The sequence below is a fragment of the Marmota monax genome, unplaced genomic scaffold, assembly GCF_021218885.2.
Source record: "Marmota monax isolate L192 unplaced genomic scaffold, Marmota_monax_Labrador192_F-V1.1 WCK01_AAM20220418_F8-fsc00001, whole genome shotgun sequence".
Taxonomy (NCBI): domain Eukaryota; kingdom Metazoa; phylum Chordata; class Mammalia; order Rodentia; family Sciuridae; genus Marmota; species Marmota monax.
In genome coordinates this window covers 58,631,410-58,703,498 of record NW_026693777.1, presented here as the reverse complement: position 1 = coordinate 58,703,498, position 72,089 = coordinate 58,631,410, and the positions used below count along the sequence as shown (strand labels likewise).

Below are 72,089 nucleotides of genomic sequence, written 5' to 3'. Positions count from 1 at the left end.
CTTATATATTCCAAGTACAAAAACTTTGTTAATTAGATCTATCACAAATGTTTCTTTCCCAGTCTGTAGTTTTACCTATTTGTATTCTTAATGATTTATTTTAATGTGTAGAAACTGCAAATTTTACTATTATTATTACTATTAGGTGTTTTTTTTGTATTGTGCTCTCATGCAAGAAATTTTTTTCCAAACCCAAGGTTGCAAATGTACTCTCCCATTTTTTCACTCTAGACATGATATAAATTAACTATTTAGGTCTATGATCCACAATGAATTACTTTTGTGTATTATGTTTCGGTGCAGCAGGAGTCAAGGTTGACTTTTATTTAATGGTTCATGGAGTATAATTTTTTGAAAACACTGCTTTCTCTGTGGGATTGCATCAGTTACTTTATTGAAAATCAATCAGAACATAAGTGTGGGCTGAATCCTGGATTCTCTGTTATGTTCCATTACTCTATTTGTCCTTCCTTAGACTAATAGCACCACTTAGTAACTTTCCCAGTCCACTTTATTTTTTATTTTGAGACAGGGTCTCACTAAATCGCTTAGGGTCTTGCTAAGTTGCTGAAGCTGGCTTTGAACTTCTGATCCTACTGTCTCAGCCTCCTGTGTTGCTGGGATTACAGGTGTACATCACCATATCTGACTGTTTTTTGTTTGTTTTGTTTATAAAATTGGGTTGAAGGAGTTGATTATCACAGCTTTATAGGATGTCTTAAAATTAGATCATATAAGTCCTCCAACTTTGTTCCTGTTTTTCAAGTTTATTTTGGTTCTTCTAGTTACTTTGTATTTCCCTACACAGTTTAAAATCAGTTTGTTAATTCCTAATCCCCCTCCCCCCCCCAAAAAAAAAAGAACAAGAAAAAGAAAAGAAGAAAGCCTGTTGAATTTTTTTATTGGCATTGCATTAGCTCTGTAAATCATTTTTAACTTATTTGAATAGATTTTCAAATTAATTTGGCAGCTCCATTAGGCAAGTAAATGATTTGGTTAATTTCTTTATCAATGCTCAACTCTGCAATTAATGAACCAAATATAGCCCTGAGTATATTAAGTCATATGCATTAGATTATTTACTTGTCAGCAAATTCATACTTCTGGAGATTTTTCTTGGTCTTCAAATTTTTATGTCAGCAAAGCAAAATATACAGCTGTATTTGTAAATGTGAAATAATTATAGAATTAGTTAACACTTATTAAGGTGGTCCCAATTTCAGGCACTATGTTAAGGTTCCATAGGCATTTTCTGAATATTTTCAACAATCTCTAGAATGCAAATGCTATATTATTCCCATTAAATGGATGAGGAGACTGACTTTGAGAGGATCATATGGCTATTCAGGGGTGAATCAGAAGTCAGCCTAGCTCTTTCTAGAATCAAATTTTTTTTCTTCCTTTTTTCTTTTCTTTTTTCCCCCAAATTATCCTTGGCTAATGTCACAGGCCAAAAAGTATCTTTATTTGTAATGGAGCAGGATGTCACATTATTTTAGATTCTCAAAATTAAATGTTTTCAATTCAATTCAGAGAAGTATGAAAAGTGGTAGAACATAGAGTTTGGATATGTTAGTCTTTCATTTTTTCTTTCTCTCTAATTCACCAACATACACCACACACACACACACACACACACACACACACACACACACACACATCCTCTGCTATGCACACTGAGGATGTTTTGTGTTTCACTTAGTTCAAGACTTTCAGCCATTGGATAAGCCAACAGCTGTTAAGAGTTGTTCATAGGTTATAATGTCCATATGGTGGTTGGAAGCATAATTTAATTCTCATTTCTGCTGCAACAAACTCATACAATATCTTTTTATTTTTAATTTTTATTTTTCTGTGGTACTGGGGATTGGACCCAGGGTTTCTATACCACTGAGTTACATCCCCAGACCTTTTTATTATTTTTTCTTTTTTTAAAATTAATTAATTTTTTAGTTATACATGACAGTAGAAAGTACTTTGACATATCATACATACATGGAGTATAACTGCCCATTGTTGTGGTTGTACATGATGTGGAGTTACACTGATTGTGTACTGATATATGAACATAGGACAGCTATGTCTAATTTATTCTACTGTCTGTCTCATTTTTGCATTGAATCTGTATAGTGCTTTTGGTAGTATGGCCATTTTGACAATATTAATTCTGCCTATCCAAGAACATAGGAGAATTTTCCATCTTCTAAGGTCGTCTTCAGTTTCTCTCCTTAGTGTTGTGTAGTTTTCTTGTAGAGGTCTTTCATCTCTTTTGTTAGATTGATTCCCAAATGTTTTATTTTCCTTGAGGCGATTGTGAATGGGATAGTTTTCCTAATTTCTCCTTCTGTTGACTCATCATTGATGTATTAGAACACAATTAATTTATGGGTGTTAATTTTATATCCTATTACTTTGCTGAATTCATTTATGGGTTCTAAAAGTTTTCTAGTGGAGGTCTTTAGGTCTTCTAAATTTTGAATCATGTTGTCAGCAAATAGGGATAGTTTGAGTTTTTCTTTTCCTATTTGTAGCCCTTTAATTTCTTTCTTCTATCTAATTGCTCTGTCTAGAGGACTATTTTGTATAGAAGAGGTAAAAGAGGGAATCCCTGTCTTATTCTAGTTTTTAGAGGGAATGCTTTCAATTTTCCTCCATTTAGAATGATGTTGCCTTGGGTTTAACAAATATAGCTTTTACAATATTAAGGTGTGTTCCTACCATCCCTAGTTTTTGCTAGTGTTTTGAACATGAATGGACGCTGTGTTTTGTCAAGTGCTTTTTTTATATCTATTGAGATGATAATGTGATTCTTGTCTTTAAGTTTATTGATTTGATGAATTATGTTTTTTGATTTCCATATGTTGAACCAACCCTGCATTCCTGGGATGAACATCACTTGATCATAGTGTACTACATTTTAAATATGTTTTTGTATGTAATTTGCCAGTATTTTATTAAGAACTTTTGTATCTATGTTCATCAAGGATATTGGTCTGAAATTTTCTTTCTTTGATGTGTCTTTGCCAGGTTTTAATATCAAAAGGGGATACTAGCTTTAGGAATGAGTTTGGAAGGGTTCTCTCCTTTTCTGTTTCATATAATAATTTGAAGAGGATTGGTGTTAGTTGTTCTTTGAAGGTCTGGTAGAACTCAGCTGAGAATCTGTCTAGTCCTGGGCTTTTTTTTTTTTCTTGATAGGCTTTTGATGGCATCTTCAATTTCATTGCTTGAAATTGATCTGTTTAAATTTTCTATGTCCTCCTGTTTCAATCTGGTTAGGTCATAAAGTCTAGAAATTTGTCAATGTCTCTAAGATTTTCTATTTTATTAGAGTATAAATTTTCAAAATAGTTTCTGATTATCGTCTGTATTTCAGTAGTGTCCATTGTGATATTTCCTTGTGGTATTTGATTGTGAATTTTAGTAATTTGAGTTTACTTCCTCTTCCTCTTTGTTAGTTTGACTAAGGGTTTATCAATTATATTTTTTTTTCAAAGAGCCAACTTTTTGTTTTGTCAGTTTTTTTGGATTGTTTCTTTTGTTTAAATTTCATTGATTTCAGCTCTAATTTTAATTATTTCCTATCTTCTACTGCTTTTGATGTTATTTGTTCTTCTTTTTATGGGGCTTTGAGATGTAATTTTAGGTTGCTCATTTGTTGACTTTCTGTTCTTTTATTATTTTTATTTTTTTTTTGAGAATTTTAATATTTATTTTTTTAGTTTTTGGCAGACACAACATCTTTGTTTGTATGTGGTGCTGAGGATCGAACCTGGGCTGCACGCATGCCAGGCGAGCGCCCTACCGCTTGAGCCACATTCCCAGCCCCGACTTTCTGTTCTTTTAATGAATGAGCTCAATGTAATTAACTTTCCTCCTAGCACGGCCTTCATAGTGTCCCAGAGATTTTGATATGTTGTATCCCTATTCTCATTTACCTCTTAATATTTTTTTTATTTTGCCTTTAATTTCTTCTGCTATCCACTCATTATTTAATAACATATTATGTAGTCTTCAGGTGTAAGAGATAGCTTTATTTTGTTTTGTATCATTGATTTCTAATTTCATTCTATTGTGATCTGATAAGATGCAGGGTATTACCTATTCTTTTGTATTTGCTACGAGTTGCTTTGTGTCCCAAGATATGGTCTATATTAGAGAAGGATCCATATGCTGCTGAGAAGAAAGTGTATTCAGTCATTGATGGATGAATATATATATTCTATATGTCTGTTAAGTCTAAATTATTAATTGTATTTTTGGGTTTTATAGATTCTTTATTTAGTTTTTGTTTGAAGAATCTATCCAGTGGTGAGAGAGTTGTGTTAAAGTCACCCAGTATTATTATGTTGTAGTATATTTACTTCTTGAAGTTGAGAAGGGTGTGTTTGATGCACGTAGATGCTCTATTGTTTGAGGTGTAAATATTTTTAATTGTTATATCTTGTTGATGTATAATTCCCTTAAGCAGTATGAAATGTCCTTCTTTGTCCCTTCTGATTAACTTTGGCTTGAAGTCCACTTTTTCTGATATGAAGCTGGAAACTCCTGCTTGTTTATGAGATCCATGTAAATAATGCCCCCCCCCGCCCCCGCTTAGTCTGTGGATATCTTTGCGTATGAGGTGAGTCTCTTGGAAAAAACATATTTTTTGGTCTTGTTTTTTAATCCAATCTGCCATTCTGTGTCTTTTGATTGATGAGTTTAAGCCATTTACATTCAATTTTTTTATTGAAATATGATTGATATGATTTTTATTCCCTGTCATTTTGGTTTATTCCTGGTTTTTAATTTGAACTAGTTTCTCCATTGATTGACTATTCCTCTAGTGTAGTTCTTCCCTTTGCTGGTTTCACTTTTATTTTTTATTTCTTCTTTATAAAATATCTTATTAAATATGTTCTATAGTGTAGGTTTTCTAGTTATAAATTATTTTAACTTTTGTTTATCATGGAAGATTTTTATTTCATCACCAATTCTGAAGGTTAATTATTCTGGGTATAATATTCTTGGCTGGCATTTGTTTTCACTCAGAGCTTGGTATATATTTTTCCAAGATCTCCTACCTTTGAGGGTGTGGGCTGAGAAATCTGCTGAGATCCAGATTTGTTTCCCTCTAAATGTTACCTGTTATTTTTTTCTCTGGTAGCCTTTAAAATTCTATCCTCATTCTGTGCCGCAGTCTGGCTGGGCACAATCAGGAGCCACTTGTCAAAAGAAACTAACTTTATTTTTAGAACCACACACGCCAAACAAAACAGCCTCTCAGGAAAAATCCTCAGAGCCTCAACTGCCACCACTGGCTTCCCACAAGCCTCTCTCTCCAACCCAAGCCTCTCTCCACCTCCCACAATCCTCCTGCTCTTGAGGCCGATTGTCTGGGTCACGTGGGCGGAGCCAAAAAAGTCCCCCAATGAGCAGCTCCGTGGTCTGAAAGGGCAGGGAAACAGCCCAATGAGCATCACTGCAGAGGAGCCAATCAGCTAGATGTTGCTGGGGCCGCTGTGAGCCAATCATCAGCCGGCAGCTGGAAGTTTGCTGGGGCCCCTTCGGCTGTGGCTCTCAACATCTCCCCCTCTCTGTTTAAACAACAAGCATGTGGCTTAGGGACCGTGCCTGCCTTAGGTTGTCCAATAGTACATATGGTCCTTACCCGTTAGGTTGGTACCATTGCAATTGGATCTTACTCATCACTGACTACCGGTCCAGTATACAGCCACACCTGTGGAGAGGTCTTTGTACCAGCGGGGGGGTGAGGTTCTTTGCCTCACCTCTGTTGGCCCCCAAATTTTAGCTGGACGATCATGACAAGCAGAAGGGAGGAAGATACACCAAGCCAATTGACGGCTCCTTTTGGAAAAACTGTACCACCGATGACATCATCAGCAAAAATACCCCAACACTACCACAAGTCGCTGCACCAACAGATAGTTCACAATGCATACAGGTGAGTTCACAATGTGTCCAGGCAAGTTCTGCAAGCAGTTCAGTGATGGCTATTGCAGAAGCTGTAGATTGGTTTTATCTTTGACTTCACCAGCACTGGGATGAAGATAGGAATTCTGGCAATAATGGCTAAAGAAAAAATTATGTAACATTACAGAAGGCACTAAAAGAAAACAATTTTCTTAACAATTTACATTGTCTTTAAGAGAATTATTAAATATAATGAAAAGGAAAGGTGAAAATAAACAAACAGATCTGTTAACCTCCTTTTTTGTTTACATATTAAAACAATCCTCAACAGTTGTTTACCCAATTGAAATTAAACCATATAAATCACGTGAAAAAAAATATTTGGATCCATTTTATCATGAGCGCTCATCATATATGATATATGGACATACGTACATTCAAACATATAACACAAAACACAAGTGTGCACACATAATATAATACATACAACACATAACATTATAGTAAAGGCCTTATAACTTTTTACAGGTGAAATCTCCATTGCAATGTTTAAAAACTCTATAGTCAAAAAATAGAACTGATCAGCAAAACATTAACCTAGGTCTGTATGAGCTCAAAAAACAAAATAGAACTTCATGATATGGCAAAGGGCAATAATAAAATAGATATTGAAAAAAGCATCCTGGTTCTGTTGCAGATGTAAGAATAGCCAAACTGGAGTTTTGGATATCAGTTGTTATGGATTTGAGCCAAATCATCTTCTTTTTGGTCTGTAGAAATCGCTTTAGTTAATCTTTCTGGAATCCAAATCGGCTGCTGTTCTCCCTGTGGAAACACATAAACAGACCCCCGACTCCAGACAATTACTGGTTCAGGACCTTTCCATTGTCCTGTTAGAATATCCTTCCAAAGTACCTTGGGCTTATGCACATTTTTTGGACACATATGCCTTTCCGCAGCACTAAGTCCTGATGAATCCAAATTTAAAAAGTTTAGAGTAAAAAGGGTTATTTTAAGTTTATCTTTGGGGAATATATACCCCTTCCCAATTCCTTCTTTTTGCTTTAATAAGTACATTTTAATAGTTTGATGAGCTCTTTCAACTATGCCTTGTCCCTGTGGATTGTATGGGATTCCTGTTATATGAGTAATGCCAAATGTTGAGCAAAATTGTTTAAAAGAGGTAGAAGTATAACCAGGGGCATTATCTGTTTTTAACTGTTTTGGAACACCCACAGTGGCAAAATTTTGTAAGCAATGAGCTATAACATCTTTAGTTTTTTCTCCGGCATGAAGGGAGCCCATCAAAAATCCAGAAGAAGTATCAACGGTAACATGCAAATATTTTAATTTTCCAAATTCTGGCAAGTGTGTGACGTCCATCTGCCAAACATGGTTAGGTATCAATCCTCTAGGATTGACTCCAAGATTAACTTGTGGTAAAAAGGTCACACAATTTTGACATTGTTTTATTATTTGTCTAGCTTGTTCCTTAGTTATTTTAAAATGCTTTTGTAAAGTATTAGCATTGACATGGAACTTTTTATGAAAATTTATAGCTTCTTCTAGTGTAGAGAAAATATGTATGTCATGTGTAGTTTTATCTGCTAAATCATTGCCCAAACTAAGGGCTCCAGGCAATCCTGTATGTGCCCTGATATGTCCTATAAAGAACGGATCTTTTCTGTCCCAGATTAGACTTTGTATAGTGGAAAGCAAAGAGAAAACAGTAGAGGAAGGGGAAATCCTACCAGCATCTTCAAGGGATACTATAGCGTTAACTATATACTCACTATCGGAAAATAAATTAAATACAGAATCTTTAAACATCACAAAAGCTTATAATACTGCATTAAGCTCTACCTTTTGAGCTGATTGTTTGGGTACTAAAAATGTAAAAGTTTGATCAGGTGTAACTATTGCTGCTGTACCATTATTTGATCCATCAGTGAATATATTTGGAGCATTCATGATAGGTGTTTTTCTTGTCATTTTTGGAAAAATTACAGGATGCGATGACCAAAAAGACAATAAAGGATTAGATGGTAAGTGGTTATCAAATGAAACATTAGATTTGCACATGATTATTGCCCAAGTATTTAACTCATTAGCTAACTCATCAATTTGATTCATAGTATATGGAGTAATAATTTTATTGGGAGAAATTCCAAACACTCCCTTTGCTGCTTTTATTCCTTTGAGTATTAATTGTCCTACAGCCTCAGGATACCTAGTAAGAATAGTGTTAGGAGAATAAGATAAATGTATCCGTAATAATGGACCTTCTTGCCAAAATACTCCTGTAGGAATATTTTTTGTTGGTAGTACAATAAATAATAAAGGCAAACTTATATCAATTCTATCCAAATGCATATTTTCCATATATGTTTCAATGATTTTTAATGCCTTTCTTGCTTCAGGTGTTAACATTTGGGGTGAATTTGGATCTGATGGACCTTTTAGGATATCAAATAAAGGTCCCAACTCTCCTGTTGGTATACCTAGATAAGGCCTTATCCAATTTATGTCTCCTAATAACTTTTGAAAGTCATTAAGTGATTTGAGTTGATCTACTCATATTTGAATTTTTGGTGGACGGACCATGGTTGAGGATAATAGAACTTCTAAATAATTAATTGGAAAATTTAATTGTACTTTATCTATTGCTATCTCTAGATTATAATTTTTTAATAAGTTTGTAAGTGTGGCATAACATTCTAGCAATGTGTTTTTAGCTTTGTGTGCTAATAATACATCATCCATATAGTGAAATATTTGTAGTTCAGGATTTTGATTTCTAAGTGGCTGGATTACTTTGTTAACATAAATTTGACACATAGTTGGGCTGTTAGCCATCCCTTGAGGGAGTACTTTCCATTCATATCTCTGATCAGGACCTTCATGATTCAGTGCAGGGATAGTAAATGCAAAACGTGGACTATCCTCAGGATGAATTGGAATTGAAAAAAAACAATCTTTAATATCTATAACTAAAACATACCAGGTTTTTGGCAAAGCAGACAACTGAGGAATCCCTGATTGAGCAGGTCCCATAATAACCATCTCATTATTAATGGCTCTTAAATCTTGCAATAATCTCCATTTACCAGATTTCTTTTTGATGACAAAAATGGGAGTATTATGGGGAGATACAGAAGGTTGTATATGTCCTTCCGCTAATTGTTGTTTGACCAGGTCATGGGCTGCTTGTATCTTTTCTTTAATCAGGGGCCACTGAGGAACCCATAGTGGTCTTTCTGATTTCCAAGTAATTTTTATTGTCTCAGTGGCCCTTTCTGAAAATCCAACCCATGTCTGTCTGTTCCTTGATCTATTTGTATTGGTGCTGCTATACCTTGTTCTTGTTTTTCTAATCTTTTTCCTTTCCTAAAATCTTGTCTAGCCATAATAGTGGGTGCATTTTGATTGATGTTATTTGTTAATGTCAAACCTAATTGATCTAGGACATCTCGTCCCCATAAATTTACGGGAAGATGATCCAATACATATGGCTGTATAGTTCCTTCACATCCTTCAGGATCCTTCCAATCTAATACCATTGCGCTTCTATGGGGATTAGTCGCCACTCCTAGGCCTCGAAGCGTTTGAGTGGCTTGTTGTAATGGCCAATGTTTTGGCCACTCTTGACGAGAGATGATGCTAAGGTCTGTGCCTGTATCCAGTAGCCCATTAAATTCATGTCCTTGAATATTTAGTTTTAGCATGGGGCGAGAATCTAAATTTAAAGAAAGCATAGCCCAATCTACACCTGTGGAGCCTAATCCCTTGGAACCTCTTTCTACAGCACGACTTGAAAATTTATCATGTAGGCTGGGTATTATTAGTAACTGTACTATTCTATCTCCTGGTGAAATTACTGACATACCCTTTGGAGAACTGGCTATAATTTTTATTTCACCTTCATAATCGGGATCAATTACCCCAGGACTTATCATAAGTCCTTTTAGAGTAGAAGAGCTGCGTCCCAATAATAAGCCTACTGTTCCTTTGGGAAGAGGTCCTTTTACCCCTGTGGGAATCATTTGAACTCCCATTTCTGGAGTTAGTACTGCTCTGGCGGAGGCGCAGATGTCCAACCCTCCGCTCCCTCTGGTTTGTCTGATGAGGGATCTGATGGACAATGTGTCCTGGGCACTACCCTGACGGGGTTGCTGGGTTCCTCCAGTGCTCCGTATATTTGTGGTTTTGGGCCCCGGAGCATTGGGCCCCCCTGTCCATTTTTTGGTAATGGAGCCCGATGCCTTTCTCCACGATATCGTGGATAAACACTTGGTCCTTGTTCGTTTTTTGATAATGGAGTACCCTCTATGGTGGTTTGAGAACTGCATTCATTAGCCCAATGTCTCCCTCTATGGCATCATGGGCAAATACCTGGTATTCTACTCCTTTGATACCTAGTTTTGTTAAACCCTCCTCCTATGGGGCAATTCCTTTTAAAATGTCCTGTTTGTTCACAATTGTAGCATGTTCTTGGCCTGGCATCTAAAGCCTGTTTTACTGCAGCTGCCACGACTTGCTCTTGTTCATTAATGTCTCTACATAATTTAATATATGTGTTTAAATCTTCATGTTTCCATGGTCTAATGATATCTCTGCACCAACGATTCGCTTGCTCATAAGCCAGTTGTTTTAGTAATGGCATTGCTTGTTCTGTATTCCCAAAAACTCTGGTAGCTGTTTGAATAAGCCTATCTACAAATTCAGCATAAGGTTCATTAGCTCCTTGTATTACCTTAGATAATTGACCTTGTAAACCTCCATGTCCTTGTAAAGTCTTCCATGCCTTAATTGCATCTACAGCAATCTGTGCGTATACACCAGGATCATATGCAATTTGTTGCTGCTGATCCTCATAAGGTCCCTTTCCTAATAACATATCTAGATTTCTCTGAGGATAACCAGCTGCTGCATTTCGCCTAGCTGTCTCCTTGCAAAATTCCTCATTGGCAACCTTCCATAACAGGTATTGTCCTCCATTTAGCACAGCTTTACACATATTAGCCCAATCTGCTGGTGTCACGTTCAAGTTGTTAATGGATTCGACCATGCTTACAGTGAAGGGTGCTTGAGGACCATAGGTTGTTACAGCCTCTTTTAGCTGCTTCACTGTTTTGAAATTTAAAACATGGTAAACTCGCTGCCCTCCTGCCTCAAATACAGGGCATGTTAATATTTGAGATCTTGTCTCAGGATCCCAACTATCAACTGCGGGGGTTGGGGACCTCCCAGCATATGGAGGTGGCCTTGTTAGTTGGACACTTACGTCCTCTGGTGATAGAAAGGTGTTAGTAGCAGTCTCCTGTTGTAACTTTCCCCCTGATGGCTTTTTCTGTTTTACACTTTCTTTCTCTGACTAGCTTGAGAGGCCTTCTCTTTTACTTGAATCTTTTCCTCTGTCTGACTAACTTGAGAGACCTTCTCTTTTACTTGAATCATTTCCTCTGTCTGACTAACTTGAGAGACCTTCTCTTTTACTTGAATCAATATGTCTTCTCCTTCCTCTACCATTGTCTGAACTGAAGGCTTTGGACTAAGCAAACAATATACGAACGTCCACAATGGCAATGTGCCAACTGGCAGAGTCCCTGGGCTTTTCTTTTCTATTCTTTTTAAATCTTCACCATGATGGTTCCATTGTGATATATTTAACAACTCCTCCTTAAAAAGCCATGGGCTACATTTTTGTATTGTATCAACGTATGCCCTGACTGTTCTTGATTTTACTGAGATGCCTCCTTCCTCTAACAATTTACTTAACACTATTTCAGTTTGTTAGGCATTTTCATAATAATGTGCCTTGGTATGGGTCTGTTATAACTTTGTATATTTGAGGTCCTATATGCCTCTTGTATTTGATTTTCCATTTCATTCTTTAAGTTTGGGAAATTTTTTTGACACTATTTCATTGAAACGATTGTCCATTCATTTGGTTTGTATCTCTGAGCCTTCATGTATCTTGATAAGTCTTAAATTTGATCTTTTCAGGTTATTTAATATTTCTTGGAAGTTCTATTCATGGGCTCTTAACATATTTTCTCCATAATCAACTTTGTTTTCAAGATTATATATTTTGTCTTCATTGCCTGAAACTCTCTGTTGGTGATGCTTCCAATTGAATTTTTAATTTGGTTTATTGATTCCTTCGTTTTGAGGATTTCATTTTCCCCCACTGGAGTCTTTATTTCTCTATTAAAGTGGTCTTTTGCTACCTGTATTTGCTCTCTTATATTATCCTTTACTTTGCATATCAGTTTAACTATGTATATTCTAAATTCCTTCCTTGACATTTCTTCCACTGAGGTGTAGATGGATTCTGTTACTGGAATATCTTGGTTTGTTTGGGAAATTTTTCTCTTGCTTTTTCATGTTGTTTGTGTGTCTACTCATCTAAAGCATGGATCTGAAGCAGTAGAGTTTCTACCTTATGGGCTTATCATGTCCCTGAGGGTTTCTAGCACATGACTTGATGAGAAGCTGCCTTTTTACTTTCTTGGTTTCACACCATGGGACATCCAGGAGAGCAACCTCCTCTATTTCCACCATCTTTATTATAGAATATAGAGTCAAATTTCTTGAGCAGTAGCTGCACGATCCTCAAAGATGAGCCCTTGGACTCTCTTATGGTCTCATGCAAAGATCATTAGTTCCACCCTTGGCTCCAGGCTGAGAGTTATGGGATGGGCAATGCATAGTCTTCTCTTCTTCACAGTCCACAGAGGTGATTTGGGGGGGGTGGATATGACTGTATTATCTACAGATCAGGATCCTTTTCTCAGAATACCAGAAATCAGCCAACTGATCAAATTGCCTTCTTGCTAGAGGCAATTTCCTTGGTGCAAAGGTGAGGCCTGGAGTTATGGTTCCATTTTATGGTAGTCTTTATTTCTAAAAGTCGGAAGTCTTTGGGTAAGAATGAATGAATGAATATCAAATATCCACTGCCAATACAGGTTATAGTCACTTAGGAATTTCTAGGTTTCCACTTATCTTAATCAGCTACAGTGTCTCCCACAGGATAGAATGTGTGTTTAACATTTAGATTAGTGTATGTCAGCTTTTAAAGTATAGAGATTTATGGAGTGTGAATTTTCATTGAAGTAAAATAAATATTGAATATATTTCCCACAATTTCAAATAAATTCTGGGTTTCCTCCTTGCTTAAACATAATTTCATTCCTGGAAGATAGCTAATAGACAAATGTATTTTCCTTTTTGTAAAAAAATGAAAATATTTTATAAGAGTCCTACACAATATTCTGAAATTAAATGAAGGTATAAAGCTATGGTAAAGTACTGCTGCATGATGCAGTAAATCATCTGTTTTCAACTTCTATAGACTCCACATTGTTAGGCACTAGAGGTAAAAAGCAGTCTCCCAGCTAGAGAGGAAACAGGAGAAGACAGATGGGGGCATCTCATGAAAATCAAAGGGAGACCAGTAGAGTAGAGGAAAGGGACCTCAGGAAGAAAGGTAGAGGAAAAGAGGAAATACTGGGGAAGGGTATTGGCCAAATTATATTCTTATGTTGTATGCATGTGTGAAATATAACAATGAATACCATTATTATGCATAATTATAATGCAGCAATAAAAATATGGAAAAATTAGTGTCCCAGGTAGTGTACACCATGAGTGGATATTTGATGATATTAAGAAATATTGGTAATTAAATTTATATGTGATAATGGTATTATGGTTTTGTTTTTAAAGAATCTTTATCTCTTATAGATGCATATTAAATATTCATGGATAAAATGATGTCCTGTATGGGTTTGTTTTAAAAAATGAAACCAACCAGAGGGAGTAGTGAGAAGTGAGGGGTATAAATGAAGCAACACTGGCCACAAGTTGGCAGCTGTGGAAGCTGGATGGCAGTATGTGGGGCATTATTATACTATTCTCTCACCATTGTAGGTTTCTTAAATCTTCCATAATAAAAAAAAAATAAGTTCTTCTCAGCAAAGGAAACAATTAGTAACATGAGGAGATAGCCTACAGATTGGAAGAAAATCTTTACCACAGGTACCTCTGATAAAGCATTAATTTCTAGGATATATAAAGAACTCAAAAAACTTAACACCAAAAAAACAAATAATCCAATCAATAAATGGGCTAACGAACTGAACAGACACTTCACAGAAGAAGAAATACAATCGATCAACAAATATATGAAAAAATATTCACCATCTCTAGCATTTAGAGAAATGCAAATCAAAACTACTCTAAGATTTCATCTCACTTTTGTCAGAATGGAAATCATCAAGAGTACAGGCAACAATAAATGTTGGTGAGGATGTGGTGAAAAAGTTACACTCATACATTACTGGTAGGACTGCAAATTGGTGCAACCATTATGAAAAACAGTATGGACATTCCTCAGAAATTTGAGAATGGAACCATCTTTGACCCAGCTACAAAACCAAAGGCTGTTGTCTAATATGCAAAAGCTAATTCACAATTAGGCAGGAGGCACTAGGGTAGAATAGCGTTACGTTAGATAGGTAGAGGGAAGTGATGGGAGGGGAGGAGAGGGGATGTGGGAATATGAAAGATAGTAGAATGAAACAGAACTTGTTACTCTATGTATATATGTGACTACATGACCAATATGATTCTGCAACTTGTACACTCAGAAAAATGAGAAATTGTATCCCATCTATGTATATCAAAGTGCATAAATGCATTCTATTGTCATGTATAACTAATGAAAACAAATTAAAAAATTAAGGTAATCTTGCTAATTTCTGTTAAAGATGGAGAAATAAAGCTGAACCCTTAGGTACTTGAAAGATAGTTCTTAAAATATACATGCAATCAAGAATGGCTAAATTATATAGAGTCGGGGCACAGTTTAAATTCTGATAACCTTATTCCATATTTTCAAACAGTGTATCATCACATTGAATCATACTGACAGGAGCAGCTTCCGCCAAGCAGCAAGTCATGTTTGTCAATTACATACAAGACTGAGGTCTGGGAGCTTCACACTGATTATCTCATTGTTATGTCTCTACACGATACATAAGTAAACTAAGACTAATTAAGTTGACTATTGTCCTAGTAAGTAGAGGGCTATGGTTTAAAAACAGAGAGTATGACTATTCCATTCACTCATTTAACAAATATTTAGTGAGAGTCTACCATGTTCTAAGCACTGGGGTAGCAAATTACAGAGAATAGAAGAAGGGACATTCTTACTAGCGTGAGCCTCTGTTCCAATGGGAGAAAATGGACAAAGCCAGGAAGATATATAATATATAATAAATATATTCCAGGAAGAGTAATAAGAGCTGTGAAGGAAAATAAAGCAAAGAGGATAGGGAGTAAGAAGTGGTTAGAAAGATCTGAATAACATGGTGACATTTTAATACGCAGGAGGTGATGTACGGAAGTTTGAGCAACAGAAAGATCAAGGGCAAAAGCCCTGTGGCAGGGGCACACCTGATGGTTCAAGTATCAGGACAGAGGACTCTGTGGCTGGGGCCAAGAGCATAGACAAGGGGGATAGCAGTAGAGACCAGGCCTGGAAGGCCAGAGGATATGATGCTTCCAAGACCACATGAGGATTTACCAAAAGATCCTGCTGGAAGCCATATTGATTACAGGCTTCAAGAGTTAGAGCACAAGTCTGGACCATTAAAAAGCAATTCTAAGACTTGGGGGAATGATGCTGGCTTAGACCAGGGCTGTGCTTGAGAGGATATCAGATTTGGAAAATATTTTAAGGTAGAGCGGATGGGATTTTCCTTAACAGCTTATATTCTGAAACATTATGGTACTCAAAACATCTCTTTGCATTTATAATTAAAATCTAAATAAAGATGTTCTCTTTTTCTGTAAGATGAATCAAGGCACACTGTATCTGCTGGAGGACCCCTCTGCCTGATGGGGAGCCTCAGTCTGGGCAGACCCTAGTGGTGGGAAGTGTACCAGACTTAGGTCAGGATGCAGTTTAACACTGAATGTTGCATTTCAGAAAACCCCCAAGTTTTGAGGAATCTGGGACCCTTGACCATCTTACTCAGACATGTGGCTCACGTTTAATCACCATCACTCTCCACTCTTGAGCTTAATACACATCATTCAATGCCTCAGAGCCTCAGTTTCCTCATCTCTAAATGGGCATGATAATCTATTTGCTGGGCTGTTCTGACACTGTCAAGGTACTAGTCATAGACTTGCTTTATAAACTGTGAAACAGCACTCTGGGGCTTACAGTCCTTGGGCCCTGGCCTCCTGGGATCACCCTTCTTCCTGGGTGCTGGAAGATGAGGAGGAGGAGGAGGAGAGGAGAAGGAGGATGGGCCATGCCACCAATGGCAGGGGCCTGGCCTTTACAGCATACCCCTTCATGTCCAGAACTGTCAAGGCTCTGGCACTGTGAGAAGACCCGCCCCCCAGGTGAGGAGTTTTGAGCATTCTGAGGAGGAAGAGACTTGGGTGGGGCTGGCTCTGGGACATGAGAGGGCTCTAGACTAGGGAGGAAGTGGGAGGCAGCACTGTCTTCTTTATTAGCTGTGATGCTTAGGGCCCACAAGACTTTCTGTAGCACACAAAAGAGTTTTCAAAGTTTCTAAAATTATATGGAGAAAAAAGGAATATAATCCATTGTGTTACCAGTGCAGTCATAAAACATAATTTATTCTAATTGGTTTATTTATTCTTTCTTGTGGGTGAGGAGGCCCTCCAAAGCAAAAGGGCCTAAAGCCCAGGAAAACCGCCATGCAGGACTGGAGGGAGACAGTGAAGCAGTGCTTAGACAACAGCATCTACACCATTTGTGGCTGAATTCTCTCAGCTAATTCAGTTTATTTATTTGAATTTGCTTGATATGGGACTTTCCCTCCATTAATCCAGAGACATTTCCCTTGGATAAGAGCCACTTCATTTCAAGCAATGAGAAAGGAGTTGTGGCTTGGTTGACTACATGCTTATCATCATCATTATTGTCCTCTATCTTTTTATTTTTATACAGTCTCATTCCACACAGCCTGACCAGGACCACTCCTACTGCTTGCCATGGGTTGTGATAAGTAAACATTTTATCTTACAGAATTTAAACTCCCAGTTTGAGAATTAACATAGTACATCTATATGTGTGTGATGGTTAGTGGGTTGGGTAATTTTGTTTACCCTAATATGTTTACTAAGAAGTTTTTGGAAAATTACCTGAAATTGAACTAATATGACTGCTATACTTTGGATCTGAAGTGCCCTGAAAGACCCATATGCTAATGGCTTGGTCAATAGCCTGTGGCACTACTGGGAAGTGGTAGCACCTTTAGGAGGTGGGGCCTAGTGGAAGGAAGTTAGGTCATTGGGGGCATGCCCTTTGGGAAACAGGGATCTCAGTTCTTTTTTCTCTCTTTGCTTTCCAGTGCCAGGAGCTCTACTGCCACATGCTCCTGTGATCACATACTGTGCTCCCACAGGCCCAAAGGCAGAGAGGTCAGTCATCCATGAACTGAAACTTAGAAATCATGAAGCAAAATAAACCTTTCCTCCTTTATTTATCTCAGGTATTTTGCCAAAGAAACCCATCTAAGAAACTCAGCTTTGGAGTTGCCTCTTTCTCTGAGAACTTCAGTCCACCTCAGAACCTGCCCCTGATTTGACTTCTCTGCTCCTGGCAGAACTTGAAGCCAGACATGGCATTTCGGTCCTTCTCTGACTTCTCTCACTTTCCATGACTCCAGTGTTTCTGTTTCACCACTTCTGACATTTTGGGGCAGACCATTCTTTGTTGTAAGAGATGGTCCTTGCACCATAGGATATTTGGCAGCATCTCTGGTCTCTAGCCACTAGATGCTATTAGCACTACGTGTCCCCGGATAATCATAATCAGAAATGTCCCCAGACATTGTCAAAAGTTCCCTTGAGGAGTTGGTGGGAGGGAGAATCAAAACTGTCCCCAGTTAGCCACTGTTCTAACTCATGGGGATCCCAAGACTCTGAGAATACCAGAGTGGTCACCACTGGACATGATTTTCAAAGAAATCTTAGACCCATATGACTCAAGTTGATGCTCTCAACCCTTATTATATGTTAGAATCACTTGGGATATTGACACAGAACCAAAGGGACAAACTTCCCAGGATATTTGATTTGTAGATAGGATAGACAACCTCTGAACCAGTATGTTTGTCAGTTTTAATACTTACATAAATAAAAAGAGAAACCCAACAACCACCCAATCATTTTATTTTAAATTGGGAATATCCAGGTAGCTTCAGAGCAAGAAAAAATTTTTTTTCACATGTCCATAGGTTGTAGAACACAGGCCATCAGAGACATTTTCCATTTGCCTTCTGTTGTTCTGCTAGCATCACCAAGTAGTTGGGAAGCTGGATGCCTCTGGAATTCTGGGCTTTTGACATTTGGACTGAAGGTGCATTCCAGTTCTCTTAGTGTTGTAACTCACAGAGATGCTCTGGTTGAAAGTACCATCAGTTAGGGAACTTCACAGGGAAGAGGTAGAGGAAGACAAAATTCCCTGAATGCCATGTGTGGGGCTGGCAGGGAAGGAAGAGCAAGACTTAGGGGGTTTATGAAGGGAGGCCTTCTGATAATGCTTTTAGCAGATGAAAGCTGTTCAGACTGCTACCTCTTTCCTTCACTTGTGCATCAGCAACACTGGGAACAAAACCAGACAAAGTGGGATCTTGAGATCTCATGCCCTAAGATTCAGGAGTAGTTTAGCCATAAGATACATATATTCTGAAAGCTGCGGATCCCATTTCTGCCCAGTCAGGAAAAATTGGCAAGGATTCTCAACCAGTCATCCATCTTCTGAAAGGTGAGGAGATACATTAGACAATGTTCACCTTTCACAAAATCTTGGACAACTCAGTCAACTTCCCTGAGATTTTCTCTATCTGAAAAGTGGGCATCATGGTATCTACCTCAGGCAGTCATTATTAGAATAAAACTAGATCATGTGTATGAAAACGTTTTGTGAACTGTAAAGCCCAAGGAGGCAAGGTTATCTTTCCAGGGGCTTTCCACCTTGAACAGTCTGCTGGACCAGGAGCAGTGTGCTTTCTCAGGATTGGCTTCTGGAGCATGTGCGGTGTAATAGATGTGTGCAGCCGTTGACTTAACTTGCCAAGCGTCTGTCCTCAAGTGGGCAATTAGGGAAATACATTTGCACTAAAAATGTAGAGCGATGTATTTTTCATGACTAAGCTTAGAATTGTATTTTAGGCTATTATATAGAAAAGACCAGGAAATTAATTGGTGCCCTCTAAAATGCAGAAGAGCAAGAGATTAATCTGATAAATGGTTTCCATTTAAAAAATTCCATTTGGTTTCCCAAATTTATCTTGTCTCCTGAGGTTTCTAAATGCCACAATGCCCTTCCCCTGTGCTTACTATGGGATTCTACTGCTTCTAACATCCCTAGATTTGGAGAATATTAGTATTTATGCAAAGATAGTAGTACAACTTAACTAGAAAACTAAGCCTTTAACTCTCTAGTTCATGCATATTAACTGAAACCACTTTTGTCTTTCAGTGTAAGTTTTGGTTGATACTCAGAATGTAATATTTGTAGATATTGAAGGTGAGGCTTTTGGTGACGCCATTTCATATAAGTAACACAGCTGAAACCATCCAAGTCAGTCCATTGTCAAGGTTCCGAGTTATTAGTGCTCACCTCGTAATAAGGAGTCCCCTCAAGGACAGAGTAAACAGGCAGAGAGAAGACTGTTTCAGGTGGAAGTCAGTGCTATTCTGGGGAGCGGGGTGACTGGTAGAGAAGAAATCAGTGTTTCCAAACCTTCACTCAGATGTCTTTGCGATCATATGGCTAGCAGAGAAAATTGGGTGGATTTCACCCCAGTTTTAAAAAACCACACACACTTGGATGCCATTTTTCCTAAAGAACACACCAAACCAACTGCAAATCCGGAACCAAGCATGCCGTTACATTATAACACTAAGTTCATATTTCTCTTGTTTGTCCTCAGATTTTTTTGCCTTGAAGTCTGGGTCAGGATCTGGGTGGTGGATTTCAATGAGAAGAAAGTAGAGGAGACCTCCAATGACAGAACCAATCAGAGGGCCCACTACAGGAATCCACCAGAAGTTATTTCCAGCTCTGAAATCAAACAAGAAATGAGTGACATATTCTCAGCCTTCCTCTGATATTACCACCTAGTTATTCTCTAATCAGCTAGTGTTTCTCTTGCTCACAGATCTCTTTTAACTCAGCAAAAGTTCTTAAGAGTATTTACTGAGCTGGGGCTGGGGCTCAGCAGTAGCGTACTTGCCTGGCATGTGTGAGGCACTGGGTTTGATTCTCAGCACTGCATATAAATACATAAAATAAAGGTCTATCTATAACTAAAATAAGATAAAGAGTATTCACTGTAGCATGGAAACCATCATCCTATATTTCCCAGTACACCTGATTTTAGGCCATCTGGGAAAGTTCAGGTCAATTATTCAAGAATGTCCTTTCCCTGACCCTGGAATAATTAAGTCTGGGAATTATGAATGGAAAGGGAATGCTCAGAATGTGGAGATTCCTGGGTAGCACTAGTCCATGACAGCAATCAAAATAAATAATAAATGAATGAATATTTCAGAAGTCTAAGGTAGGGTATGGTCATGCATGCCTGAAACCTTAGCTACTCAGGAGGCTGAGGCAGGAAGATTACAAGTTTGAGGCCAGTCTCAGCAATTTAGGAAGACACTCTTTTTCAAAAAACAACAATAAAATGAAAAGGGTTGGGATATAACTCAGTAGTAAAGTGCCCCTGGGATCAATTCCCAGAACCAAAAAATAATTTAAAGCCTATTTGTGAATTACCTATTGAATACAATTTAAATCAGTGCTATTTTTTAATATTATAGTTCAGAGGTATGCTTTGACAGGTTTTTGTGCCATTACTCTCCTTTCCATCTAGAAATCCTCAGTATGCCTTGTGAAGTATGTACTTAGTAAAGGATGGGGAAAAGGTGGCCTTGAGAATTGTCATTACCTTTTTTGGAGAGAGAAAATCCATTTAAATGGCTCCAAAGAAAAGACCAAAAATGCTCAGAAGAAAAAAAATAGTGGTATACTGTTAAGGACATATACATTTAAGATAAGACCATTCATTGTTTTCAAGCAAGAAAAATGATAAATATAAAAAATCAGAATAATGCCATGGAAGTGGCCAGGGAGCCAAAGGAGATTTCACCATGTTCTGGGTGGATCCCAACATCCTGATTTGAAATAATGGAGAGAATTTTGAATCTAAGATTAATAATTCCTATTTCCTAAATTTGGAGCTAAGAGGATTCATGGCTTTTCTTTTCATTTTTATATGATGCCCCATATGACTTTTTGTTATAGCAAACCTTGATTAGAAAAAATTAAGGAAATAAGTAGAAAACATGAGTCCCATCCTAGACTCCAGATCTCATTCTAACCTCAGGACAGTCCAGAAAATCTTTGGGCAAGTCACTCCTCTGTCAACTCTGACGCCTTCATCTGCACACTGCCTTCCACCTGAAGCATCCAGGTTCAGTCAAACATCTTAATCACCAATGCAGGCTTGGGAAGAGCACGAAGACTGAGTAGGGCAGCCACCAGATGTCACTCTTGCTGCGTGGGAGAGAGGATGCTGCCCTGCCCACTCTCAAGACGCCCTTTCCCACGCTCTCAAATCTGGATAGATTTTTGTATGAGAGGTGTGGGGGGTGGCTGCTTCTCCCATTTGGCTTTAAAGAAGTGGAAGCCTTCTCTGGAGGTCAGCATGTGAAGGGAGAGTAAGCTGCATGAGTCGGTGCATCATTTCCTATGTAGTGAATCTTTCCCTTTCATTTAGCAGACTAAGATCCAGGTATCTGCCAGGGTACAAATCCTATCACTCGCTGGACTCTCTTCCTTCTCTCAGGCTGGACACATTGTGCCAGGGGTACAAATCATAAATGGATGAGCTCAGATGTGATTTCTTTACCAGCCCTGTCTTATATACACTCAGGGAAGAGATTATTTGTACACTATGATTTGGTGGCTGCCAGGAACATGTCTGTGTTAACTGACTAAAGGAGCAACTTTAGAGACTCATTGCTTTGGGTAAAACTGTTTTTAAAAATTAATAACAGTCAACAGATCCTTCACCCATTAAGTCATTAACATCCTGATTTGAAATAATGGAGTGAACTTTGATGGAAAACATTCCTACGGTTAGAGTAGGAGTCAGCCAGGGTCTGCTGGCTCTTGCCCTTGTCTGTTCCTCTGGCTCCCACTCCCCTGCCTGTCCTCCACTGCTTGCCATGCAGGACAATTGAGAACCTGAGAGCCTGAGCACAAGGCAGTCCTGCCTGTATCTGAGACCATGGAGGTAGACCAGGCTAGAATATCTACTAGGGTGCTTACCTGATAGAGGACCCTGAAAGGATGGGACATGTTGGGGGACATGTGGGAAGCCTATAGTCCCTCAAAGTTTTGGGGGAAACTTTTTTGGTTGAAGATCATCAGCCATTCCAGATGTTTCCTAACAGATTTCTACTCCTGTAGTCTCCGTTTTCAACTCATACAGTAATGCCAGGTTAATTTTGCTAAACTGACATTCTAAGCATATCAAGCATCTGCCTTAAATACTTTGCTGCTCCCTATAACCTACAGAATAGAAAAATTCAAAATTATTATTCAGGGAGTCCATATCCTCTATGATCTTATGATTTCCAACCTTTTTTATGTATCCTTTTTATGCATCCTTCCTTCTATTCCAGGTTGCTTGTTATTTTAACATGCTGTGGTTAAATACAGGGTCCTTTCCACCTGAGATATCCTCTTTGTTGCTTGTATAAATGTGCTCAAGTAGTGCAAAATGCTCCCATTTCCCCACCCCCATAATTCCTAAATTTGGAGTTATAAACCACCTCTCAACTCCTGGAATCAATCAGTCAGATCTCCTTAATGGCACTTGACAGCTTAACCTTGTATAAGAGCCTTACGTTATAACCTCTTACATAGAATATAAATAAATTGGTGAAGGACAGCGACTGGGTCTTATCATCTTAGCACAGGGCCTTGTAAGAGATCAGGTAGCTGAGCAAATGAATAAACAATGCACATGGGTTAAAGATGCCGATGGTAACGAGAAACACAGGGCTCAGGGTCTCCCACAGACCTGGGTTCTCCCAATGTACTTAACAAGGCAAAGTGAGACTGGGAAAGATCTCTGTTTTGAAACAGTCATGATTCTTAGTACTTTGAATGAATCACTACGGAGGGTTGAAAAGGGAAGGAGAGGTATGTGATCTCTGGGATTAAGTTTCTGAAAGTAGGGTTAAAAAAAACTCATGAACAAATTCTGGGCTCTGGAAACCTTTAGGACACATGCTTGTTTGCTCCATTGGAAGAGCAAACAAGAGATCCTTCCTAGTTGGGGATGTTTTCATTTTCTAGAACAGACTTTTTCAATCACAGCACTATTAACATTGTGAGCTGAATAATTCTTTGTTATGGGGTCTGTCCCGTGTATTGTAGGATGCTTAGTAACATCCCTGGCCTTTAGCCACCAGTTATATGTGCCTATCCCACTCTCCACCCCCAGGTGTGACAACTAAAAATATCTCCAGTCATTGTCAAATGTTCCTGGGGTAAAACTACCTACCTCAAGTTGAAAACTATTGTTCTAGAAAATTCATTGCATTGTAAATTTCTTGAGGATAGGGGATAGTGCTCGATTCTCTTCATATCTTTCAACCCCTAAAAGACCTCTGGTACACAGCACTTACTCATCCAGGCACTGTGGATATAGCAGGAAGAGAGCTGATAAAATCTCCAGGATATTTATACTCTGAAAGCTCTTAACAGTATCTGTGGTAGTGATCTGAATAGGATCAGTTGTTTTACAGCTTGTTTTTCACACCTGTGAAAGGCAACTCAAACTCTCATTTAAATAAAGTTATGTCTAGCATCTGACTGGATGTACAGGTCAGCATTTAGAAACACTCAAGTCCTTTGTCCCCACAGTAAACATTACAGTGGGATTTGCTCACACATGTTTTATCTACTCCCCTCACTCCTTGTTAGAGCCCTGTTTCCTGGTGAGTCAAAGTGAGTTCCTTGCCCATACACAGTTGTCATAGTGGAAGGGATGGGCCTCTGTGACTTCATGAGGAGAAAGTGGGAAGGAGTTCATGGGCAAAGTTTGTCCTAGGAGACTGGCACTTTCTGGTACATTCTGAAGCAGAAAGCATGGGGTCTTGCTGTGTCTGGGGCACAGACTCTGTAAGTCCATTCTGTCAGGAATTTCTTATTCTTGTTTTAAGACCCAACTCAGCCCTTGCTTCATGGGTCATGTTTTTCCCTACGTCTTTGGAAGAGTTGATGGCTCCCTTCTCTGTGTTCCCTCTGCACTTTCAGGGAGTGCCAAAGCATTGACATTGTTCAGTGCAAGTGCCTTTTACTGATTTCAAAATTTCCTTGCCTAGTACAATAACTGCAGCATAGACAGGGTCCAAAAGGATCTGCTGAATGAATGACTCACAATAAGGAGCCCATTGGTAGCATGAGAAGATGTAAAATCTAGTCTCAACTTCGCTACAAAGTTATATGGACAAGTTATACTACAAAAACGTTCACATAAAGCTATAGACAAATTTAGGGAATATTATTATTATATGGGACAGGCCTATCTGTATTGAATTTACCTAGACCCTGCCTCTCTCTCTGCCTACCTCCCCCTCTCTCTTTCACATACGTACAGACACAAGGCCACAAGACACCAGTGCAGTGCCCCTGTTTATGACCGGAGCATGTACTTCACCTCTGCTCTCTGATCTGCACACCTCCGGATCTCCACGTCACAGCCTAGCCCTCCCCATGAGGCACTGCACTCATCCTTTTCTCTCTTCCCCAACCTTGTTACTTACGTGAAGACTTCAAACCCCCATCCTGCCAAAGCAGTGAAAAGTCTGGGACTCAGGTCTCGAGCTGGATTCATGGCACAGCCACTGTTCAGTCCCAAAGAAGAAGAAATGACAATGATAAGGAGTCCAATGACAATGGGCTCTAGGCCTTTAGGAACCCCGAAGTTTCTGGAGTCAAAAATGGCGAAGACAATCAAGAGGAGGAACATGGTGGCCACCACCTGGAGAGGGAGAAAATATGCAGGAGTTTTAACCTGTATTTTGCACACTGGTTCACTCCTTCTCACCAAAAATAAACTAAGTAATAAGTAACACACACTGGGTGAGCATACGGGTTTTCTTTCCACAGCAATCTTAAATGTAGATGGCAATATAATTATTCTTTATAGAGGAGTTACCTGCGCCAGAGCGCACACTTGGTAAGCAGCAGCAGGTTTGGACCCAGAGTGTCCAGCCCTAGAGAGTTAGCTACACTATCCTGGTAATCTGTCAGCTGAAAGGAAAAGCCAGCTACAGTCTGGAAAAAAAAGAGTGAAGAGGTTGTTCAAACTGGTGAGAAAAACAGTGCAAAGCAGCAATAGGTGAATGGGCAAAGAAAACGGACAGAAAAAATCATGAAATAAAAATTGAATTAGGTAACAAATGGGAAAATATGATTTGTAATAAAAGAAATGCAGACAATAGCAAATGTTTATGAAAGAAGACTGGTTCTTTCAGGGTTTTCTAGTGGAACTAAACACACATGATGCTTTTGAAAGGGAATTTAGCAATAACTTAACAACATTCATTTAAAAACTATAAATTTATTCATATGATTTAATGTTATTGAATATTTGAGAATTATACCATAGAAATAATCTAAAACATGGAAAAGTTATAGAACACATATTTACTTAAGCATTATTTATAGTATTAAAAACTGTAAGCCACCTAAGAACATATCTCTAAGGAAAGAGCTAACTCCACTTCATGGTCTACTATAAAAGTCACTAAAAACTGTAAACGTGAACACTATGTAGTCACTCTTAAAATGCTTATGACATTAAGTGAAAAAATAGAATTATATGTAGTATTTTATATTTAAAAGCCCACCTAAAAGAATAACCATAAGAGACCATACAAAATGACAACAGATATTCTGCAGTTGTAGGTTATAGCTGGTGTTTCATCTTCTCTGTTTTCTAAATCTTCTAAACTATTATTTTGCTTTAACATCAAACCCATATATATTACTTACTGAACATTAATATACTTTATATGAAGAACAGCTGGCACATTTTGAAATGAATGGCACATGTACTTTACCCATGGTACTTCACAGCTTTACTTATTAAAACTTCGTCATAACACTGTAAGATAATTCTATTATTATTCCCAGTTTATAGATGAGAAAACTTGGGTAGAGAGAGCTTAAGACACATGCTCAAGGGTACGAAGCTGCAAAAAAAACAAAGAATCAGAATGGGAAACCAGTAACTGATTTTAGAGTTTCAATTCTTCGCCATTGTTATAGTTTGGATGTGAAGTGTTCTCCAAAAGCTCACAGGTGAGGCAATGTAAGAAGGTTCAGAGGAGAAATGATTGGGTTGTGAGAGTCTTAAGCCAATCAGTGAATTAATCCCATGATAGGGATTAACTGAGTGGTAATTGACATGGCAGGGTGTGGCTGGAGGAGGTGGGCACTGGGGGCATGGCTTTGGAGTACATATTTGTATCTGGCAAGTGGAGAACTCTCTTTCTGATTTCTGATCACCATGTTAACTGCTTCCTTCTGTCACACTCTTCCGCCATGATGTCTTGCCTCACCTTGAGCCCCAAGGAATGGAGCTGGCCTTCTATGGACTAAGACCTCTGAAGCCATGAGCCCTCAAATAAATTTTTCTTACTAAAATTGTTCTGGTCAGATCTTTTAGTCACAACAGCAAAAAAGCTGACTAAAACAACTATTTAATCAGCTTTCCAAAATAATAATATTAAAATAATTTATATTCACAGAGATACATCTCCTAAGAGTAGCCTCCTCTAGAAAGCCCTTCCTGGCTCTGGAGAAGAGTAGAAGCTCCTGCTCCTGAGATTCTGCTGCATTCTTACTTTACTTCCACTACTACCCTAATCACCTTGCAATCACCCTGTTTATTTGTCAGATTGAGCATCTTGCCTTGAGCTCCTTTAAGAAGGAATGCTTGGAGCTATACCTGCCTAAACAGGAGCCCAATAAATATTTATTGGCTAAATGAATGATTATTAAATAAATTGTGAAAAATACTTGAATAGTATTTAGAGATAACTATAATATTGAGATAAGGTGGCCCAGATATACGGTAAAGGTGGTCAACAGTTCTGCTGGGTGTTAGCTGACTGACAACTGGCCTTCTCCTGAACTCCTACTAAAGCCAAAGGAAGACAGAGAAACTTCAGGGATTGCTAATGGTTAGAGTACTAGGTTTTTTTACTTTGTCCTATATAATAATTGGCTTAAAAATCATGATTCATAGAGGAACTGGCAACACAGTCTGAAACAAGGACACAGAGAAGAAAGGTTAGGTGACAGTATATGAATAAACGTCAGTCAAGACATGATAACCATCAGTGAGGTTGGACCTCCACTCACCAGATACCACGCAATTTCCTTGTTAACAAACTCTTGGTGAAATATCTTAAGGAAAAGAATTGGGAGAAGATGTGAAATTCTAGAAGATTCCATCAAGAAAGCAAAAGAGAGAAGAAAGCAGAGAGGGAGGGAAAGAGGATTGGCCAAGGGTAGCAAAATGACTATTTGTTGACTGCCCAATATGTGCCAGGGATTTACTCTGTGATGCATCAGTCAGGTATTGTTGCTGCTCCTTATTGGAAGATAGGAATTGAGATGTCAGAAGTCTGATGCCAGAGAGTTAAGGGATCTCCGCCATCTTACCTTCAGTGAGCTCTTCCTTCTCCCTCCATTCTTCTCTCTTCATACTTTTTTCTGTGTTGCTGTCCTAAATTTATGAAAGAACTGCTCTCCTGACCATTTCCTTCAGATGGCTCCAATTTTCTCTAGTTGGAAAACTCCTATTTCCAAGCAGCTAACCATTCTCAGGGCTGGAAAGGATCTCAAAGGTGATGTATCCTACACTGTCCCCCATCCAGAGGCTTAATCTCCTGATTATTAATCCCTCTCATTTAGTCTCCACTCTAGCATCTAGAGGCTACCAGATGTGCCTCCAGCATCTCCAGTGGTTGTTGTCCTTGAGAAACAGAGTTTGTATTTAGCTCAGGTGAAATTTCTGACAAGTTTTCCTCTTATGAATGTGACTTTGTTTCACCATAATTTCATTAATTTATGAACTCACCCATTCGTTAATAAATAATTTTTGAAGCTCAGCGATAGAGCACTTGCTTAACATGTGTGAGGCCCAGGGTTCCATCCATAGCATTGCCAAAAAGGAAAAAAGGAGCACCTATTACATACCAGGCAATGTGCTCCCACCAAATCTCCTTGGTAGTAGGTGACTATACACATCAGAATAATCTTTTTTTTTTTCCTGCTTGACAGCCCTTCAAGTCTTTGAAAGGTACTATCATGTCCCATCACATCCATCCCTCTCCCACTCAAACCCACATACACATGTCCCTGTTTTCCACTCATTGCTTGTGTGCTATCATTATCTTTTTGTTTCCTCTTCTAGAATTATGGCACTTGGAGAAGAGTCTAATACTCTCAGTGTAGAGTAAGGTCAGACCCTTATTACTTCATTTGTGTGTCTATTATTGCAGCTTACACACTCCTTTTTCTGGCAACCACCTCTCTTTCTCACTGAAACTTTTCCTATTGTTCTAGGTCTTTTAGACTTTCTGCTCCAGATGACTAATGTGATCCCTATGGTCCAGTTCTCTATGTAATTGTATTTTATTTTACATTGTGCTCTTGTTCTTATGTGATCATTTTGTTCTTCAGCTAGATTCTAAATTCCTGGGCAGATACTGTTTCCAATGTCTTTTCCTCATATTTATTATTTTTATCCTTTGAAATAGCCTGATGAGGGCTAATATTTATCCCCATTTTACCAGTGAAAAACTTGGAACTCAAAAAGTTTAGTAATTTCCTGAAGCCACCCAGGGAGATAGGGACAGAAATCTTATCTCAATTCAAGTACTGACTCTGAATCTTAAATCTTTACAACTCACATTATCAGTCCTTCAAGCTCCAGACATAGGACTGAGCACATAACGAGTGCTCAATAAACACTCATTGCTGTTTGGTTTGTTGATCAAAGTAGAAAAGAAAAGAATGAGAACAAGAGGACACAGTTTTTCATCCATCCATGGAATAGAGGTGGCCATAGTTGGTAAACTGGAAGACCCTTTTATACACATGCTCACTCTGGTCTGCCCCACTGTACAAATACTCCCTTTCTCCTTCCCTGTCCAAGATGACCAGCAGCCTTCTTGGGACACAGCCAGGGAGGAAGAGTCTCTTAGGCTGACCATGTTGGTTCCACACAAACCAAACAAGATAGTGGTGTTATTGGCTACACAACAAATTCTCTGGTGCAAGCAGTCAGCAAAATTGTCAATAAGGCAGAGAACATTTATCTATCTGAGAGTTTGGATAAATCTAGACTTATGGTGAAATAGAGAGGATAAATTTTGCCCAGGCTCATGGATTGCACTGCATAGTCCTTGCATTGAGATAAACATGTCTTCTTTTGTAACCTCCATACTTGGACCATGAACACAACAGAGACAACAATCATAAAGTGAACCACATTTGCCTCTATAGGGGTTGAAATGTCCAGTCATCCATGTTTTTCTGGACATCAACTTAAGTGAAACAAGTGTGTACATTAAAGGCAACAGAATACTTTTTTAGTGGTATCAACTTCTGCTAGGGCAAAACAATTAAGAAAGCTTGGGTTGTGCCCAGTGGCCTCTGACTTTAGAAATACAATCCTCCCTTTATGTTAGGCCCATAATGCTCCAACACATTTCCCTTTTTAGTTCATGTCTTTTCACCAAAGTTAGTCTTTGTTGAATCTACACTTACTTGGTCTGCAAATGCATTCCCCAGTGATAGATATGGAGCTGGGTATGTTGCAAAAATTTGCGCTGTTGCATTTTCTCCCACGATGAGCAATTTTCCACCAGCAAAGGACATAAGTCCATCTATGGAAGACAGAGCTCTGGCACATTAGTGTTCTCTAGGAGGGGTCAAGGGGAGCCTATGCCAGGCCTCGTGCTAAACAACAGCAGTCAAACACTCAGGAATCACCTATTCTCTTGACTTCACAGTATGTTAGTCTTAGAGATGCCTGGGGGGAATCCCAGGATGGTGGTCAAAGGTAGAAAGCCCTAGGTTGCGCTGATGGTCTACTCCAAAGTTGACCCAAATCCTTGGTCAGCGGGGTCCTGGAAACCAATACTCTTTGGGGGAAAATTCTTAGAATTTTCAAAATCAACCTAAAGCCAAAGTGGGGTTTGAACTTGCTCTAGGCAGAATTCTTAGTTCTTAGAGATATTCTCAGTAGTGCACTCCCGAACCTGAAGGTGTCGCATTGTAGTGAAGAGATGGGGGATGGCCATTGGAGCCTTAGAACAAGGGGGATGGCAGCCACTGACACAGCCAGCACTGACCCCAGGCCTCTCTTGCCATAGCAGCTGGCTCTCTGCATTCCTGGTCTGCTCTTACATTCCCCTTTAGTCCTCATAGACTTTAATTCCCAGAGAAACACTTGGTGGGGGAATGCCCTTTTCTACGACCTATTTCCTTAAGCCTTGATTCATAATTCCAGTTCCTAAGGTCTTGTGTTTGATAATCACAATGGATGGAGGCTCACCTTGGATTAGATGGAAGTCTTTTAGAAGTTGATTTCATGGAATCCCAATATTTCTTAGTTTGAAGGATTTTGAGAATCATTTAGTTCATTTTTCTCACTTTCCAGAAAAAGAAACTGAGGTCCACCAATCAGATGACTTGTTTAAATCACACAGCTACTGATGGACAGTCAGAACTAAAGCCTGGTCTTTGATTACCAGTTCTCTGTTTTCCCCTGAGGTCTACTGCAGAATGGAACATGGGCTATTTGAGAGGAGGGAGTCAAGTCTCCCCCATCCAGCTTGTTTCTCTGCTGTGCTTTCCCCTTCAAAAACATTTCCCAGACCCCATATGTAAACACTTACTTCTCAGAGTCTTTGCCATCACGGAGCTCCTCTTATCTCAGACAATTCAGAGAATGCAGAGGAGAAGCTGTTGGACTACTGTGTACAGGTTGCAGGTTTGAGTATAAAGATAGGTTTCTCTAAGTTCTGGGACACTTAAGATGTCCCCATTTTCATTAAGAAGCTTCATAAATTCGCCCAAATGATGACTTTGGCCTCCCTATCTGATATTTAGAATGTCCTATCAATTCTAGAGTGCTTCCTGTTCTCGCTTTATCGCACTTCTCCCCACCAGGAAATTTGGGCTTTCAGATGATGCCCAGCTCTTCATAACCTTTAAATGGAGGGATCCTACTCACCATAGTAAATGCCAAAAAGAGTTGCAGCCCCCACAAAGGCTCCCAAAAACTGGGCTCCCACATAAAACGGGAATTTAGACCATTTCATCCTTCCAAAGACACACATTGCGAAAGATACAGCTGGGTTAATGTGGCCACCTGCAAGGAAGAGAAGATGATTGGCATGTCAGAAAGCAAGCCTGGAGGGGAAATTTTATAAGAAAATCATGTCCAGAGACCTCAGGAAGAATTCAAACTTCTAGAAGAATTCAAACAAATGTATGTGTAGAGAAAGAGGTGTGTGTGTGTGTGTGTGTGAGATTGAGTGTGTGTGTATGTGTGTGTGTGTGTGCACGTGTAAGAGAGACACGGAAAGAGACAGGGAGTTTGGGAGAAAGGAAGAGAAGACTAACAATCCTCATGGTATCATTAGGAATGTTCATTTTCATGAAAAGGCAGTCAGAAATAGAAACCCTGTTTTCACATTCTTTATTTTTATGGGGTTTTATCTATTGGAAAAGCAATAACTCTAAATAGATTGATAAAAAATATTAACATCAATATATGTCTTAAAGTCAATATACTTAACACAATATATATATTTAAATTTATACCTAGCCCTTCCTTAGTCCATTCCCAGGGGCTATAAAACCAATCACAATGCAAGGCACTTAGCCCTGAAAAGTGCTCTAAGGGGAAGTGTCCCTAGGTTGATAGTTGTGACTCTCCTTGAGGTTTGGGACTTCCTTTATTTTTAGGTGATTATATTGCCTGGGTGGGTTTTCCTTTGTTTTTCTGCATAAACAATGCATTTCTCTCACACAGAAATGTCGCAATACTTATGTCACCTAACCCAAATTATAGTTGATGAAATCAGCTTCCTTGCTTTCATCTATTCACAAAATCAAATAGAAGGTTTGCTCTTGGAAGGTCACTAATGTTCCCCACTGGTTTTTCTAGGAACAATGGCATTTATTGAACATTTGCCAGATACTATCTTGGGGGTATTATGTGCATTGGAACCTCTTAAGAACCCAATGAGATGGGTACTATTCCAGTTAACAGGTGAGGAAACTGAAGCCCAGAAGTAAAGTAACTGTCTTAGGCTATGTGATCAGTAAATGGTAGAGTCAGGATTCATATCCAGCTTTATCCAAACTTCAGAGCCAATGTTCTATGTTACACCACTCTAAGTTCCTCTTCACCATAGTTATAAAGTGGTGGTCAGAACAAAATAAAGAATTTTAATAATCATTTTTGAGCAAGTAGGCTCACTTTCCAGGAAAGAAAGATGTTCTCCTGAGGAACACAGATAGCATTTTGTGTGGAGGAAAGATAGTCACTGTCAAGGTGACCGCATTGGAATGTGGACTTTCAGGTTGCAGATATAGGCGTGAACAAGAGAGATGATAACCACCATGGTGGTAACTAGGATGATGACGCTAGTCCTGCACTGTTTGGCTTTCCTCAGAAACATGGGAGGGCTGGCTGACTAACACCCTCCCACCACAGAGTCTGCCATGCTTCTCCTGAGTCTTCAAGACCAAGTGGGCTTGTAGGAGTATTCTGACTGCGGGCTCAACCACAGGGGTCCTTTCTCCACTTGCCTCCGCAACTCAGGGACCCATATGGGCATAAAAATGCCAAGATATCAAAGCAAAGATTACCCGGAAACCTTACAAACACTTCAATGGTTGTGTTTTACTTTTAAATCCAAGGGAGCCACCATTCTGGAGATGACAGAGGACTACTTACTAGGAAGACAGGAAACATGGGCATGCAGGGCAGTCGCCAAAGCCAGCCCTACTCCTCTTCTCCCACAGGCTGTGTGGAGAGCAGCTGCCACTCAGCCAACCTGGAGGGACCCATTGAAAAAGGACAATGGGGTTCTATGAAATAACCTTGAACCCCCCCCACAAAAAATGCTTCCCTCCAGATCAATCCACCAATGGGAGACTTCTTGAATGAGGTCCTCTTCCAAACAAAATTCCCCATAGGTAGGTTCACACTTTTTAGCCCCTCACAGTCATCCTGAGGTTGGAACCATTATTCACCTTGAAACTCTCACAATGCAAGACACTTAGCAGGTATTCGAGATAAGATAGCAAGTATTCAATCAGAAGCATTAATTAGATAACTTAGACTACAAAGATCTCCAAAGAGGGAAAGTTGTCTGGGGGCTGGAGATGGTGTGTCTGGGTGGATACTTTACAAAGCAGTGAGGAAAAGGGTTCCAGAGGCAGTAGAAGGGTTCAGAAAGGGAGGGAACCAATGGCACCCTGCCCCCTTTGGCTGGGGTCCCAGTGGATAATTAAAATTTCTCCCTGCAGAGCTGAATGCTCACTCCTGGCTCATCACAAGGATGAGGCAGGGCAGTGTAGTGCAAAGAACATGAGCAGTAGAGTCAGAGAGTCCTGCAGTCATATACTGGCTCTGCCAAAGTTGTTGTGATGATCAGATTATTCATAAGGAGCCCAGGGGTGTGACTGGCGCTCATGAAGCACAAAATGAAAGTCTTGGGTGAGCAGAGTGAACTTTCAAGTTTCTCTTTTAAGTTGATACCCTCACCCCATACCCTTAGACAATTCTGTGAAAGAAATACCTGTATTTCATTTATCATTAAACTTGGCTATTTTGCCAATTTATCTTACTTATAAAATTATCTCAAAAATTGCCATCAGGCAGCCTAAATACCTTGTGTGGGGTGCTACAACATTAGGGAGTTCTCAGTTCTGATTGGTTGGTTTTTATTGGCACGTCCATGAGGGGGCCAGATGCTGTAACTTCTTTATAGAAAGAGGATATTTTGTATTTAAAAGCCAATGTCAGCTGGCCTCACCAATCTGTGACCACAAAATGGAATCACATTTATACTTATGTTCAGTATATGCTGGTTATTTTTGGAATCCTCAAAGAGGGCCTACATGTGGCCACAAACCAACATGTTAGCCACAGCCATCATGAGATAGTCACCTCCCACTTTTCTTTTCCTATTCTTGCAGCTGCTAAAGCCAATGCTGATGCTATTGTCTGTATGGATATCATGGTGTGTCCCTGATTCTGTTTGTCTCTAAGGCACCAGTCATCGGGGAACCTGAACCACGCTAGATTTCAAACAAAGATGGGGCTATAGGGGATATATTTTTCATCAGCCAGGCTCAGACCCTGCTCTAATTATATTTTGGGGTCTCAACTTCTCTCATAAACAATGTAGTCAGGTCCTGGGCCTCCCTTGAGAACAATCTTTAGTGAAAGCAGTACCATCAGTTCTGGCCCTCACCCCTCTACCCACAAAGCTTAACTCCAGTGCAGGGGCCAGAGGAGAAGTTTCCATGCCATCCCCTCACTCTATCTACCTTCCTGTTGGTCCCTGTTGGTCCTTTCCCCTCCTATGGTGACTCCCATATTCTCCAATTATAACAATAGATGCAGACAGATTAGTGCTTAATAGTGACAATGAAGTGTATTGACTACATAGGCAGTGTCTGGGTCTAATACTACTACTTGAAAATGTGCAGTTCAGGGTATTATGCAAGCAAAATATTCCAACCCTTGTCCACCTAAAAGATTTCTGAAAATATGCCCACATCTAAATGGTTTTCAGAAATCATTTATGTGAATATACTGTGAGCTTGTGGGGAATAGAATAGAGCATGCTTATTTTAAGCTAAGAGTGTTTTTGTTGGTACCAAGACCTGCACTCTAATCCAGCCTAGATAATTCAATGAAGTCCCATGATTGTTCTTGTGCCCCACTTAAAGTTTGCTTTGAGGTAGGTATTATGGTTCTGGGATCACAGCAAAAGCTCAACAGGAACTCGAATGAAGACACTGCGCATGACAAAAAAAAAAAAAAAAATCACACACACAGGAAGCTATCACTGGACACCCCAGGATCTAAGCCTGGCTATAACATGGAAATAGTGCCTGCTAATAAATGACCATTTCAGGGACCTTGTCCCAGGAGCTCCAGGAGTCTAGACAATCATTCATTCTTAAGCACTCCAATGGCAGCATTTTTTACAAGGTCAGCCAGCATAACCGCAGGGTCCTCTGTCAGGCTCCTTTTGCTCATTTTAGACCATTGAAAATGTTATGTAAGAATATGAACTTCACTATCACCTGTACCTGGATCACATCTTTGTTCTGTCTTTGCCCCTATAGGCTGTCTAGCATATTATTGAATTTCTCTGAGCCTCAATTTTCTCTCTAGGGTGAAGACAATAATACCCAACTCCAAGTGTAGTTGTAAAAGAGAAAGGAGATTAGGAAGGCTTGGCACCCAGCACAGTGCTCAGTATGCAGTGATTTCTCAGTTCCCTTTCTTCTCTTATCACCAGGAGTCTTGCCTCTTTGCCCAGTACCCACACCAGGCTGCAGAAAGATAGAGTACCTTCCAGATTCGCTTCTTAAGTTCTCAACTGAGTTAAATATCATTCTTTCATTTTGCTTCTCAGAACCTCCCAAATGGTTTCTAATCAGCCTACCTCTTAGGGCAGAATTAGATGAAGATTTGCACCATCCATTTTGCAAGAGACCTAGACTCTCTGATTGCTTTTGATAAAGGTTCAGGGATTTGCCTCTGTTGGTGTGATCTTAATGGAGCTATTCATAGGTTTCTAAGTATAGGATAGAGCAAATAAAAGACACTTGCTGCTGAAGAATATGATGCAGTAACCAGACTTAGGAGTGAATCAGTTGTGAATCCTGACTCTGTCTCTTGTTAAATGTTGTCTTTGCATAAGTCATTCAACATTTATTGGCCATTTTATCACCTACAAAAATGGGATTAAATACACATTCTTATAGGATTGTTGAAATAAAAATAAACTAAGATATGTGAAGCACCCACCACTGTGCTGGTACACTGGAATGGTTGATCTAATGGTGTCTTTCATTATTTCTACTGCTTACCAGAGACGCCCCCGGTTACATAAATGGCCATTACAACTGCCATTGCAAATCCAACATTGGTAGTGACGACTCCTCCAAAATGTCCTCTACTGAGGATAGCTTGGGCAACAGAGCCACATCCAAGAACCTGAAAGAAGAAGAGAGGAAGATTAATCAGTAAATGGGGATGGCCATGGTCAAAAGCAACTGAAACTCATAGTAACAAGACTTTTGTCAGCAAACTCATGGGCTGCCTCAGGCTTCATCCAAATCAAATCAATGTTCCAGCTACTATGCACAAATAGCAAAATGATGGCTCCAGCCTGCTTCTAGCTTACAGATAGATTTTTCTGGTATGTGCAATGTGAAAGTTTTGCCTGCATTTAGAAATCAGGCAATTTCACACAATGATCTAGGTTTCAGTCTTTTTAAAATTGAATTTTTATTTTGAGAAGATTTTAGATTCACATGAGATTGTAAGAAAGAAAAGAGAAACATCACATGTACCTCTGTGGGGAGCCACTTCAAATGCATGCACCTTTAAGTCCTGATGCACCCTGGGGATCTGAGAGATCCTGTGGTAGTGCCATGACTCGTGACGCAGTCTTTTCCCTCGATGGGATAACAAGGCTAACAAGGCCTAGGAGTAGGCGGCACCCATAGTGGTTGAAGTACACTCACCTGTTCCCTTGTAATCCTATCCCTTGCCTCATTTGAATGGCTTCTTCCCAGTAAAAGGGTTCAGCACGTACTTCTCTCTCTTTCCATAGACCCCTAAGGCTGGAGGAGCCATCACAGGAACCAAAGAAAAAGGTATTTCTCTGTCTCTGTGTGGTTATTTCGTGCATTCCGGTTCACCTGGAGTGACCTTGAGTGTTTAGTTGTGGAACGTGACATATCTCTTAACCTTTGGTTTCTTTTAATTAATCAGAAGATCCAGTAGCTCCTGGGAAAATAATCTTCTGGAGCAGAGTAACTATTGGTTGCTCCCTTTAAATAGAACTTGGACCTTCCTAACTGGCTCACCCCATCTCAATTTACTTCACTTCACTCATTTAGGTGGGCTTCCTGGCCCTTGTAGGTATTTGAGTTTGAGACCCCTGCTCTAGTGGCTCCCATTATAAGCTGGATCAGGCACACAATCATATACGAATCAATACATGGGATGGGCATTTGTAGGATGAATTAGAAAGACTAATATGCAGGCAAACTGTAGGGGATAGATTTTTTTAAATATTTATTTTTTAGTTGTAATTGAACACAATATCTTTTATTTATTTATTTATTTCATTTATTTATTTATGTTTATGTGGTGCTGAGGTTTGAACCCAGGGCCTCGCATGTGCGAGGCGAGCGCTATACCGCTGAGCCACAAAAACCAGCCCAGGGGATAGATTTTGTAACTAGGCCCTCCTTATCTCTATGTCTTTTCCCCTAATGAATCTACAGTGTCCTGGAGAGCTGAGGCTGCCAAACTCACTGCATCTTCTATTCACTATGGAATCAACACAGTGCTGTGCTCACAGCAAGCTCTCTGCAAACAGCTGAACAATGAAGTATGGCAGAGAGTCTTCCACAATCTTCAGCTGGTAGAACATATTTTGGAGAATGGAATCAGTATTCATTAAAGTTTGAAATATTTACCTTTGATACATCCATTCAGCAGACTATGAGACAGCCATAAAAGAGAGTGAGGAAGAGCTGAATGAACCACAATGCAAAGATCCCAAGGGTATATTATTAAAGCTTTTTCTTCTTTGTTTTTTTCTTTTAGAAGATGCTGCTAATTGTATTAAAATACATGGTATGCATTCATTTCTATAAAAAATGGACTCTCCATGAATACACAAACACCAGGAATGGGGTTGGATGTCATTGGTGAGGTGAAGGAGAATTATATGGTTGTGTACTGAAAGAACACTTTTCATTGTGCACCCCTCTTTTTTTAACCACATATTTCCTAATATTTTAAAAAATGGGTTCTGCACATTCGTTAGATAATTGGCTAAGGCTGTTTAATCATAGTTCATTAAAGAAACAGTGAAGGAGGGTTCTTGTGAAACATGGGATGATTGCATACAAGTTTGATAATGAAAAAAATGATAGCAAATGGCCATCAGCTGTCTTCACATTGCAGTGTATAAAGCTTCATGGTCCTGGAGATAAAAGTTTTGGTCTGTAGGAATAATTAGATGAGTTATTTTTATATGTCAAATTGACCAAACTTTTTCTAAAATATGAAAAATATTTAAGTTTGGACTTCATAACCAAAGAAAAATTGCAGTAGTCTCCATTTTCTGCTTAAAACTGTGCATAATACCAAACTAGATAAATAGATACACACACATATATACATATGATATATATTCATGTATATATGAATTTTGTTCTATACATGCATAGCTACTATAATTTTGATCTTAAATTTCCCCAAATACCCATGTATTAAATGCTTAATTTCCAGGATAGTGCTATTGTGAAGTTGCGAAACTTTAAAAGATGGGGTCTGGTAAGAGGCCTTAGGTCATTAGGGGAATTTCGAGATCTTAGTCCCTTCCTCTCTTTGCTCCTTGGCCATGAGGTGAGTGGTTTTCTTCTACCACGTGCCCCCATTGTGATGTTCTACTTTGCTATAGGCCCAAAACAATGATGTCAATTGATCATGAACTGAAACCTACAAAACTGTGACCCTAAATAAACATTATCCCCTTTATAAATTGATTTATCTCCGGTATTTATTTTATTCACAGAAAATCAACTAACATAATACTTATGATAAAATTTAATTTATAAATTTGGCATAGTAAAATATTCACAACAATAACTAATAATACAATTATAATATTTTAACAGTATACTTATAACAAAAGCTATATGAAAGTAGCCTCTCTCTCTCTCTCTCTCTCTCTCTCTCTCTCTATATATATATATATATATATATATTAGTAATATATATATATTAGTACATATATATATAGAATAGTGCAGTAATATATATATATATATATATTATATATATATATATATATATATTATATATATATATATATTACTGCACTATTCTTACCCTTCTTCTGTTGTTTACAAGTAGCAAACTGTGGAAAGCCAAACTGTGGATAAAGGGAGACAATTGTAACTTGAAGGAGTGTTCAATATCAAGCAAGAAGTAGAAGACATTAGGTAAAGTTTCATAAACAAATGTATTTTAGGAAAAACAAGATTAAGAATGTGAAGACTGCTTATCAGGCAAATAATAACCAGGCATGGTGTCTCTTCACCAAGGGATGAAAACAGAAGAGTCCCAAAGTGAAGTATGAAAAGTTGTACACAATTTTCTGATAGACATTAATTGATTCTAAATCACTCTCATGGGGGCTCATTTGTGAGGTCCTTCATAGCAACGGAATTTATAAACAGATATTAAGAGATATTTAATACACATAGCATGATTTCCATTTACTCCTCTAGGAAAGCAGAGGATAGATGGCACATGGATGATCTTTGGATGTCTGGTGTGTTCCAGTGCTAAGCCACATCCACCTTGTATGTCTAACTGCAGGCAGTAGGGAGAGGGAGGAGAGCTTGGCCTCAGAGAGAAGCCTTTGTTCTGCACCTTACACGCACATTGCAGACTCAGACTTCACTCAGTCTTGGCTCCACACCCTGGTACTGAACATTAGATGAAGTTGCAGCAGCAACATGTTGTCATTCCCTTTGCAAAAAATCCCGAGTCCATTTCATAGCCTACCAATTTCACATAGATCTGACATATTTTTTCCCTATAATCCCTATCTATTATAACAACTGTCAGAATTAAACCCAGATTGGCTTTTCATTTAAAGCCAATTAAATGTTCTGGGCACAACTTCCAAACTGACTAGCATTTTAATAGTATTTACAGAAAAGAGGAATAAAATAGTACTGACAGCTGAGATGACCCGTCTAGACAACCAGGGCTGAGAGGAGACACACCCAGAGCCGTCACTGCTTTCCAAATGAGCGCCTTCCCTTTTTCATGGCTCTGAGGCACACATACTTGTGCTAGTCTAGAGGGAATATAAAAGCTTTAAATAGCTCAAGTGGACCTGGGAGGACCTCTGCCTGTTAAATTTCACTATGATTAATGTTCTCCTCTTTCACCCTACATGATGAAATTGCTTTTTCTAGAGAAGATAATCAATGTTGTGGGCTGAAGGAAAGGAACAGGAGTAGAGATGAACAACGTGGGGGCTTCAGTTATCCTCATGAGAATAACCACTCAGAAGATTGCAGCCTAGATTTGTAGCATTGGGTCTTAATTTTAAAATATATTTATTGTAGATTGAAAAGCAACAGAGAAGATAGGTACTGCCTAAAAGTGTCTTCCCCTGCCTGCTTCCTGTATTTCTATGCTTGTATTCCTGGCACCATGCAAAAAGATCTTGGATATTCTAGTGTATCATGGTCTGATTGTGGAGAAATGGCTGCCCATTCTGTTTGCCTTCTTTTGTGTGTTCAGTGTATTTTTTTCCCCTCCAAAATTGAAAAAAACTATCCTGCATGGTATTGCGGATAAAATTTTTCAACATGCTTTTCTGCTCTAACTTTAAGAAGTACCACAGCTTTATACTTCATAAGCTTCATATAGAAAGAGACTGTTAGCAGTCTGTCCTGTCTACTTTTCAGGTCTATCCTTCAGGAAAGCTTATCATCCATTCATATTCTTTTCACCAAATATGACCTCTCCTTTCTGAAATTCAATTACACTTTTTACTCTATGCAGTCAGTACCTAGTTTTTTTCAAAGTGCCTGATCTGGTTTCCTAGCTAGAAAACAGTAATTAAAGTTTCCTTCTATACCAACAGTCAATAATATGCTAGTAGTCTCTGTTCATTGGGTCTTGTTTCCTGAGTCTACAAAACAACTCCTTCTATCACATAGACCCCAAAGGTCTCTTCTACCTTCCTGACCTGCTTAATCTAGTTGTCTTCTCCAAAAGAGTTTGAAGAACCTCAAAACCATGCATAAAATGGTGAACATGACCAAGACACAGATCTAGTTTTCATGGTGTCCCCAAAACTCCTCACCCATCTTTTACTCATATTATCCAAATAGACTCATCAAGACTTCTCTTTTCTCATCAACCCAACCTACCTAATTGCGTTTCTGCAAATAGAGCCACCTTCTACCTGACTCAGCATCTACTAATGGATTTGAAGATCAATGGTAATTCAAAATATTACATGAATATTGTGTTCCCTTTATCCAGTACTGCATAACTAACCACACCCAAGATTTAGCAGCTTATAATAATCATGTTTATTTCACTTATGAATCTTTAGTTTGGGCAGAATTTGGCATGGCAAACTCTCATCTCTGCTCCATTTATATTCAAAGGTGCTGGTTCCAAGGTTAGACAACTGGAATAATTTGAAGGCCTGTGCATTCATGTATCTAGTGGTTGATGTCAGCTGCCAACTGATACCTTGGCTGAGGCATTGGCCCAAACACCTACAAATAGCATCCTCATGTGGCCCAGTTTCTTTACAACCACGTGACTGAGTTCCAAAGATGAGTATCATCTAGGTTCCAGAGTCTATTCAGGCCCATCCTTAGAACCACAGTCTCTTTCACATTCCAGTAAGTGGAAGGAGCATAGTGTTCTCCCCGAAATCTCTATTCTCCTGAATACCTGTCCTTCATCTCTGATCCCTGGGGTTGATCAAAATTCCAGAGAGTCTCACCTAGATAAGTTCTAGGTTGTAGAAATGGACATCCCCTCCCATATGGTGCACTGCATCATAATGCAGGAATTAACCTTATACCTTTGACTCATGGCTACTGATACAGCTGGTGGGACATTTGGCTACATGATGTAATTTAACTGTTAACATATTTATGACTGGCTTTTGCAATTAAAAAAATACTCCAGATTGTATATTAAATTTCTTTGTCTCTACTATAACACTTTCTGATATATTGGAGGTAATTAAATAATAAGATCCCATGCATTTTTACCATGCTTGTTGGTTGCATAAATGAATGTGTTTCTTCTTAGTCTCAGCTTGCTCCTCTTTTAAAGAGGAAAACAGTATCTGCCAGGCTTGCTTCATAGAATTTTTCAAAAGGGTCAAAATGGGATAACATCAATGAAGGCACTAAATAGCAAAGGGCAATAATAAATGTAGGATAATGCTTTAAATGTAAACTCAAAAAAAAAAAAGAAAAAGAAAAAGCCTCCAGTTCAGGGTGAATGAATTAAGACAGTTTCACCCATGAACTTAACCGCTAACTCACTTCCTGGCCATACAGACAAGGTAAAAAATACATCTATGACAGACATTAGAAATAGTTGCTGTTTCATTCCTAGTCATGGAATCAGATTTGGAGTAGAGAAGGGAAGTGTGAAGCTGACAAGCCCTTCAAGTTGTTTTGGTATTTGTGATTATTCTCCAAAGATGAGACATTTCATATTTGGTGGGGTTTTAGTGCTCTGGGAGGAAAAGTAACAATAGAAAAATACTACTTTTATTATCAGGTTCTGTGCAAGGCAGAATTAATAGAAAGAATTTAAGTGGAAAAGCAAGAAAAACATTTGAAAAGAAGGATTGGGGTGTGATTAATTGATGTGAGGTGCTTTCCACCATTCCTAATCACCAGGTCAAACAGTCTAGAATCATCTGGTATTCCTTCCCTTTCCCTCCCTTAATCACCCATAGCCAATGAGTGCCATATCTTGCTGAGCCTTCTTCTGTAGCCTCCGACCAGTGTCCCTACCTCCAACCTTTCACCACACATTCTCCCTGCTAGATGTCACAGCTACAGATATGCTGCAACCTCTCCACCGCTCAGGAAGTACCAACACAATCCTCCAGCTGGTATTAAGGGCACTCCATTGCCTTGTCTCAGGACTCCCATCATGAATCTTCAGCTCAGCCAGGCCGCAGGCCAGACACTCTGAGTTCTTTGAGCTGATGGCTGTCATTCCCACCTCTGCACATGTGCTCACACTGTACTGCACAGAAGGAATGTGCTTTCCCTGCACCTCCCCCACTAGAGACAATCTATTTTTAACTCTGAGCTAAAATCCTACCTCCTTCATGGCACTTTTTCTGACAAATTAAGCCTCAATTGACCCCGTCAATCATAGCCATACATCGTTCCTTCATTATATGCCACCTCGTTTTGTGGTCCCCCACCAAGAGTACAGTGTCCCTCAGGGTAGCTTATTCTTCTTTATAGTACATGTTCAAACAATATTTGATGAAAGATAGAAAATATTTAAACATAAGCAGGAGAAAAAAGGTTTTTCTTACTGTCAAGAGAAAGCAGAAAAAGAGGAAAAAGTTTGTTTGAAGGTAAGTTGTGAAAAATGAGAGGTGCAATTTCTAAGAAATACTGTTTGGGAGTGCTGATAAGTTCCCAGTTGAGCCATGACCCCTGTCATGAGCTGTTTACTGGACACAATATGAAACCCAACATGATGAAGTGATTATCATGAACTGAATTGCTGGGGATGGGGAGAGGGAAGAATCAGCCCACAGGTTTTATTGTATTTGACCTTTCTTAAATCTCTTGCATATTTATTACTTCCTTTAAAGTGTAAAATGAGATGTTCCTAGCAGAACACATGGTGCATAACATACACTCAATAAATATTTGTTTGAAGAGTATGTAAAAACTGAGGCCTTTCAGAAAAGCAGTAGTCAATGAATTTTAGGAATTCCTTTGCAAAATGTGTGTGAGTGCATACAACCTGGGATTAGAGACCACCTAGTAAATTTGTAATTATTGCAAGAAGTCTATGATTCCTTGATGCATGAGACACTGTCCAAAAATGAAAAAAATAATGTGCCTTTTGTAAATGTTTATGTCTTGACTCGTCAGTCTAGGATAGTGTATATAAGGGAATACAAATACCAGCTACCATCTATTTGATGCATTCTTTTATGCTAGATTCCATGCTAAGCATATTGTATTGCTCTATCATTACCCCATCATTACCTCACAATCACTCTGAGAGGGAAGTATCACCACCTCCACTTGACAGTTGGGGAAATTGAGGCTGAGAAAGGCCAAGTGACTTGTCTAATTTTGTACCATTGGAAGGGAACAAAACCAACATTTGATCACAGAACTCTTGACCATTACACTGTATGGAATAGGAGGTCATCAGAAACAACATATATTCCCCCAAATTAGTGGAAATATTCAGGGAGGACACAATTTTCTATAGGATGCAGGAGAGATGCACCAGTTTTTCTATTTGTCTGTTGAAAGCAAAGACTGTCCAGGAAAGCTAAGAACTTGGAGACCCCAGGCAGCAGCCATCTGTTATCAATTTATCCAGTAAAAATGGCTTCACTGTAAACCAGATACATCAGTTTGAGGAGAAAAGAGTGAGGCTGAAGGTCATTTGGGAGCCTAGTTCCTAGTCAAGTGACTTTTCTGGTGACAATAAATGTGATCACCTTGGTTCAGAAAATAGCCAACACATAAGCTTTTCCACTTAAGCTTCCCAGTGACCTAGAGAGAAAACCCTTTCAGTTCCAATTTCTTCCTTTCTCAGAGATCAACAAGATAATGTTGATGGTTTTATCCAGCTTTTTATATTTATGCAAGATCTGTTTTCCTGCTTTTTATTTGCTTGGTTTCTAGCAACTTTCATTAGATGATCAAAGGCTCACTAGTGGAAAACTAGACAGTAGGGCAGAGTTAAACCCCCTTTCCTTTTTTTGTACCTCTTCTGAGGCTCATGGTCTTCTACACCTTAAGACTGATCAAACTTGCTAATACTGGAAGTGAGTGGCCTGGGTGGCTTCTGAGATAATGATGGAATGGACCTTTTCCACACTGATGAACCATATACACCAGCCACACAGACTGCTGTGGCACTGGCCAACACTGAAGGGACTTATCTAGAATTCATATCTATTTTCAATATGGAGTCAAACAATTTCCCCAACCCTACCTGCCCTTTTAGAAACTTATAACCAAAGAAATAGAGCCAAAGCCTAAGAAGTAACTAAACCAGAGCCAAAGAAGTAAGGTGGCCATTCTGAAATGCCCAGTACCTCCAGATCTCACTCAGTCAGTATTTCTTGATTATTTTTTCCTTTAAAGACTTTTCCTGTAAGCAAATATCCTCCTTTAATCCAATAGTACCAGATTGGGGCATGTTTGCTATGCCACACGTAGGCAGCAGCACAGTAACCCAGTTACATGAATTATGAATCAGGATTTCACCTTTTATGCTGCCACAGACCATCTTGAAAATAGGAAAGGAATATATGCTAAATTAAAAATGGCTTCAAGTAGATAATTTGTCATCACATGATATCAATGTTCATAATTCAGAAGTCAGCATTAAAAGAGCATACCTACAGTGACTCCTATTTTAAATCAACTGATTTGTTCTGCATGTAGAGAGATATGGCGAGATATTTACCTATGTATATATACACATATTTGTATAATTTGGTTCTCATAATAACCTGAGTGGGAGAAAATCTCTCTTGTTTCCATCTAAAGAAACCTTCGGACAAAGAAATTAAGTAATTCAAATGATGACATACAGCTAGTGGAAAGAAATTCTGAACCTAAAGTTAACACATGTGTCTTTTGCTTACAGTAAACTGCCCTCAATTGCACCTGTGCAAAACAAGTAGCATATCCAGATTTGTACTTCAGAGTTTGCCTTTAAAAAATTCAAACTGTAGGAGATTTACTTAATTTACTCAGCTATTCTTTCCTTCCTTCATGTGTATGTGTGTATGTGTGTGTGTGTGTGTGTGTGTGTATATATATATATATATATATATATATATATATATATATATATATATCTATCTTCAGAGTGTCAATCATGCAATCATGGTGCCTGGTGGTAGCAGGGATGTAAAAAAAAAAAAATCAGACACAGCTCCTCCAGGAGCTGTCAAACCTGTGGGAAAGGAAGATACACAACTGTAGTAAACCAAGAAGTAATGAGAATCATAAGGAAATTATGGCTGAATTGTGGTACTGTTATTAGTATTATAAACTTCTTAATGAACGGCTTAAACATTTATGCCCAGAGAAAGTATAGATGGAGAAACAATTTTATAATCTGGCCTGACTAAATAGATGGTGAATATTTTTGAGATTTGTTTCCTCAAATTATTGAATTACTTGGTCAATACCTTAAATTATTGAATCACTTCATATAATATTACTAAATCTAAGATTACATTAATATAGGTATATAAGGTGCTATAAGATCAAATTTTTTCTTCTGATACTATCTGAAATAAAAATGGTTTGTATGTTATTGCCTCAACCAATTTTGCCAAGTGGTAGGATGGGAGATTATTATGGATGGAAAAAGAGTTTAATAGGATAGGAAAAGAAAAGGATTGGTCTTGCATATGAGGAAATTCAGTTTCTAATAGCAGGCCTCTTGGGTATTAGTCCATTTTCTGTTAGTATACTTGTATACAACCAGAGATATGAAAAATTGTGCTCTATATGTGTAATAAGAATTGTAATGCATTTCATTGTCATTTATAAATAAGAAAAAAATACCCTAGGTATGGTACTTTATAAATAAAAGAAGTTTATTTAGCTCACAGCATTCAAATTTTGAGGACATGTTTCCATAACTGGCTCAGCTGTGGTAAGTACCTAATGGTGGATGGCATCACAATGATAAAAGCATCTGCAAGAGGGAGAAATCACATAGCAAGACAGGAGGCCAGGCTACCTAACTACCTTTCCCTGCCACCTCTCATATTGCCACACTGAGGACCAAGCCTCCAACACATTGGAGGATCAGTTAGAAGACAAAGCTCTCCAAACCATTGTATCCCATAAAGAGATGATACCAAGCAGAAGACTTCTACTTCCACAGTCTCTCCATTTGCCCTTTCCTGGAGAGACTATTTGTCTTTGTAGAATGTGATTAAGGACATCTTTAGAGCACAGTCACATACTGTCATCCTATAGTTGAAGGTGGCCTATGAGTGAGACTGACCCATTGATGTGCTTTATTTGGCCCACATAGTAATTTAAATATTTTAAAAAATTGTTGCTAATATTCAAAGAAAAAAATTACACATACAGTTCTGGATTTCTGACTACTCTTAAAAAGATGGAGAATCTGGTAGCATTGTCTCTTTTCTGGCCACAGTGGAGAGGGTCTGGGTAGCAGATGTCCCCACTGAGACAGGGCACTTCCTCCCTATCTCCACCAGACCCATTTTACTCTTCTGTGTTACCTGCTTTGTCTCAATAAACTTTTGGGGTATTGATACCTGTCTTAGGTCTGTGAAGAGAAACCCATTCAGCTTTCAGTGCCAGTGAGTTCCTGGCCCCACAAATGCCAGGGTGATAACAGACAAGGGATGAGATGCCCCAGAACCTCTCAGTGCCTGGAGGAAGGACCTGTGGCTACTTTCACATGAAGGATTGACTGCAGGCAAAACTTTTATCCACAGCAGTGGTCACAGAGAGACCAAATCCACAATCCTCATCCTTGAGAAGGGAGTCAATGTGGGGACTCCCAGAGGTTTTCCTGCCTCTGTATTCATTTTGTTTTCTGGAATAAATGGCAACCTGTCAGCACGGCATTCTCTGAAAACCCTGTCCTTCCAGCCTATGTCATGGATGCCCTACATCCACACTACTTCACCTGCTTATATCTACCTACCTAGTAATGTGACTATATCCAAACATATAACGGTAATAGTAACAATCACCACAAACACACACCTAGTGTGTCCTGAGTGCTTTTTTTGGTGAAATAAGCGCATTTTCCATACACTAGCCCATCCGGTCTCACAATGACCTTTTGCGTCTAGTAATCTTACTGTCTCTATTTTTCAAATAAGGAGATCCAAGCTTGGACAGATTAAGACAACTTCTCACATTCACACAAGTAGTAAGTAAGTTTTGGGTCCCAACTTTAACTGCATATCATTTTAACTGCTAGATGTGGAAAAGTATATTAAAGCACGTACACATACACACATTGGCCATGCATGCTCACATATACCACTTCTGTCATAACTCCCACCACTTCACTCCCATTTAAAAACTGAAAGACTGAGTGACTTCAAAAAATTCACATTGCTCCTAAGTGGCAGCATGCCAATCTGGAGTGAGATTTTTCTGACTCCATACCCTGTGCTCCTCCTGTGACAAAACCACTGCCTCTGTGGGTCTGCTTGTTCCCTTTATAAGGACAGAATGCATATTTATGCACAACTTTCCAGACAGTTAGTCTTTCAATTGGAAAATAAAACTTCCTCAGTCATAACAAAAATAGTCACAAAGAACCAAGACTGAAATCTGGAAATTCTGGTTAAAAGTGTTTGGTGGCTTGAGAGAATGTCAAAATGAGATCAGCCACCCCTCGAGAACCAGCTGTACCTACACAATCTGAATATCATCAGATTCTTGACAAAAGTGCCAAGAACATGCGTTGAAGAAAGCACAGCCTCTTTATCAAACGGTACTGGGGAAACTGGACTTCCATGTGGAAGACTGAAACTAGAATCTTTTATCATCTTGTGAAAAATCAAATCAAATGGTTCTTAAATACAAGACCCGAAATTCTGAAACTACTAGAGCATAGGAAAATCTTTCAAGATATTGACACAGGCAATAATTTCCTGAATAGGGCTCCAGTTTCTCAGGAAACAAAAACAAGAATTGACAAATGGGAATTTTGCAATCAACAGAGTAAAGAGGCAACTTATGGAATAGGAGAAAACTTTTGTTGATATTCATTTGACAGAGGATTAATACCCAGAGTATGTAAAGAACTAAAAACAAAACAAATGAATAACAGAAGACCAAGTAATCTAATCATAAGTGGGCAAATGATCTAAACAGAGAGTTTTCAAAAGAAGAAGTACGAATGACCAACAAGTATATGAAAGAGATGCTCAATGTTTTTAGCCACCAGGGAAATGCAAATCGAACTTCACTGAGATCCCATCTTACCCTAGTCAGGATGGATATTTTCAAAAAACCCCAAAATAACAAATGCTGGTGAGGTTGTGGAGAAAAAGAAACCCTTAAGTTCATACAACTACTATGAAAAGCACTATGGAGTTTCCTCAAAATTGAACTGCCAAGTGATCCAGCTCTCCATTCCCAAGTATATAACTGAAGGAAATGAAGTCAGCATATAGAAGAGACACCTGCTTGTCCAAATTTATTGTAGCACTATTCACAAAAAAACACCAAAATATGTAATCAGCCTAGGTGCCCATCAACAAATGAATGGTTAAAGAAAATATGGCACATATACACAAAGGAGAGTTATTCTGCTATAAAGAAAAACAAAGCATGTCATTTGCAGGGAAATGATGGAACTGCAAGTCATCATAATGTTAAACAAAATTAGCCAGATGCAGAATATTGTATATTTTTTCTCATATGTGGAAACTAAAAAAAAAAGTTGATTTGAAAATAGATAACAGACTATTAGGAAAGGGGAAGGGGGACAGCCATCCAGGTAAGAAAGAGAGAGGGGAGTATAAGAATAGTGGGGGAGGTAGATACATTCAAAGGATGACATATACATATATGGAAATGTCACCATGGAAACCCATTAATTTGTACAATTACTATGATTGAATAATTGTAGTTTTAAAAATATGGAAAAAAAGAGAACCAGTTGTACTTGAAAAGAGATGTTTTTAGGGAAGGCTTATAAAAAGATAGGAATCTATGACTTGGGAGTCAGGTGAGTAGGCAAATGGCCAATGTCAGTACTCTCCAAGTAGAAAAGAGTATGAAGAACAAACTCAGGCCTCAGAAATGAGAGACAATTAAACTCCATGATCTCTACTGGGCTGAAAAAACAATCCTTTTCCATTCTGACGCACCTTAGGCATTCACAACCCTCAACTCATTCCAGATGCTGACCTGGAAAGGAACTTGATCACAATCCCAAGGGTCAGAATAAGAAACTAATTATGCATTTATATCATTTATTATCCTCATTTTCATCTTATGGTACTAGTGGTTTTTCAGAACACTTTTGAGCAACTCCTTAAAACACTTGGAAGAGGTGTATTCCACTGGGTAAATTCTTTCATGGGGACCAAAAGGGTAAGGAAAATACACATAAACATGTACAAATTTTCAAATTACAAAAGGGTCCACAATAGATATAAGAAATTGGTCTCCACCCCAGATTTAAAATTTTATTCTTCACAGAGAACTAATACCAATACTTTCTGGTATGTTCTGTCAAAAATGTTTTTTTGTGTGTGTTTGTGTGTGTGTGTGTGTGTGTGTATGTATGTGTGTATGCATGCATGTGTCTGTACAAGAAGGAGTATTTTACACATAACTTTTCCTGCCTGCTTTTTCATTTGGTCTTCCCAAATCAGCATGTAAACATTATCTTTAATGGCCACAGAGGAGTCTTTGGCTTGAATCTAGTCCACTTCTTTAACCAGTTACCTATTGATAGATCCATAAGTTTTGGGGGGAGGCTTTATTATAAGAAAGTCTCGATTTCTAGACCAAGTCTTAGTAGGTAAGCTAGTTCTAGGATGAGAGGAACTAGACCCTCAAGTCCTATGTTCTCAACTGGCAATGCCAGGTCCATTTCTTAGCATGATTGGCCAACCTAACAAAGTCATATTTTCTCTTAAATCTTTTGCTTTGCTTTGTAGTAATCACACCCCAGACATAAAACTGGGTGCCCATTAGATGTATTGAGTAGGCTTCAGTGCTGGACTGCTTCGGCAATCTGAACAGCTCTAAAGGTTGTTATATCACCTTTATGAGACTCCTCTTCCTCACAGCCTTTTACTTTAAGTTGCATCTTAACAGGGTCAATGAGTAAAGAGGAGCCAACTTCTGCTTTTACTCTTGTGTTCTTCTTTCTTGTCAAGTAATGAGAACGTGATGCACTGAACTTTGTCATTAAAGAAAAACCAACGAAACCCACTTCTGGAAAGTAGAAAAAGAAATAGTTCTCCTTTGAAAGTCAATGAAAGGAACAGTTTTTCTAGGTTGAAATGAAAACTCAGGGATTAAAAGCAGTATATTCTTGGGCAGAATTGAGTTTGGCTCTGGAGTCTACAGCCCCTAGAGCAGTGACCCAGAACAGACTTTTCTCCCCCAGTTCTTTGGAACTGTGAGATTTCCCAGCTAAGTCTGGCCCTTTGTATTCATTGATAAGGGGAAGACCACAGGGAAATTCCCCTTCAGCTGCTGACTCAAGGTCTAAGTACTTAAACAGACCAGCCTCGTGTGGAGAAAGCATGGGGTCTTTGATTTACTCATGAGGAGAAAGGAAGTAGAGAGCTGTTCTTTTGGGAGATGCTCTTCAACAGGCACCTGCATCCATCAATCTTCTCAAGTTTTCCACTTCATAACAATCTTCTCTGGCTGGTCTTATACCAGGGAAACCCAGCAGAAGCATGTGAATTTCTGCTCCAGAAGAATGACTATACAACTTTGGACCACATGGAATTCCCACAGAGAAACAAAAACCTCCCTGAAGAATTTACAAGGCAAGTTTACAAAAGACTGAGGAAGAGATACTTCACAAATGACAGCAGACAATAAACAGAATGAATAGCTCCAAAAAAACTGGATATGAATGAAGTTTCCTAAAATGACATAAATATATTAGATTTGGTAAGTTAAAGAGATGAAAGAACTAAGTATGTGAGAAAAGAAAATAAGAAAAAAAACCCCAAGAACTTACAGAAATAAAATATTTTACCAGAAATAAAGACTCAAGGAAGATGTTAAACAGAAGATTAGATACAATCAAATAGGAAATTGGTAAATTGGAAGATATATTTGAGACAATAACTACACAAAATGCAGCATAGATTAAGAGAATAAGAGAGAAATATAAAATAATAATTAAGAGACATAAAGAAAAAGAGTGAGAGGGTCAAGCATGTATAAAAATATAATAGGAACTCCAAAAAGAGAAAATAGACTACAGGAAAGGCAAGGTAAAGATGAGAATTTTCCAGAAGTAGCAAAAAATGAAGATGAACAATGAATCCTGAAGCCCTAGAAAAGTTCATCCTTAGTCATATTATAGTGAAAAGTCAGAATAAAAAACAAAGAGAAACTTTCATTAGTGGTCAGAGAAATGCTGATTCTTAAGGACTAAAATGAGACCAAAGACAGTTTTGCCAAGGGCAGTAACAGAGAGGTTTGGGTGACACCTGCCAATAAAAAAGGACTAAAACTTGATTTAAAACTTGCCAGCTGATTTATCATTCAGTGTTGCACATAAACCAAGTAACTACTCAGACAAAGACTAACATAATTTGTCCACACATACCCATCCTGAAAAATTCCTAAAGTACTCCACAAGAATCAGCCCAGAAAGAAAGCAATATATATATGAAGACATTATTAACAAGCAATCTAGTAAATGATAGCTCATTTTAATTTAAATTTAAATAAGTATTTGCTTTTAAAAATTGACTACAAAAATAATAAGGAATTTAAATATTAGACAATAATAATACATAAGATGGAGTGGTTATTGGAATTAGGATGTGAAAAAGTTTTGATGTTGTTCAGAAGAGATGTTGATTTACATTAACTTTAATTCAAGAATACACTTCTTTAAAAATTTGAGGGCAAACACTTAAAAACAGAAGGAGCACATGTTTATTACAGTACCACTCACAATAACCAAGATACGGAACCAATCTAAATGTCCATCAATAGAGGAGTGGATTAAGAAAATATAGTATATACATAATAGAATACTAGTCAGCTTTAAAAAAAAAAAAGAAGGGAATTCTGTCATTTGGGTCAGCAAGAATGAACCTAAAGGATATCACATTAAATGAAATAATGTAGGGCCCAAAAGACAAAATACCACATGGCTTCACTCATGTGAAGAATCTTAAAAAGTAGAACTGACAGGAAGGAGAGAATAAAATGGTGGTTACCAAGGATTGGAGAGTACAGATTGTGAAGACGTTGGTCAAAGGGTACAAAATTCCAGCAAGACAGGAGGAATAAGTTCAAGAGATCTACTGTAGACTGTGGTAACTATAGTGACATTTTGCTGTCTACTTAAAAATGACTGAGACTGTATTTTAAGTGTTCTCATCTAGAAAAACTATGGGGTGTAATTCATGTGTTCATTAGCTCAATTTAGCCATTCTTTATTGTATATATATTTTAAACATCATGTTGTACACTGTAAATATAAATACTTTTTATTTGCCAATGTCAACAATTACTTATTTAAACACTCAAAAAGTTACCATTCATAATAGAACAAAAACTTTGGGGCATCTAGAAATATATGCAACAAAAGATATGTATTACTAACACAAAGCATATTATGAGACTTTTAATAGGAAGCATAGAATACAACCTATGGAAGAAGATCAATTTCCTATTCATGAATGAGAAAATTCACTATTCTAAAAATGTCAAGTTTTACCTAAAATAACATGTAAATTTCATGAAATTTCAGCCAAATTTTCTACAGTGTCATTAAGGCACTTGATAAATAGATTCTATACTTCTTATGAAGAAATAAAATGTTAAAAATGGCTGAGACAACATTTAAAAAAAATGACAAAAATACCAGAAAACAAAAGATATTTACTAAGTGATTATAACAAAAACCAGGTGACACAAATGCACATTTGTACAAATAGATCCCTGAATAGTCTAGATATAAACACACTCATATGTGAACTGCTATATGAGAGCCATGACATCACAATTGGTGGAGAGAGTCCGGCTCATGGTTTCAGAGGCTTCAGTCCACTGTTGCTCTCTTGTCTTTGAGTCTGTGGTGGGTACATCCTGGTAGGGGGCACATGGAAGAGGAAGCTGCTTATCTCCTGGCAGCCGGAGAGCAGAGAGAGCAAGAGAGAAGGGGTTGCGTCCTCACATCCCTTCAAGGGCATATCCCAATGACCCAACTTCTTCCAAGTAGGCCCCACATCTGAAAGGTTCTACCACCTCCCAATAGCATCACAGGCTAGCAACAAAGCCTTGGACTCATGAGACTCTGTGGGGACGTCTGAAATCCAAACTATAGCACCATCTGTGGCCAGAATCAGCCAGAGCACTGTTGACAGCAGAGGCTTCTGACTTACTAGCAGCAGGTGAACTGACAGCTCAAGCTTTGTGTGACCTTCAGTCTTGATCATCTCAAGCTTAGGCTGAGGGAGGGCTTTGCAAAGCAATGTGGTAGAAGATCCAAGCAAGGAGGAAACAGAAAAGGCAGGTGCTGATGAGCCATAAAGTAAGAGAGAGGCGTGATAGGGTCTCTAGAGGCCAGTTTCGTATTGGTCCTTTGCTCTAAGCCAAAAAAAATGGTGTCCAGGAGGATCCAGAAAAAGGAAGCACCAGAGGAAAAACAGTGTAATGCATGGTCAACACATTCATCAAAGCCACGAAGTCATGGTTGACCCACTTCAGAACCCTGGTGTCACAAGAGGTTCAAAATGTGTAGGCAACACAGAGATCTGGAAACGCTGAGAGCAAATCTTCTACATAATTTCCCTGTTGTGATCATGTCTGCTCTGTGGAACCATCCTTTGACACCTCTAATACCTATTGTAGGCTATAAAAATTAGTTAAGGGCTGGGGATATAGCTTAGTTGGTAGAGTGCTTGCTTTGCATCACAAGGCCCTGGGTTCAATCCCCAGCACCAAAAAAATAAAAAATAAAAAATAAAAATCAAGTACTCCTGGGCTTTCCCATGAAAGGAGTTAATTGAATTCTCATTAAATGATGATACATTAGGAATGACTAGAGTCAGGATATCAAGTCCAACCCTTGCATTCAAGGGCTGGGTGATCTTGGGTCAGTCTCTTCATTCCATTACACCTGTAACATCTGGGAAAATAGAATTGGTCATTTAAATGAAAATAGGACCTAGATGAGCACATTATCCTCCCTTGAGGAAAACCACAAAGGAGACCCAAGAACCTAAGGCCGGGCAGCTGCTCTGGGCTGATTCACAGGGTACATGATCACATCAACCTGGGCCTCAGCTCTGCCATCAACAAAAATGATCAATGCTGTCTGCTCACCCTTACCTCAGGGCTATCCTACTAGTACCCGGGGATCATAAATAGTGTAGTAAACCAAAGCTGCCTTGAATTATTCCCTGCAAAGTTCGTGTCTCCTTTTATCTGGCTTATTTTTAAAAATTTCCTATTTATTTCTGAATCCTGATCATATATTCTTTTGTTTCAAAAGCTCCTTAATAAGGAAGACCTAGTCCAAGATCAGAACACACTTTGGAATAATAATTTAAAGTCCTACAGCTTCTATAGCTAGCATATCTGACTGAGAGTCCTCCCAGAATGGAACTCTGAACTCTGAACTCTGTGACCCCAGCAAGGAGGAACCTTGGTCATGAAGTCACGGAGGAGGACAGAAGTAGGAAGTAGGAAACACTTGTGGTGTCTGAAGTTTCTTAAGCACCACTGGCCGTCTGCTTCCTCCCTCCCTCCCTCCGCCCTGCCCACTCCTCTCCCCACTCCATATTCCGTGTTCCAGGTTGGCTCCTTTCTATTTTCCTCCATGGCACAGCAGATCAAGGTTACTATTTTTAACAGAAGTAGTTGCTTTCTTTTTTTTTTTAACTCTTAAAGATGCCAAAAGTTATATCTCTAATGTGGAAGCTTGACAGGGTGAGAAAAGAATTTAGGGCCTCACCACTTCATGAGGAGATGTAACCTACTCATAACTCTAGCCCTGGAAGGATACCATCCCACTTCAGGAGGAAATATGGAAGCTTCCAGGTTGTTTGTCTCAGCATTTTCAATAAGATGAGCTTTGCATCAAAGAATACCGGGAAGTTTGAAGAGAGGAGGGCATATAGAATAATGAGGAGCAGACAAAGCCCCTGTGAGAAATGACTCTAAATGACTAGAGAGTCTAAGAAGTTCAGCCCACCAAAGAGATTTTTATGAGGCAGGAGGATCACAGGTTCAAAGCAAGTTTCTAAGCCACTTAGTGAGACCCTGTCTCAAAATAAAAATTAAAAAGGGTCTGGGGATGTGGCTCAATGGTTAAGCACCCCTCAGTTCATTCCCTAGCACCAAAATGAACAAATTTTAATGTATGCACATTTATGGGGTCTCCTTTGTTTATGGGCACAACTCCACCACAGAAGCTGGGAAAAGGTACCTTAAGATGCACAAGAGAAGACCAAACACAAGAAGTCCTCTCACATAGATGAGGGAAAGGTACTAGGAAGGGGAAAGAGAGCTGACCTCTGACAAGCATTTCCTCTGTTGGGAAATTTACATGTAATGTGTATCCAGTGTTCACAAAAACACTAGGAAGTGTTAGCTCCTTTTGAAGAGACTAAGACTCAAAGAAATTGAATCCATTGCTCAAGATCATAATGCAGTCAAGTAACAGAGCAGGAGCAGGAAGACAACGTGAGTTCCCATGGGGGTCTCAGCGCTCATGCAGGGTCTGCTACTGGATGTCCCTAGGCCACAAGCAATGGTGCAGAGGCCTTGAAGGTCTCCTGCTCTGTCTTTACCTCACATCTGTCTATTCACTGTGAAGACACTGGCCCTGGGGTACAATGACTGATCTCACCAGCAAGCCCATCAGTTCAACTCCTCTGCTCACAAGCAAATAACAGCTACCACATGGCCCCCATCCACCTCAGAGGGAGTACAATTTATCAGGGATGTTCCCCAAGGGATTCCAGAAATGGGAAGTGGCTCAGAAAGTATAGGCTCTAGAATTAAAAAGAAATCAAGTTTGACGTTTTTATGATTTGGATCAGTTACTTTCTCTCCTTCAGCCCTCCTTTTTTTCTGTTTATGGGGTGGTAATAAAGCGGCTAACTATTCATTGTTATTATTATTAATATAAAATTATTATAATTGAGTTCATTATAACTGAGACTCAATGCTTCTAAAATTTTTCTCTGTAGTAAAGAAGATGTATTGTAAACCTTTCCCTAACAATAGTAGCGATGAAAGGCCTATCTATCTGAATGTCTACAAGGCCAAATTAGAGCTAATTCTTTGTCTTATAAATGGATGGTTTTAGTTGTAATTTACAAAGATTTTTTTCATGGACTTTCTCCTCTCTTAATGCTACCACTAGGTCCTTATGTGTGTCATTTATACAATAGTGTGAATGAGTTTGAGATGATTCCCCTAGGAGCAGATTTTGAGAAGGGGGAGAGAAATGACATCAGAATACTAGGGTCTGGGAGAAAAACTATTCTATCAAATTTGAAGAACCGATAAATCTTGCATATCCTTTGCCATCTTTTTAATGTTTCCTCTCCCTGCTTTGTCAGCATGCAATTATTTTCACTAGAAAAACAAGGCAAAATACACATTTTCTAAAAAATCAAAAACAATCTGGCGAGGTGCAGTGGTGCACGCTTATAATTCCAGTGGCTCGGGAGGCTGAGGCAGGAGGATCACAAGTTCAAAGCCAGTTTCAGCAAAAGTGAGGTGCTAAGCAACTCTGTGAGATTCTGTCTCTAAATAAAATACAAAATAGGGCTGGGGATGTGGCTAAGTGGTTGAGTGCCCCTGAGTTCAATCTCCTGTAGTCCTCCTCCAAAAAAAATCGGAATACTCTTTGATCAAAACCATGTAAACACATTGGCTAAAAAAAGTACCGAGATTATGCAGAAACTTGTTTACACATCTCCAGAGATCTCAACAAAACTGAAGATTACAATTATAATCTATATCAGGGCTCACTTTAGGAAATAAGTATAACATAGAAATTAATCCTTTCACAAAATGATTGACTTTAGCCAAAAGATACGAGTGTAATTTTTCAACATACATTAAGATACAATTTCTTTAGCCCCCACTTTGAGTTCTGGGTATAGAAAAGATAGACTGTGTTTTTCTCTGCTCTCATAACACAACAATCCACACCCAACAATTTGTGACCCCCAAAGGTGTACAGACTTCTTCCTACCAGCAAGCAAGTAATTAGATCTGAGGTAGACACTGGCCTCCAATTTGATTCTGACCCAGTCTACCTGGAGCTAGTATTAGATCTTGCAGGATGAGGGCTCAGTCCCCAATAGTCTTCCAGGACACACTCCCTCCCCCCAGTAGGTGGCATTCATAAGCCACAGGTTGTCTTATCTGTGCTTCTGACATACCAGCCATAATTTGGGGTTCCCATGACCCCTCCTTAGGTTCAGTTAGTTGGCTTGTGCAGCTCATAGAAGTCAGAGAAATATTTACTTAGGTTTACAGATTTGTTACAAAGATGAAGATAGAGATGAATGAGACATGTAGAGGTGGGGCTGAGCTTCCATGCCCTCTGCAGATGCACCACCCCCCAGGAACCTCATGTGTTTAGCTCTCCTTATAAATTTTTATGGAGAGGATACTTGATTGCAGAGATGTGATTAAAGTCTGGATCACCTTGTGAAAACATGATTGGACAAAGAGTATGATGTAATGCTATAAGACTGGTGGTGGGGGAAGGGGGATAGTCAGGGATAGAGTGTGTGCTTGGCACACGCAAGGCCTTGGTTTTGATTCCTAGCATTAAAAACAAACAAAAACACTAGATGGGGAAACACAGCCCAGCCTTGTCTGTTCAGATTCTTCTCAGCCCCTCTAAGTAGCATTCCTTCCTCAAGGGTCTAGGGCAGGATCCCTTCTGAAATGGGGGTCTTATAACCCACTATCAGACAAGGTAAGTTAAAAAATCTCTTTATGGCTGGCTTGAAGATAGAAAGGCAGGGATGATTAAGGTTTCTATGAACAACCTTGGGGAGGGAGTTATGAGACAGGAAGCCTGAAAATCAAAAAATATATTGTCATAATCTCACACTGAAAAGACATGCTTCTTGAGCAGAGCAGCGAATGGTTCAAAGCAACTTTCACCTTCTCTGTGTCAAAAGATTGGAATTAGTGGGCTGGGGCTGGGGCTCAGTGGCAGAGCACTTGTCTAGCATGTGTGAGCCATTGGGTTTAATTCTCAGCTCCACATATAAATAAGTAAAAAAATAAAGGTTCTTAAAATCTAAAAAGTATTTATAAAAAAATACTGGAATCATAAAACAATTTGTGTGTGTGTGTGTGTGTGTGTGTATAGAAATAGGAGACTTAACTTTTCCATTTGCAGAAAAAAAATGTTTAGTTCACTTCCTCCTTTTCACTTTCTTCAGAGGACTGAGCATGGTAACTGAATTTGCTTCATTTTTCAGAACCACAAGTCACCATAGGGCTGAAATCAGTCTGTGGTGACAACTGCTCTTTTCTTTGGGGCCCAATTGTCAAGAATTATGACACAAGAATCCCTGTCTTGCCTAGAGTGATTTTCCAATAAACAGTGACTAGAATGGAAAGAATCATTGGCTTTTATTTTCTCCCCTTTCCTTCTAACTCCCCTTACCTAAATCCTGAGAATGAATATGGTCAGAGCAACCAGGGCTTCCTGCCAGGGGAAGGTGAGGAGTGTAAGAAATTGTCTCCAACTCTCCTCAAATCCTTGTGTGAATGGAGTAGAAAGTCTCTCAGGGATCAGAAAATGTCCGATTCTCTCTTAATGTTACCCTAGTTCAAATTTCTGAGTTCATGTCCTTTCTCAATTTTGGCTTGCCTGACATATACAAGTTTATTTTCTAAATTAGTATGTATTTTCTCCAAGCAAAGAACTTTCAATGTGCAAAGTTTATGAGCAATTTTCTACAACCTTACGAAAAGTATAACATATAGAGTAGAGAAATCTTTGAGTGTTTTTTTTTTTAACAAGTTGAAGTCAGTAGTAGCCAAATGCCAAGTGACAATAATTTCTACTCACAAATGATCTGACTCCAACTGAAAATTCAGGATCCAGAGAATGTTAGAACATGCAGAGGACGAAAGCCTAGAGTCTGTGACACTGAAGCACACGGTACAGTTCTTGTTAGTAGCTGAGCACATCTTTCGGTGGACAAATCCTTAAAGTTTCTTAAAATCAGCCCCTAATTTATATCTAGAAGATTCTGGTAACTGTCCTTTTAAGAATCTTTATAGAGATTTGTTTGAGTTAGAGGGGGAAATGATACAGAACCAAAGCTGCACTACAGCATATACCCGGTTCCAACCTGGTGCAGATTCTAATTTATTAAAAGTCAAAGGATCTGACAACATACCCTTGCCAAGCACCTCTTCTGGTAAGCTGCTTCTTGCCGCCACTATACCAGGTGACCAAGTCACTTCAATGCTCTTAGAAAGCAAGCTGGATACAAATCAATTATTTAATGGAAAACAACAACAACAACAACAACAACTTGTAGCAACTGACTTTTCAATCACAGGGCCATTTTAGATTCTGTGTAAGAAAATACCTGAAATGAAAACACTCCACTTCCCTTCCTCTGACCCATTAACTGCTATGAAGAATGTCATGAGTAAATGAAAACTTAACATTACAGCCACTAGATAGCCTAACAGCCAGGAGGTAACTTGCTGCTTCTTGGAAGAGATGAATCTGATAATTTTTTAAAGAAAACCAAACAAAGCAAAACTCTGTGCCAGTTGCATGGCAGCCAGGGAAACATTATGGGGTCAGAACTTAGGAAATCAGGAAATACTCACAATCATTATAAATGTGCCCAGGAACTCGGAAATCGTTTCCTTGGCTAAGCTGCTCTTCAAAGCCAGCCTCTGCTTGAAGCTCTTCCTCGTCTCTTCCTTCTCAGTCTGCATCTTGGGGCTTCTCCAAGGACCACTTTACACCAGTACCTGCTTGTTCTGGTCCTCACCTTCACCAGCACATGAACATGGAGACTTAAGACTACTCTTGGCAGATCTCTGGAGATTTCCAGTGAGGTTCTCTGGCTGTCCAAATACTGTCGTAGTTAGAAGAGTGACTTAATCTTCTTCTGGTGAAATGGTCATTCCCTATTGGCTGCTGATGCGTTTGAATTGGTGAGTTAGAACCTGAAATCCTCAGAAGGTTCCGTTTTGTGCCTGATAGATTAATGATTACCTTTATTCTCCAGGTATTTTTTTTTTCTTTGTTGGTTCTTTTTTTTTTTTTTTCTCCCAGCAGATGAGAAAAGAGATGTTGCACTGGTTGTGTTGCCAAACCACAGAGATGGGCCCTGGTCCAGAAGAGATTTACTTGTTACACAATTGCTTCTGATTTTTTTCCCCCTCTTATTAAGAAGTGGGTGGTTGGGGTGTAATTTGGTATTGTCAATGTCAAATCAGGTAGAGATAAAACCAGTATAAACATTATTTACTAAAGGAGGTTTTTCATCCAAACTATAGAATCTAAACAAATACAGGTTCATCATCCTACAAGATTAATCCTTCTCATTTTCTTTCAGGATTGTTTCAGTGATTTTGGCAAGAACTGCCATGACCATTCTAGAGATGCAAAAATTAACATACAGAAAGACTCTTGCAAGCTTCACACTGGGAGTCTGTGGGACCTGATGGGGATACCTCCTCTGGACTGAGTCTCAACCCCATCTGTGGAGGCTATTTGGGATCCATGAATGAGAAAGATCCAGAAGGCAACTTCTTGAGTTTCTTCTGGAGAAGCACTTCAGTTTGAAAACCAAGTTACTCCTTTTCATTGACCATGAGAGATTTAGACAAAATACATAGAAAATAAACAACAGTCGCTTGAAATTCTGTACTGCATGGAGATCTCTGAGCTGACGAGAGATCAATGTGCATATATTTCATCCCTTTTAAACACGAAAGGGGGTAAATGCCCCCAAAACAAGTCTTCTGGTTATTTAAATTTGATGAATTAACATCCTTGTAGGCAAAAAACAAAAAAAAACAAAACTGTGCTTGGGACGGGCTTCTTGTCTTGCCAATTATTCAAGCCTTGTTTTTCAAAGCTGGTTTGTCTGATGAAATAGAATCGAGCAATAGTTTTTGAATACCAAGGCAGTCCACTGAATCAGTACCCACACCATGTGCTTCCTCCCAACTATCCCACAGAGAAGGCGCTCCCCTACCTTTGCAGGAGGCCCTCAGTCATTTCCAGCTGAGAAGGCAGGCAGCAAGGAGGAAGAAGAGGACCTGGAGAAAAGAGCTGGGCACAGCCCAAGAGCAGGAGACACCTAATCTGTAGGTAAATTTTTAGAATTTAGACCTAAGAAACTTACAACTTTCTGAAGGCCACACCATTACAAAGCTAGGTCAAAACCTAGTATTTTGGCTGTAACTCCTGGTTCAGTGATCATGGACACCATTGTCTCCAAGTTACCTATGACTATACAGTTCCCAAGTCCCAGTGGATAGACCAGAGAAACAGGACTTTATTACTGTGATTCCAACTAAGAACACACAAGGGTGTTTCTGGTCTCTTCATTCACTCATCTGACAAATATTTATGGCATACTCATTGTGAGCCAAGCACGGCACTTAGCTAAAGCACACAGGATGCTTGGGCTTCACAGAGCCCAGAGTACAATGCACAAGCACAAGGCAAATAATCACACAGACACACACACACATGCCCAGTCACAACTTAGAAAATATGCTGTACAGAAAGGGGCCATGTTCTTGAGAAAATATAGCAAAGGGATTTCACCTTGTTGGAGAGGTCTCTGGTAGCGTCTCTAAGGAAATCACATCTGAGGCAAGATCAGAAAGAAGTACAGGGGTTAATTACATGAAATGGGGAAGGAAGCCTATGAACAAAGGCTTTGAGGGGTGTGGTGAGGACAGCATGATACCTATTAAAGAAAAAGGAACGCCCACTGTGGCTGGCCCCAGAGAGTGAAGGAGTATGGTGTTCAAAGCAGGCTGGAGCTGTGGGCGGGGCGGGGGAGGCAGACCATAGGAGCCTTATAAATTGTGTTTAAGACTAGAAACACAAGCCATCAGGTAGATTAAGCAGAAATATGACACCATCATCTTTGAGTTTTGAGAAGATCATTCCAGCTGTGAGGTGGAGAGGGAATTGGAGGAAACCTGAAATGGGCATAGGTAGATCCATTCAGAAGGATTTCAGACTAGCAGGACTGGGTGGCAGCTTTGACAGTGGGAAAGTGGAAGGATTCACAAGTTCTTTATAGCCTAAAGTTGGAAGGATTTGGTGGATTAGATATGGAAGATGAGGAAAAAGCACTCTTCAAGGTTGGCTCCTGGGTTATACTGGCTGGCTAGCGAAGGTGGCACAAAGCCCGGGGAGTGGAAACCCAGGAAAAGGATTAGGATTGCAATAGAGGGTCATCCATTCTGCAAAAGTAAGCCTCAGGTGCTTCTGAGAGATGTCAACTATGAAGTTATATAAGTCCTGATATAGAAGTAGTGGGGATACCTGTGTGCATGAAGAGGTGATAATTGAAGCCAGGAATAAAGATGAGGTTTCCCCAGGGAGAGAATGAAGAGAACAGAGACTGAGCTTGGCTGCTGATACTCCAAGCTCAGGTAGAGGAGGACAAAAATCTACTATTTCTTTTATTCTACTTTCAGGTGACAGTCATGCTTTCCACCTTCTTCACCCTGAACAAGTCATCATCAAACATAACTCACACTCCCCAGCCAGCCGCAAAAAACAACAATAAAAACATCCAAAAGCATCCTAAGGTAAGCAATAAATAACATTCCACCCTTCCTCCATCTGGAAGGGGGTTTTTGTAGAAGTACCCTCACCCTAACATTCTAACTGGGAGCATGGGCTGCTTAATTACTTTCACATCCATTTATTCAGAAAAATTCTTCATTAAGTATTTGTCATGTGTCAAATAGCATTAAGCATCGCGGATTAAAAAATGGATAGATCTGTACTGTTGAAGAGTTCATAGTCAAAGATGTACAAATGAATAGCCCATGTAGTAAAATAGAGGAATATGCAAGGTTTTTGAATGAAAATTCTAGTAATTGCCCCTCAGTAACAGCAAGGCACTAAGCAACTCAGTGAGACCCTGTTTCACTGACCAAACAGGGTTGGAGATGTGGCTCAGTGGTACCCCACCCCCCCACACACAAATCATAATCATAGGAGGAATATCACATCATATTCACAAATCCAGCTCATAGGGATGGACTATGGAAAGTTTATATACCAAGGATAGGAAACATGGGTATCATCCTAGAATTCTGCCTCCCAAACTTATCCTGTCACATTCTGATAAAAGTACATTTAAATCTTCCACCACGATTATGATTTTGTGAAATTCTTCTTATTTTACTAGAAGGTTTTGCTCTTTACACATCAATGCTATGTTTCTTGTGGTGAGCTTGTAATATGTCAACTTGGCTAAGCTGATGAATTTCCCCCAATTCCCTTTTCTTTATATTTCTGGTTGAGGTGAGCTACAAGAGGGATTCTTGTGCAATATGTAGAGGACAGAACTGAAGCCCTGTCATTTAGTAGCACGTGAAAGTCTCTGCTTACCTGCTGGTTCACCTCTTTGGTATGAGGTTGCATCTGGACCTGCAGCTTCTCCACCTTTCCTGGATCCTCCTCCAGCTTCCCTAACTCCTACACAAGGTCTAGGCTCCCGAAGTTGTGTAAAGTCAAATCCTTGAAACAGATTCCTTTCTATATACATATGCTCAGATAGATGTATATGTATGCTATACTTATATATTATCTACACACAGAATATTTATGTGGTTCTACTTCTCTGATTGAACCCTATGTTGTTTTTGCATTAATGTTCATGACTATTACAAATTCCCAAGGTGCTACATCTTTTATTAAATAAATTATTCTCTTTGAACATTAAAATTTTTGTCTTATATTTTATGTGCTACCAATCGTCATCCCTGATTTTTCATTTCTTTGGTGCATCTTTGGCCACTTCTCCATTTTCCATTGGTTTAATAAACTTAAATCTACATTGTGTTTCACAGTTGACCTTTAGATTGATTTATTATTTATTTTACTAGTACAATGCCATTTTACATACAGATACTCTTAGTACATTCCTGACTCTAGGTTACTCTGTCTGAAAAGGGTAGGAGAAGGAAGAGGACTCTACATAGGACTGTAAAGTAATGATCCTTTAGTTGTCATAAACTGGGAGGTGGGTGTTCATTATACCACAAATTTTCATATTTTACATTTATTTTATTAATAAAGAAAAAATAAAACATTATCAAACAGATAGGATAAGTGAGCATCTTACCTCTCTTTACTTACTGATTTACCTTGTAGGTTACTTTATTTGAGGGAGAAATCTTTAAAAAACACCTTTTAGCAATATGTTCCCTTTTCTAAACCTCAGTGATTCTCCATTATCTAAATGGTGAAGTTCAAACTGCTTACACTGATATTTAAGGTCTTCCACTGCTATAGTTTGAATACATCCCACAAAAGTCCATGAGTTGGGAACTTGGTCCCCAGCTCAGTAATGGTGAAAGGTGGGATCTTAGTTAGTGATTGCTCATGAGGACTCTTCCTTCCCTCCCAACCCAATGGATCAGTGAACTCATGGGTTATCACAGGAGTGGCTTTGTTATAAATGTGAGCTCTCTCTGGCACACTTGCTGTGTTTAATCATGTCATGCCTTCTTCTATGTGAAGATGAAGCAAGAAGGCCCTCACCAGAAGCTGAGCAGATGTCAGCACCATGCTTTGAGATTTAAACCACCAGAACTGTGAGCTAAAAAAATCTTTTTTTCTTTTTGCATCATCCAGTCTCAGGTATTTTGTTACAGCAATAGAAAATGGACTAAGATAGCAACAAATATCCCTCCTCCATAGCTGCCCATATACGTATTTTGATACTCTCAGCAAGAAATTTTGTTTTATCTGAAAAGACTCATGTCAATTTCACAACTTGCCTCAATAATTTCTTCTCACAAGCCCTTACTTGTGCTATATCCTCTCATCTAGAATGTCCTTCTCTCTCCTCTCTTCCTGTCTGAACCCACTTGCCTCACCTTTTGAAGACCAAGCCTACTTTCTAACCTTATCTATGAACTCTACCCTAGTAATTCCATTTAACAACAGAATCTTCCCCAATCAAATGCCTATACTATTCACTGTATGAATTGCTCACTTAGCCCTCTTTAATCATATCCAGTTTCTAATCTCTTTGCATGAGTGCACGTGTGTGTGTGTGTGTGCAAGCACAAAACACACATGTGTTTTCTGTCTTCAAATAGATTAAAAATTCTCCAAAGGTAAAAATGACTTTTTTATATTTCTTGGTATAACCTAAATGGCTAAACACAGGAAATATAAACCCTGTACCATATTAATAAGCTTATCATCATTTTTTATCATGGTATAGGATTCTTAGAAAATGTTTTGAACTAAAATCAAACTTGGGGAGTTTTCAAAACAAACCCAATGTTAATATATTGGAATGTGTCTAGTTTATAACATCAAATTTTTCAGCATCCACAGCATTTCATAAATAACCTCAGCTGTAGGACCTTCTGATGTAGCCATTTCTACCCAGGTGCATGGTACAGGGGCATTTTATATGATCCAAAATACAAGATTTTAAACAAAATTTGCCAGTAACAGACAATCTATCCTATCCTTCCTCATGTCTTGAGAGCCACACATTCATGACCCTGTGGTCAGAAGTTGAGGGTGAGGTAAGGAATGGTGTATCTGAGAGTTTGATGAGAGATGGATAAGGGTTAGAAAGAATAAGTGCAGAGTCACAGAAAGATAGTCATGTCACACATTCTACTTTAGAAATAACTCATTTTAATATATTTTCATAAACTACAGAAACCTATAAATTTATCCTTACCAAACATATAAAACATCTCACAACAAAATTATTATTATAGAAGTATCATTTGATAAATACTGTTGAGAACCAAGTATGGGAAAAATGCTGGACCTTTCAATAAGCTCATGATGAATTACAGGAAAGAGCACCCTCAGTTTACAGTTGAGAAAATGGAAGATCAATAAACAGGAGTGGCCTGTCCAAACTCACCCAGTATTTCCATTTCAGCATGGAAAAATGGAAAAATGAGGATTCAGATCTAAAACCTTTGGACTCCTGATCCAGTGTACCTACTATCATTGCTCAAGCACAATGGAAAAACCCACTTTGCCAAAACCGAAAGGAGAGTTTTGCTTATGGATAGATTTTTGTTTGCCTTTGTCAAATTCCATTATGATATGTTATCTGAGGGAATGAATGAATACACTTAAACTGGTAGAATATCCCTTAGATAGAGTTGCAGCTCACTGAGAGTGAGCCTGAGGCCAAGAATTTGATCCTGAATGTGCCAGTTGGCCTGATTGGACTCCACAGCCCCAAACATGTGTATCTCCTGATAGCACACAGCTGGCCACACAGACCTGGAGTGATCTAGTGCAAACCCATCTCCAGAGCTGGGCGGGGGTGGGGTGGGGGGAAGCATGTGGCTTGGTGATAATGCATTAACCACAACTTTGTACAAGCAGTTAGTATTTATTATAACTGCAGCATTAGTATTTCAGGGACCTAGAATATTCACTAGTTTGGGGGTTGGAGTGAAGAGTCACATGTCCCATGTATTAACAGTAGCCTTAAAAGATCTAGGACTTCTATTCCCCTGTAAGTTCATATATTCTCCCACCACCAACGTTGCTCACTAGCAAGGATGCTGAACACAACATCCTGAGAAAGGCACTGAAGTCCCCTCATATTTATCAGCAATTGGGACAGGGGTCCATTGTTTGCTTTTTGAGCTCTGTCAGTGACGATCCCTACATGCCTGCTGGTGGCTGTGTATTAGCCCAGAATGCCCTGCCTTCATTCCTAAGAGCTAAGGAAGTCCTTTTCATTCTAGAAAGCATCACCCTTTCAATCATTCACATTGTCAGTCATGTCTACAAAAGTGCTGTCCTTTTAGAACCTCCTCTACAAATACTTCATATTTGTTGCAACATGATGGAGAGAAATTGCAATGATCACTAATCTGCAATCCTTTATCCTCAGGGAAGACCTGACATCTTTTCCCAGGGAACAACCTATGGTTCTCTATAGCCTTCCAGGAGACTCTGAGACACATATGCAGAGGAAGCTTCCTTTATCTGAAAGCACCAAGGGATATTATTGGGTCAACTTTAAAACATCACTTCTTAGCAGGTGGAAAAGGTATTAAAATAACCTCTAGGAAGGTGAAAACAAAATGTAGTTTCAAATAGACCATTATCTAGGAAGTCACTGAGGAACATGCTATAGGCAATGAAAGCCTGTCCTTGAGTTAAAGATGTGTTTTTAAATGTTATATTTCTCAACAGAATTATGCTCTCAAAAACTCCTCTAAGCATATTCTGGTTTAATACAAAGATCTGGAGACTTTGACCATGTCTACTCAGATATGATCTTCTGTAGATTAATTTCTGAATAATTGATCAAATCTCCCACATAGCTGAGTGGCTTTTTTTGAACTGATAAAAGTCACCAATCATTTATTGATTGCATAAGCAGTAGATAAAAATTTTAAAGTAAATTCCTTCGAATGAGAAACCTGAGTTGAACAGAACTGGTGGTGATGTGTGCTTGCTCAGGGGATCTCTGAGTCCAGGGCTTTCATGTCCTCTACGAGCTGAGTTCATCGATCCTTTGGGTACAAAGATGATGATCATCTGTTTACTCAAAAATCTGCTCTGAGGGAATTTGTTTAAGGGACAGTGTGTTGACTGAATGAAGCAAGATCACTTTTGTTTTTGTTTGTTCCATGATATCAAAAGGTTTTGACCGTTGAAATTTGTTGTGCTACTAAAGGACATGAAGGAAAACATTACAGTCTATTTGATTCAAAATGACAGTCAATAACATTCTCAAATGAGCATTTTATCTATAATTTAATTTTTTATACATATGGTACATGTAAAGTAGTAAAGCAATATCTTGAAAGCAGTTTTAATCTACTTTCTCAAAACATTGATTGGGCATATTCCCTAGATTGCCTATGTACTGTGATATGGTATTTTTCTCATCTACATTAACTTAGTTCACTTTGGGAAATATTTCTTGAGTGTACAACTGCTGGGCTAGGTCCTGGGTATAGGAAGAGCAATGAAACACAGCCGTCTCTCTCAGGATACTCTCACTCATGCCACATGAGTTCTGGTAAATTTGATGAATGTATGGACCCTGAATCTCATCAAGTAACCCAGGTGAACTCCAAGCCAACATGAGGACTGGCTGGTTGATGAAATACTGATCACTTTGTTTGGCAAGTTTGTTTCCAAATAACTTAATTTAACACTATCTAATTTTCTTGCAGAGAAATTCTTAAGATCACAGAATTTGGGGACTGGAAAAGGCCTTTACATATATATAAAAAAAAAAAACCCAATTCCTCTGTCATAAACAAGGCAGAGGATAAACAAGGGCTGGCTTCCCAGAGTCAGCACATGTGGGGCTAGAATCAGAACACTAGAATCAAGGATCCTAATTCCTAATCTTGTCTTCTTATTGGTAGAATGTGCTGTCCCTCCTTGTTCTGCCACAGATTTCACTCATGAACAGTGGCGAGCTTAGAATCAAAAGTCTGTCTTAAAGAGAAGCTGGGACATGTGCCTTGGAGTTGTAGGTATGTTACAGATCAATAGAAAGAAGTTTTTTTTGCAAAGATACTTTATATAAAGAATTGACTTACTGTAATGAAACTCGGGGAGTCTTGGTGAAGGTGATAAAGATTAGGAGATTCCTAAAGTCCCACCTCTCAGTGCCATTGCTGCTTATGAAATATAATATCAAAAATTATAAGTATCAATTGTTTGATTGAATTAAGTGAACTCTCAGTACATAGAATTCTTGGAACCTCTTGCCCCTAACCCCTAAAAAGATATTAAAGAGAGAGCCAGTCGACTCTCTCAGATAGAAGATTGTTCTCTAAGTGGAATCAATTGAGACACAAGATGTTGTCTTCAACTTTGCAGATCTAGAAACTTAATTTTATTGTGTACACCAAATGTGACCAAGTCCTGGAGAACTGACTCAGGTTACCAAGTTCACTAGACTCTGTCTTACAACCAAGATGCCTGTTCATTAATTTACAATGTAAAAAACAACTCTGTTACTCCTGGTGTCTGAGCAGTGCATGCCTCCCCAGTAGTCAAATCTATGAGAAGCCAAGTTACTATTGGAACCTTGGAAAACATGAATTAAGACAGAGGGAATCGACTGCCTTAACAATTCATTGTTATAACTGTCCACCCACGGGTCCACCCACAGGCTACTCCTTCAAGAAATAGTCACTTCACATGCCACACCTAAGGGTTCCACACCCAGGCATCTCCTGAACTTGATTCCTTCATCTTGTGGCTCCATTTTATATGGCTGTTTCCTCAACCAGGTTTTCATCTCTCAGGCCATCTTCTCTGAGTTTGATATTTATTTAGATGGTCCCTCATTCTCAAACCGACTTTCACCCCTGACCTTTGTCCTTCAGACAGCTCTTGGCACTGTTTCTGTTTATTCCCACATCTAGCCCAGCAACCAGAGTGCTTCTGTAAACGAGAGTCCAGCACCCTCACTCCCATTGCCTCATCTTGGGGAGGATTCAAACAGTGACTGGTGGATGTACCTGTTTCTTCTGTGGGGGATCTACCCAAGCAAGGAATTAGAACATCATGTTCATTGATAAGGACTCCATCATCCAGAGCTGGAGACCATTTCCTTATTCTTGAGAGAGTACAGGGTTGAGCGTAAAGATCCCAGAGTCAGAAGCCTTGGTTTTCTATTTCTCTTCTGCCAACTATTAGCTCTGGATCCTTGAGAAAGTTATTGTCTGCTTTGAACTTCTGTTCCCTCATTTGTAGAAAGGGGATTGCAATAGTGCATACTTCATTGGATAGTTCTGAGGGGTAAATGAATTACTTCACTTAACACAGTTCGTATGACACTCAGGAAGCACGCCATACTTGTTACCCTACTTTGTATCTTTCTCTAGATTCTGAGCTGCCCTTTTCCTTTATGACAACACCATGACCTCAGATGTTTTGTAATACACTCAAGTGGTTAGTTTCAGAGTAACACCCTCTTGATATGATGCTGAGTAGATTAGACAGGATGTGGTTGCAAGTGGTGCACATTCATAATTGCTTCTCTCCATGATGTGCTACGTAGCAGCTGCTAACCCTGGACACAAGAGCCACAGCTTTGAGGGTACCAGACAACATGGAAATTGCTTTATAAACATGGTTTTGTATTCCTTTGTGTGATGGTCCTTCAGGTTGGGTCATAAGAGGACACATAGGAGAGGCTCAGCAAAAAGCAAAGTTTGTTATCTCACAGGTCTTAGAGATAGGAGGCATGGCATGCCATCTCACCTTAGAAGTCTACCCAGCAAACACCAATGTGGTCAGGAGACAGACAGTAGGAATAAAGAGAAGTTCAGGCCATGACTTTATTGGAGTTTCCAGGGTAAAGGGAAGTTAAGGTCAGATGAACAGTTTAGGATTCATTTGATAATTTTTGTGGTCTTTGGGCTATAAGGGCAGTCCCTAGTTGCCTGGTGGCTGGCCCTAAGATGATTAAGGTGGAATAATTTTACCTATTGGGGTCTATGGGCCTGGTAGAGAGGTATGATTATAGACTGGTTAGTCTGTATATTAAAGGCATGTTCCTGACAGGGACCTTTGTCAATCTTTAAGAATTGGCCAGTCCTAGGTTGGGAGCAGGTGGGTAAGTCTCTTCCCAGACAAAAAGTTTCCTAAGATATCAAAACATATACAGAAAAATTACAGAAATTTTTTTTAAATTTAAAAATGTCAATATTGCCATACATACAATATTGGTGATATGCCTATAAAAGAAGGTATTGCCATTGAAGTTCTGAAGATGAGGAAACAGAGCTTTCTGATATTACGGTATTTGCCTGGTATGGGCAGCAACTGCAGGAGTCCTGATTTGTAATGAGGTCCTTGTGTTTCCAGAGTCCATGGCTTTCTGCAGAACAATCTACTCTTTCCCTCATAAAAATATGAGTGATGCTTTTCTTAAGCTTCCTGAAAATCCTAAGGGCAACTTATTATAGAAGCCTAAAATAGTGAGTAGATTCTTTTTGTAACTTTTGGCAG

General features: G+C 39.0%; 1 protein-coding gene across 1 annotated transcript; it reads right to left on the bottom strand.

Moving 5' to 3' along the window:
* Nucleotides 1–18,121: 18,121 nt before the first annotated feature.
* Aqp9 (aquaporin 9) lies at nucleotides 18,122–60,846 on the bottom strand. Its single transcript, XM_046461417.2, has 6 exons — nucleotides 60,716–60,846; nucleotides 36,200–36,326; nucleotides 31,308–31,445; nucleotides 29,837–29,955; nucleotides 24,814–25,031; nucleotides 18,122–20,035 (listed from the first exon to the last, which is right to left on the bottom strand). Exons 1-6 carry the CDS (start codon nucleotides 60,824–60,826, stop codon nucleotides 19,861–19,863), a joined length of 888 nt encoding a protein of 295 aa, XP_046317373.1. The 5' UTR covers nucleotides 60,827–60,846; the 3' UTR covers nucleotides 18,122–19,860.
* Nucleotides 60,847–72,089: the final 11,243 nt, after the last annotated feature.

Coding starts and splice junctions, on each gene's coding strand:
- Aqp9 (XM_046461417.2), bottom strand. CDS start 60,826: ATGCAGACTGAGAAGGAAGAGACGAGGAAGAGCTTCAAGCAGAGGCTG. Junction 25,032..29,836: donor GGAATGCATTTGCAGACCAA/GTAAGTGTAGAT, acceptor CTCCCTCTCCAG/GTGGTGGCCACCATGTTCCT. Junction 20,036..24,813: donor TGGGGGTTTGAAGTCTTCAC/GTAAGTAACAAG, acceptor GTTTGATTTCAG/AGCTGGAAATAACTTCTGGT.